At 35.9% G+C, this 65,292-nt stretch overlaps 5 protein-coding genes across 7 annotated transcripts in view; all 5 read left to right on the top strand.

The window, feature by feature from the left end:
- Positions 1–23,710: 23,710 nt before the first annotated feature.
- Positions 23,711–31,419, top strand: LOC131662699 (alpha-N-acetylglucosaminidase-like). Of its 2 annotated transcripts, XM_058932555.1 has the most exons (20): positions 23,711–23,969; positions 24,979–25,052; positions 25,255–25,466; positions 25,672–25,793; positions 25,933–26,018; positions 26,346–26,440; positions 26,607–26,688; positions 26,872–26,978; positions 27,795–27,825; positions 28,099–28,216; positions 28,524–28,574; positions 29,032–29,141; positions 29,237–29,339; positions 29,568–29,666; positions 29,819–29,929; positions 30,106–30,169; positions 30,245–30,350; positions 30,507–30,744; positions 30,874–30,952; positions 31,038–31,419. In XM_058932555.1, the coding sequence occupies exons 1-20, from the start codon at positions 23,748–23,750 to the stop codon at positions 31,271–31,273; spliced, it is 2,346 nt and encodes a 781-aa protein (XP_058788538.1). In that variant the 5' UTR covers positions 23,711–23,747; the 3' UTR covers positions 31,274–31,419. The 2 variants fall into 2 exon arrangements, with proteins under 2 accessions (XP_058788538.1, XP_058788537.1); XM_058932554.1 differs by having other exon boundaries at positions 30,106–30,350.
- Positions 31,420–31,804: 385 nt separating this feature from the next.
- LOC131662700 (uncharacterized) lies at positions 31,805–34,083 on the top strand. Its single transcript, XM_058932556.1, has 5 exons — positions 31,805–32,178; positions 32,949–33,026; positions 33,365–33,464; positions 33,569–33,711; positions 33,809–34,083. The coding sequence occupies exons 1-5, from the start codon at positions 31,891–31,893 to the stop codon at positions 34,016–34,018; spliced, it is 819 nt and encodes a 272-aa protein (XP_058788539.1). The 5' UTR covers positions 31,805–31,890; the 3' UTR covers positions 34,019–34,083.
- Positions 34,084–34,667: 584 nt separating this feature from the next.
- On the top strand, positions 34,668–39,615 carry LOC131662698 (putative disease resistance RPP13-like protein 1). Of its 2 annotated transcripts, none has more exons than XM_058932553.1 (2): positions 34,668–38,684; positions 39,205–39,615. In XM_058932553.1, the coding sequence occupies exon 1, from the start codon at positions 34,854–34,856 to the stop codon at positions 38,655–38,657; it is 3,804 nt and encodes a 1,267-aa protein (XP_058788536.1). In that variant the 5' UTR covers positions 34,668–34,853; the 3' UTR covers positions 38,658–38,684; positions 39,205–39,615. The 2 variants fall into 2 exon arrangements, with proteins under 2 accessions (XP_058788536.1, XP_058788535.1); XM_058932552.1 differs by having other exon boundaries at positions 34,669–38,684; positions 39,201–39,615.
- A 7,876-nt stretch (positions 39,616–47,491) lies between these two features.
- Positions 47,492–52,314, top strand: LOC131662697 (putative disease resistance RPP13-like protein 1). The gene is made up of 2 exons (XM_058932551.1): positions 47,492–51,564; positions 52,114–52,314. Exon 1 carries the CDS (start codon positions 47,692–47,694, stop codon positions 51,535–51,537), a length of 3,846 nt encoding a protein of 1,281 aa, XP_058788534.1. The 5' UTR covers positions 47,492–47,691; the 3' UTR covers positions 51,538–51,564; positions 52,114–52,314.
- A 5,558-nt stretch (positions 52,315–57,872) lies between these two features.
- The window catches only part of LOC131659588 (putative disease resistance RPP13-like protein 1), an 8,296-nt gene continuing 876 nt past the window's right edge, over positions 57,873–65,292 (top strand). The window contains exons 1-2 of the mRNA XM_058928761.1: positions 57,873–58,205; positions 61,725–65,292. The exon at positions 61,725–65,292 is cut by the window's right edge and continues 245 nt beyond it. Coding sequence (XP_058784744.1) covers positions 57,873–58,205; positions 61,725–65,292 — 3,901 coding nt within the window. The remainder of the gene's footprint in view (positions 58,206–61,724) is intronic.

Raw genomic sequence — 65,292 nt, 5'->3', positions numbered from 1 at the left:
GAGAGAGAGGATGGGGTCATTACATTTCAATGTACCTTTTCCACAAAATTACCACTTTCCAAACTTTGTAATAATCCATGGGGTCTTGCCTTTTGCAGGCTACCATTCTATTAAGAAAGTTTGAGCCTTTACCTTTCATTTGGCAATCTTATTTCTTTCATATCTCTCAAAATGTCATTTATTGTTGATAGTAATTTTTTGAAACAAAGAGAAAATTGATTTCAACAAAATCCTTTTGAAAATTATAAAAGAATTTTTACTTGGATTCATGAGTGCATTACAAGGAATAAATATGTTGATGTATTCATATGCAGAAGAATGTATTCCACTCAATGCACCTTTGGCCTGGTTCGAATATGGTTTAGAACTCAGTTACTGCGTTCCCTCAACTTCAGTATTCCCCAGCCATCAAAAGATTGATAGCAGTTTCTGCTATGATGTTAGTTTGGGACATGCTTGGCTATGTCATCTTTGAACAACATCTCTTTCATTGTCAGTGGTACGTCGATGAATTATCTCCTTCTATGTCATCAGTGGTACGGTGGCATATATCTCTTCATGCCTCCAGTGGAACGTTGGTATGTGTTATCGTCAGTGGTACGGCGGTACATCTCTTTCATCGTCAGTGGTACGTCGATGAATCATCTCTTTCTACCTTCAGTGGAACGTTGGTAGTTCACCTTCAGTGGAACGTTGGTGTATTTTGTTCTCTTTCATCGTCAGTGGTACGTCGATGTATATCTCTTTCTACCTTCAGTGGAACGTTGGTAGTTCACCTTCAGTGGAACGTTGGTGTATTTTGTTCTCTTTCATCGTCAGTGGTACGTCGATGTATATCTCTTTCTACCTTCAGTGGAACGTTGGTAGTTCACCTTCAGTGGAACGTTGGTGTATTTTGTTCTCTTTCATCGTCAGTGGTACGTCGATGTATATCTCTTTCTACCTCCAGTGGAACGTTGGTAGTTCACCTTCAGTGGAACGTTGGTGTATTTTGTTCTCTTTCATCGTCAGTGGTACGTCGATGTATATCTCTTTCTACCTTCAGTGGAACGTTGGTAGTTCACCTTCAGTGGAACGTTGGTGTATTTTGTTATCTCTATCGTCAGTGGTACGTCGATGTATATCTCTTTCTACCTTCAGTGGAACGTTGGTAGTTCACCTTCAGTGGAACGTTGGTGTATTTTGTTATCTCTATCATCAGTGGTACGGTGGTATATCTCCCTTCTATGTCATCAGTGGTACGGTGGTATATTTCTTCTTCATGCCTTCAGTGGAACGTTGGTATGTGTTATCGTCAGTGGAACGTCGATGTATTCTCTCTTCATATCATTAGTGGTACGATGTATAATTCTCTTCATATCATCAGTGGTACGGTGGTATACCTCTCTTCAATCATCAGTGGTACGATGGTGTGATTTCTGTTAACGGAAGATTGGCATTCTAATTCAGGATGCATACTTTCTCATCCCCAGTGAAAGAGGATGTTCCCTTTTTCTCATCCCCAGTGAAAGAGGATGCTATAACCTCTCTGACGCGAAGTGTTTTCCCCAGAGAAGTTTCTTTTCCCACCAAAGTTCCGTCTCTCCAACAAAGTCTCGCCTTCCCCAGTGGAGCTTCTAAGACGTTTGTTTCCCCAGCGGAGTTATAGCAAGACATTTGTTTTCCCCAGTGGATCACTTGTTATTCCCCAGTGTTGTCATGCTTTATTATCATCACATGCATTCATTAACATTGCATTGCATCTTAGGCTCAAAAATTGTGTTTTATATATATTTAAGTCTCTTCGATTTTTGTCAAAACGAAGATTTCCAATCGTCGTATCTCCAAATCGAAGAAACTTAAATAGGGGCATCTGTCATACCCCAATTTTTGACCCTAAGATCATACATCAATTGCATTCAATCATCAATCAAGAGCACCATTGTGAAGCTTTATCTTTGATACTGTGATTATCTCTGAGGGGAATTATCGAGCATTTATAGCCTTTTATTTGTTTATACTAACAAAAAAATCAAAAAATATATGTTTTGTCTCTTTTGTTTATATTTTACAGGTGAAAGATCGGGCAAAAATCAAAACAGTGCAAGAAAACAATTTTTGAAAATTGGAAGGTGGAAATCGATTTACCCCTGTGGGAAATCGATTTCCTGTGCGCAAAATTCAAAAAAATATAAGAGGGAAGCTTGACATCATTTTGGCACCTTTTTTATTTGATCATTTTACCAATTTTCCACCTCATCAAAATTAACTCATTCATTAAACCCTCTTTAACCTCATTTTACCATTTTTACCATTTAATTGCCACTTTAATCACCAATTAAACACAAGTTAATCACCAAACACAAAAAGACCAATTTGCCACTACTCTTGCTCCAATTCTATAAATAGAGCCTTCTACTCTCTCATTTCTCAAGCTTGGAGAGCCAAAAAATTGCTTGCAAATTCATTTCTCACCCTTTCCAAAACCCTCACCCAAAGTTCATTTTCATAAGATTAGTAAGGTTCACATTGAATCTTGCTAATTTTGAACTAAGCCTCCTACATTTCACTCTTTTCTTTGATTGTTCATCTCCATACTTGAAGGATCTACACTTTGTGCTTGTTCTTGAAGCTACTTCAACACTTTAATTCAAGAATTGGTAAATTTCTCAATTCTAAGATGTAGATCTTTATTGCTTGTGTTCAATGCATCTTTGATGCTATATTGGTGCTATTTGATGGTGATTTGATGGAAAATTCGTGCTCCTATGGATATGTGATCATAAGGTGTTTGTATGTTTGTCTAAATCAAGTTTCAAAGTTCATAATGCTGTTTTTTTGAAAACTGTGCGCAGGAAATCGATTTCCTACAGAGGGAAATCGATTTCCACTCTGTTTTTGCGCCCAGAACTGAATTCTGCACTCAGGAAATCGATTTCCTACAGAGGTAAATCGATTTCCAGTAAGGCAGAATGTGTTTTTTGCCTTTTTTATGCTTGTTTTGGCTTCCTACTTCCTCCACTTCATTAATATCATTGGATCTAGGATGTTGATAGGTTTGAAATGACCTAATCCATAATATTAGATGAATGATATTAATGATAGTGTGAGTTGATTATCTTTTGTGTTTTCATTCTTATTTTCATCTTATCTTTCTTTGATCGATGAAAGTCTTAATATCATAAGAATTCTATGGATTCTTGATGAAGACTAGATCAATTTGTTTTCATTCTTATCTTTTCATCTTATTTTCTTTTGATCGATGAAAGTCTTAATATCATAAGAATTCTATGGATTCTTGATGAAGACTAGATCAATTTGTTTTCATTCTTATCTTTTCATCTTATTTTCTTTTGATCGATGAAAGTCTTAATATCATAAGAATTCTATGGATTCTTGATGAAGACTAGATCAATTTGTTCTCATTCTTATGATTATCTTTTGTGAATTTTATTTCTTCTTCCTCCACTTCATTAATATCATTGGATCTAGGATGTTGATAGGTTTGAAAGAACCAAATCCATAATATTAGATGAATGATATTAATGATAGTGTGAGTTGATTATCTTTATGCATTTTATCTTCTCCTTCTCCTTTATTTTCTTTTGATCGATGAAAGTCTTAATATCATAAGAATTCTATGGATTCTTGATAAAGACTAGATCAATTTGTTTTCATTCTTATCTTTTCATCTTACTTTCTTTTGATCGATGAAAGTCTTAATATCTTGAGAATTCTATGGATTCTTGATAAAGGCTAGATCATTTCTTCTTCTCCTTCTTATTTCTTTTGATTGATAATCTTGATACATGGAGAGTTCTCCTACATTTGTCCCGACTCGATAAAAAGATCAAATATGGAAGAGAATTGTATGCGGTTGATTTAAGACTTGTGGAGGTTTTTATCGTGTAGTCGCTATGATTTTATCAAGCTTCTGATAAACCCCATTGAATTTAAATCCGAGTGCATCATTCACTCACCATAGATCTTCCTACTAACTTTGATAACATACTTGACAAGTTTCAAGATGGTTATCTTTAACACTTAACAACTAACTTTAATTTCCGCACCTTTACTATACCGCTCTTTATATTACCGCTCTTTATATTTCTCGCTTTATCGCTTTATTTTATCATTTCATCATATTTACTTTCCGCCATTTTCTCTTTGTCCATTTGGACGTTTATAATTCCGCTATTTTCTCTTTGTCCACTTGGACATATGTTTATGCTTCCGTTATTTTTCTTTTGTCCACTTGGACCATACTCTATTTTTCCGCTAAAACACTAATAAATAACCAAAATCTAAAAAATACATAAGGCTCTCTTTGGACTATCAGTTACTATCCCTAGCGCTTTGGAGTTTCGGACTTATGAACTTAGTACCTCTGGATCCATGCTATTACTATCTCTGTGATTGTTCTGTCTGTCTGGCATTGTTCTGTTGTATGTTTATGTGTGCAGGTATTTCCTTGAAAGCCCTTGATGGTTAATTCCAAGGCATTGATATAAGGATTTTACCCGAAAACAGCCGTTACTCTGCCCGATTTTCGTCAGAATTTTAATGTGCTTAATGCAAAGTGGTGCTAAGACAATAAGTTCATCTGGATCCCCAAGTGTTAATGTGTTGGTATTGATAAATCCAAAGGATGGGAAAACTACCTTGGCTCTTAATGTCGAGTGTTGGCTTCTTATTTGGTTAGATCGTTTCTTTCCTTAGCTTTTATTTTATGTATTAGGTTAGCCTCTTCATCTCCTCCCATTCTTAAATTTTCAAAATCTTCTCCCTTTTTCAAAAACCTTCTTATGTTTGCAACCTTTTCAAAACCTTTTTTAAAAAAATACCTTTCGCCCTTAGTGGCTTTTCTTCAAAAGTTTAGACACCGTTAATTGTCGAAACGAGTGGTTATACCCCACGATTTTGAAATTGATTGATAATAACGAGATCTTTTCCGCGTGAGAGAGCTAGTGGCATACTCGTTGATTTTATCCGAGTTGGCGCCCTTCTTTCATTTGTGATGCAAAGAACTTGTTTGTTCTCATGCTCAAGATCAATGGCTGAGTATTTCTCTCTAACGACAACAAAGTGTTTATTCGTTTTAAAAACGTTTTTCCCAAAAGCGGAACTACATTAGCTCTGACTTCTCCATTGCACCGAGGAGGTATGTAGGCCCAAAGCTTAACACTTTGCCGAGCTTATTTTAAAAATAAAACAAACTCTTTTTTTTTAGCACACACACAACACAGATTTTCAAAAAGGTTCCCGTGGAGTACCACGGATATGAGGGGTGCTTTAAACCTTCCCCTCATATAATCAACACCCGTACCTGAGATCTCTTTCTTGTTTTAAAAACAAAACTTTGGGTTTTTCGTTCTTTTCCCTTTTCCTTTGAAAAAATAAAGCGCGGTGGCGATTTCAAACGGAATATTGATTCGAGTCAATCCCATGGCTTCGATATCAGATTTTTCCCCGCTACACATTCCTCGCGAAGAAAATAATTTTGGCTGATGCATTAGCCACACTCTCTTCCATGATTAGGATAAATCATTGGAATGACGTTCCTCGGATCGATGTTATGCGCCTGGATAGGCCCGCTCATGTGTTCACAGTAGAAGCAATCATCGACGACAAACCGTGGTATCACGACATCAAGAACTTTCTTCAAAAGCAAGAGTACCCTCTTGGGGCATCAAAGAAAGATAGAAAGACTTTGAGAAAGTTAGCTTGTAGATTCTTCCTGAATGAAGATGTTCTGTACAAGAGAAACTTCGACATGGTTCTGCTCAGATGCGTTGACAGAAAAGAAGCAGAAATACTCATGAGAGAAATACATGAAGGTTCCTTTGGTACTCACACCAATGGACATACCATGACAAGGAAAATACTGAGAGCAGGATATTATTGGCTGACGATGGAGTCAGATTGCTACCAGTACGCAAAGAGGTGTCACAAATGCCAGATCTACGCCGATAGAATTCATGTGCCACCATCTCTTCTCAACATACTCTCTTCCCCTTGGCCTTTCTCCATGTGGGGAATCGACATGATTGGAATGATCGAACCAAAAGCGTCCAACGGACATCGCTTCATCTTGGTAGCCATAGACTATTTCACCAAATGGGTTGAAGCAGCTTCATATGCAAACGTTACAAGACAAGTTATCGTCAGGTTTATCAAGAATCACATCATCTGTCGCTACGGCATTCCTAGCAAGATAATCACTGACAATGGGTCAAATTTGAATAACAAAATGATGAAGGAGCTTTGTGAAGAATTCAAGATCGAACATCACAACTCATCTCCTTACAGACCAAGGATGAATGGAGCTGTAGAAGCAGCTAACAAAAACATCAAGAAAATCATTCAGAAGATGGTCATCACTTACAAAGATTGGCATGAAATGCTCCCGTATGCTCTTCATGGTTACCGTACATTAGTACGTACTTCGACTGGAGCAACTCCTTTCTCCCTTGTATATGGCATGGAGGCAGTCCTACCAATAGAGGTTGAGATTCCATCAATGAGAGTCTTGATGGAGGCAAAATTAACAGAAGCCGAGTGGTGTCAAAGCAGATTCGATGAATTGAACTTAATCGAAGAAAAACGCATGACAGCTTTATGCCACGGACAGCTATATCAACAAAGAATGAAGAAAGCTTTCGACAAAAAGGTTCGACCTCGCACAATCAAAGAAGGCGACCTTGTACTCAAAAAGATTCAATCTTTTCTCACAGATTCGAGAGGGAAATGGACTCCCAATTATGAAGGCCCCTACGTGGTCAAGAGAGCTTTCTTAGGAGGAGCCTTAATACTCACGACTATGGATGGAGAAGAATTCACCCGTCCTGTGAATGTCGACGCAGTCAAGAAATACTTCGCCTAAATAATTAAAAGAACAGCTCGCTAAGTTGAAAACTCGCAAAGAGCGGCTTAGGCAAAAAAGAGCGTCTCGGTGAATCGAAAACCCGAAAGGGCGATTCAGGCAAAAGTTAGAGACATAAAAAATAAACAATCAATCCCGGTAAACTTAAAACCCGAAAGGGGTAGTTTACGCAAAAGTTAGGGATATATGGCAAGTAACTGTGTTCAGGACAAACTTGATCATTCAAAATCCATAGCGGAGTGTTCATCAGCAGTAGGTCATCTTCTACGAAGCACGAGTACAACGCAACTTGGAGTGGAAGGGAAAGATAACGGTCGTCACGTTTCATCGTAGCCCTTTTCCCGAAAATTACCAATTTCCAACTTTGTAAATACTCCATGGAATCAAGCATTTGGCTGATTACCATTCCATATATAATAATTTGAGCCTTGTGCTTTTCCTTTGCAATCTAGTCTTATTCAGTTTCTTGGAATGCATTTTAAGTTTAAACAGTCAATTTCTTGAAACAAATGTTTTCATAAAATAAAATGAATTTACTTGCAAAAATAAAGGTGAATTTTCTTTCTAAGGATTACAAACAATAGGAAGAATGCAAACAGTTGCTCCGAGAACGGTTGAGACTCCGGGAACCAAGATTTCCCCATGAGGTCGCTTTGCGAACATCTCCCGATGACGGATCTTCACTTCAATTCATATTACTCACTTCGGACAGCGGACAACTGATAACCAGATATTCCCAACAGAGTTCGAACTGCAAGAAGAGGACATCTTCTGATCAACAAGAATTCAAGTCGTATCTTAGGATTTTCCATCCGCGACAATTCTATTCACATTCACTTTACATTTTATCGTTGTCATAATATTCATGCATATATTACATCATAATTGCATAGCCGAGTCAGGCTTTGATCCTGTGAATGCCCAAGTCATTAAGGCATGAACTCAAGTTTCCCCTGCAAGTTCCGGAGAAACTTTTTCCTTCGAAACGACAGTTCATACACAAGGATCTCCTCAAGCGAGTCAACAGATGGTAGTCTCCCTCAAAGAGATAGTTTGTTCACTTTTGGAATTCCTCAACCGAGATTCTCCTGCAGAGCGACATTCGACAGTCTTCTTCAGATAAGATAGTCTGCTTCACATTTTGGAATTCCCTACAGGTTTGGTATTTCCCCAGCAGGGTCGAGAGATGTCACGTTTTCATCAGAGAAAATAATTCAGGATCTCCCAGCAGATCGACAAATGATTCCCTAGCAGAATCAGTGAATGATAGTCTTCATCCATAAGATAGTTCATGATCCCCAGCGGAGTCAGCAAATGATAGTCTTCATCCAGAAGATAGTTCAGATTCCCCAACAAAGTCAGCAAATTGCAGTCTCTTTCATCAGAAGACAGTTTGCTCACTTTCTATCATAACAAAGTCAACAAATGGCAGTCTCTTTCATCAGAAGACAGTTTGCTCACTTTCTATCACAACAAAGTCAGCAAATGGCAGTCTCTTTCAGCAGAAGACAGTTTGCTCACTTTCTATCATAACAAAGTCAGCAAATGGCAGTCTCTTTCAGCAGAAGACAGTTTGCTCACTTTCTTTCATGACAGGGTCGACAAATGGCAGTCTCTTTCAGCAGAAGACAGTTTGCTCCCCTAGCAATTGGCAAATGGCAGTCTTTTCCCAAGAAAAGACAGTTTGTCTGTTAAATACTCAAGAGATCGACAAATGGCAGTTTCTTCGAACAGTTTGTCTGTTTCTGGGATGTTTAACTCCCCACAGAGTCGATGAATGGCAGTTTTCCTCTTAGGAAAACAATTCGTTGATTCCCCAGGCATCAGTTGACGAATGGCAGTTTTCACCCCGAAAACAGTTCGTCCGCCTTCAAACAAAGTCATTAGCCCCTCAAAAGATCATGAGGCCATATGACATTCTTTCAAAGACGTCAAGTTAAAAGGGAAGATGGTGAAGTTTCTTTACAGCCGTCAAATGGCATCTTACCTCCAAGCGCTGGTAAGAAGTTTGACGAGGAAACAAACCTTTGAAGTTTCTTTACAGCCGTCAAATGGCATCTTACCTCCAAGCGCTGGTAAGAAGTTTGACGAGGAAACAAACCTTTGAAGTTTCTTTACAGCCGTCAAATGGCATCTTATCTCCAAGCGCTGATAAGAAGTTTGACGAGGAAACAAACCTTTGAAGTTTCTTTACAGCCGTCAAATGGCATCTTACCTCCAAGCGCTGGTAAGAAGTTTGACGAGGAAACAAACCTTTGAAGTTTCTTTACAGCCGTCAAATGGCATCTTATCTCCAAGCGCTGATAAGAAGTTTGACGAGGAAACAAACCTTTGGAAATTCTCTCTTTATCTGAGATATTGTCCAAACGCAACTAAAACCAGTTTCGAGATTTGGACATCCGGAACGAGAGGAGGTTGTTTACCTTTTTCTAAGTATCAAACACTTAGAAGATGGATTGCGCATCCTACATTGCCATCCATTCACCAGAATCCACATCAAGTATTTCTGCAGGAGTTTGTCTCCTCATCCCCCGCCAAGTGCGACAACGGGATCAAATCATTCAAAGATTTTATCATCTCAGGAGCGCCCAAAATTCGGGCATTCTTTGATATTTAAGTCTCTTTTACGCAGGAGAGATCGAGATCTCAATCTCTCTCCCTCCAGATAAAAGAAACTTAAATAGGGGCATCTGTCATACCCTAATTTTTGACCCCCCTGAGATGACATATCTTCAGGATTTTTCATCAAGTCAAAACAAGTACCCAGAGCAGCCTGACATTCGATCGAGGGTATTCAAAGACAAGAAAACTCAGGCAAAGGATCAATCAATAGAGGGATTAGTCTCCAATACAATCATAAGACTCAAAAGCCTCATTATTACACCTATGATTGATTAAGACACCCAGTCATCTAAGCACAGGATTACTCAGATCAACAGACTAGGGTTTGGAGCCTATTAAGGACTAAAATCAGGGATCACTTTTGGGAAACCCTAAAAAGCCCCAGGGAACCATTCAAAGACATCAATCATCTTCAAATAACTCATATGACAAGATCCACTGGACATTACACCTCAGTTCAGAGTCTACAGTCATCATTGTCCTCTGGTCGACAATTAGGGTTTTTGACCTAATTCACCAAGATAGTTGACTTTTAATCAGGGCATGAATCCAAAACTTAAGACATGATTCAAGAGTCTCTACTACCTCAATATAATCCATTTACATCATTCATTTGAGGATAAGATCTTGTTTCTACACAAAAGTCCAAAAATTCCCTTTATCAGGCAAAAGTCAACTGTATGGGATCACCTTTGACTTTTAAGGTTTTTGGTCAAAAAATGACTTTCAAAGATCAATATCATCAATATATGGATATTAAAGTCATTTGACCAAAGAAATTCCAAGAAATTCATCAAGGAGCAAAAAGTCGGGAATTAGGGTTTTTGAGGGCATAGTGAGAACTCAAAATTTCACCTACACAACTCAAAAAACTTCCAACATGAAAGTTGTAGATCTTGCAAAATAAAACAACATCTTACAAAGGAACTTTTTTCAAAAGATCAACCATTTATGAAGTTTTGGAAATTTTGAAGTTTAGGTCATAAACACTTAGAAATTTTTCTAAGTGTTTTTAACCTAGTTTTCATCCAACTTTGGGCTCATTTTTCACAAATTTCCCAAATGATTCTGAAGAAGACATAAACTAATGATTTAAAGTAGATGTTTAGGGCTTTCCAAATTGTGTTCAACCTTCTCCAAATTCAATTTGAGCTAGGAGTTATGCTTGTTCAAAGTTGGCCTCATGAAGTAAAATTATAGGTCATGTACAATTTGAAACTTTGCAATTTTGTGCATATTGCTTCACTAAGTGATGCTACACGACCTCTAATGCATCTGAAACCATACCATACATCAATTTCCATCATTGCATAAGGATTAGAGAAGATTCCCAAAAACAAAGGCATGTGATTATGTAATGATTGCATTTTTGAATTTATGGCAAATTGGTGATTCATCAAAGGAATCTTCTCCCAACCAATTGGAGCTCATTTCTGCAGCAAATTTGTCCCCTAAGATCAAGCAAAACCGATGGCTAGGGAGTGGTATCAAAGAGCTCATCATTGCACTTGGGATATTCTTTGAATTTCTTCATGGCTAAGAAACCAAAGTGACTTCATTAAGCAAGCTTACTATCTCCAATTGCTCAGCATCATTTGCCTATAAATAAGAGAGCATACCTCAGTAATCAAACACACCAAAGCAACAGAATTCTTGCTTTCTCTCTTCTTTCTCCATACTTAAGGTTTTCAAAGGTTCTTTGGCAAGAAGACTCGGATTCTTCAAACCAAAGCTCTTCCCTTGGAATTAAGTATTCAAACACATTAGGGGAGTCATTTAGAGGTGATCCAAACCTCTGAAACACTTCTGGGAGTGAGGAATCATCATCTGCACCTCTCACTTGGAGCTGTTGCAGTTGGGGTCGAGCAAGAGGTTCTGGGTACTTCCAGTCCAAGCTAAGCATCTCAACACCTTCCAGGAGGATCACTGAAGCTATTTGGATCGTTGCAACAACTCTGCAACACACTTTGATCAGAGCCAGATCTTCATTTTTCAGGTAAGTTTCCAAAACTTCAAACTCTATGGTTCACGCATGATAAATTAAAAATGAAGTTACCAGTTGGTTTCTGCACCTTCATAGATCATTAGCCCTCAATCAATTGCATCAAAACATACATATATAGCATTTCATGTTTAAATTCAGTTTTAGGGTTCTTAGTGTTCATGCTTGCGAATTTTATGTTACACTTAGAATAAATGAAATTAAAGGACACCATCATAATCCTCGTCCAAAAACGAGCAAAATCCATCCTTACATCTTTGAATTTGGTTGAGAATTGAGGGAGATAGGATTTCCAGAAATTGAAATCGTGAGGTTGAAGATGAAGTTGCTTTGCGCGCATTTTTTTGAATTCTCAGAAGCAAGTTTAAAATATAATCAATTGGAAGCGTGTTTTGAACGACTAAAACGTTCAGCTCACTTGGTTACAAGCGCCTCTCACTTTCTCATGCCTTAGGTCTGGGGTTCGATCCCCCCCTCAGACCTTTTATTCATTTTATTTTTTTCAACTCATTTAATGTCTTGCTTTCACATATAATCATATGGGCTCTTTCCTTAAACAGGCCACGCGCGTGGCCCAGTTGGTATTTGTTTTGTTTGGTAACCAAGAGGGCGTGAGTTCAACCCTTGGTGAGACCAAACCATATTTTTACTACTATTTTTCTTCCTTTTTTTTTATCAACTTCACACAATCATTTAATTTATCAAATAAATCCATTTTTACTTCATTTTTCACACACTTGTCATTTAATGTATATATTTTGTGAATAATCAAAAAAATCATAAAAATATTATTTATTTCATGTATTTTTATTAGGTTTAAAATAGTATGTTTTAGGTGTTTTCTTAAATACTTTAATACATATTTTCACTTTGTTTTAACCTAAATCATTTTGTAAATAAAGTTTATGATAAAACCCTAATTGTTTAGGTCTTAATTAAGTAAAAAATCTTTATTTTTACTTTAATTAAGTTGACTTTTGTCAATTCTCAAAACTGTTTTCAATCTCCAAATAAATCAAATGATTAGGGTTTTCAAACAACAAAACCTTGTATCATTCCAGATCATTTTCAAATTGCTTTTACACCAGTACTGTAAAGTACTGGGCCTCTAATAGAGTGTAAGTCCCAAACACCTTCTCTTCTTAGCTTGTTTTCAAAACTGTATTTTCAAAATCTTCTTTCTGTTTCCAAAACATTCTTCTGGTATTTGAAGGGCATTATTCCCGGTGAAACTCTTCAGATACCTATGTGACCTTTGTCCATCTTCACTTCTTCTGTTTTCAAAAACCATTAACTGTTTATCATATATATTCAACTGTTATCAACAAAACAACAAAAATTACTGTTGAGGCTCTATACATACTTCTTCAATGGCCTCCACTCCATCCAGGTTAGGCTTTACAAGCTTTCAATTTACAGTCTTTGTTTAAATTACTGTCAAATATAAACTGTGCATATATTAGTTTAGAACTACGTTTGAGTATAAACCTTAGGACAGTTAAACTATATATCTATTATAGGAATATGGCCTAGGATTGAGAATGTCTTCCCGGTGAAGGCTCTTTCCTAATTAGAGATCTGTAGTTCAAACCCCCAAGATGAATTATTCCCGGTGAAACATCTTGGCAAAAACCTTAGAATCCAAATAATAGGACACATCCACCCAAAGAGGAATTATTCCCGGTGAAACCTCTTACCCATTTGCTTAGAGCCAAAATAAGTTCAAAACTGCATAGCTTTCTCTTGTGCTATAACAAGGACCCTCAATTAGCCTCCTCTTGGGCTTTGTACAAGGACCCACAGGCTTCTTAAAAGCATTTCCAGCTTCCTCTTGAGCTTGTATACAAGGACCCATCAGGTTTCTTATAAACATAGGAACAGGTCTTTAGTCACCTTTTAGCCTACCCTGGTGAGTTTCTTCCAATTTAAACCAGACTTTAAACAAGCTAAGTTTGTCTCAATTCTACATTGAGTATATTTTTGGAATGAGAGACATGGACAGTCTCTGTCACCCTTACCTTCATCAATCTTCCTTAGCAGAGTCTAGGATCTATGTTCATTTCTCCTCAGTATGTGTCAGCCTTCATCTTGAGCTTTAAACAAGAAGTCTCCATTAGATAATCCTTCTGCCAACCTTTTCAACAAAATCCCTGGAAAGGGTTAGCCTCCAAAGTCAATTAAAATCAATCCATCATTTCAATAAAAATCCCTGGAAAGGGTTAGCCTCCAAAGTCAATTAAAATCAATCCATCATTTCAATAAAAACCCCTGGAAAGGGTTAGCCTCCAAAGTCAATTAATAAAAATGTCAAAAACCAAAGATTCATTTCTCTTAGGAGATAATTTCCCCAAAAGAGTCAAAACCCCTGGAAAGGGTCAGCCTCCAAAAACATGATAAAAGTCAGTCTTTTAACAGACAAATTCACCAGCTGAGTCAAAATCCCTGGAAAGGGTTAGCTTCCAAAGAAAAACAGTCTTTCAATAAATAAAACCTCCTCAGTAGAGTCAAAACCAACAAAAACAGTTAGCCTCAACCTTGGGCTTCATACAAGGCACCAAACAATAAAACTCCCCTGTCAAGAGTCAGCCTCAACCCTGGGCATTGTACAAGGCAGATAATAGAGTCTCCCCAGTGAGTTCTTTATCACTCAGTAGCCACAACCTTGGGCTTTGTACAAGGCAGATAAACCATATTTTCATGTGTCAAAGATTCCTAACACTTAGGATCTTTCCCTATATAGTCATCCATACTTAATTCATTTAAGAGTCCGCCACAACCTTGGGCTTTGTACAAGGCAGAAAATAATGTTTTCCCTAGCAACAGTCAGCCACAACCTTGGGCTTTGTACAAGGCACATAAAATAGAGTCATTCATTCAATTATCCTCAACAGTCAGCCACAACCTTGGGCTTTGTACAAGGCACCTAAATAGAGTCAGCCTCAATTCTGGGCTTTGTACAGAACACAAAAATACCCTGTAATTAATCCCCAGTGGAGTCATCTCCCAGAGTCAATAATATTAATTAGTCAATCAAAAAGCCTCAAGCTTGGGCCTCATTCAAGCCAGCTAAAGTCAAATCTTTCATACAGTAGATAGACATAGCTTATCTCTATAGAGAGATATTTTTACTACTCTACCACATTCAAACAAACATTTCCATTTCAATTTCAATTTTAATCAAGTCTCCCATTTAGGATTTTGAAAGGCATGAGCTGGCAGTAAAACCCAGACATGTGGTAACTTTCCCTAATTTGGATGAGCATCTTTCTTTCATTTAAGAGGCATTTGACTGGTATACTTGCACATACACAAGTAAGGTCCCCCTCTTGAATGAAATGAATTCAGTTATTCTGTCACTCTTTTAAATGTTTGTGGTAGAATAGTACAAATACCTCTCTGTAAAGATGATTTCATGTCTCTTTACTGTAAACAGAGATTTAATTCCAAGCTTCAACCTTGAGCTTCAAGCAAGGCACCAAAAACAAGTAATTTCCCTAGTTAGTTCCCCGAACTACATTAAGCTCTGACTTCCACTAGGGATATGTAGGCATGAGGTTCACAAGGAATCTCAGCGAGCTAATAAAATACCAAAAATAGTCAGTCTGTCTATCTGTCTGTCTTTCTTTAATCAATTCAATTCTCTCTCCTAACACAAAGGAGAAACTTTCCCAATCATTAGCAGCAAACACAATCACAATGACACAGAGAAGGTTCCTGTAGAGTACTACAGATATGTAGGGTGTTTAAACACTTCCCTATGTATAACCGACCCCCCGGACTCCAGAATTTCTAGTCTAGGTGAAATCCCCACACTTAGCAAACTCCTAGGGTTTAGTTGAGATCTTTTTTCCCCTTTCCTACTCGTAGGACAAATAAGAAAGTTCGTGTGATATCGTAGGAAGAACTGAAATAAAATTCATCCCACCACGGGCGCATTCTCCTTCCAAATTTCGCGTGAAGGGTTTAGCGTGCCGTCCTCCCAAGTGAAACGGGGAGGTAAAGAAAACGAACACCACACTCTTCTCCTAAAAAGCAATCAAACAATAACATATAAACATTAGGAAATTCAACATGATACATTGTTTTGTTGTATGTATGCATAAATTTAAGTTAAATAATTTTTACCTGGTATTAGGTCCAATACATAATGATTGATTTTATCCACAACTTCAATGGTTGAGGCAAGAATCGCTTTTCCTTATAGATGTGCAACATCTTGGAATACATGAACCAAATTGGGATATATGATTTCAACAATAGCTTTTATAGGATCTGAAAAATTGGTAATTAATAGTTCTTGAGGAATATCTATGTCAACCAATCCATCATTTGGTTCAGATATCTTACCATCCCCAACATTTAAGATCCAATTTGAGAACTCCGCTATTTCCTTAGAACTTGTACTATCTCTTCCCTGCTGAAGTCTCATGTTTTTTATTAGTGTTAGAACCTGACAATAGTCCCATATATAAGAGGAGCGTATTGATGCATGAACAATATCAGAACACCCTTCTCTTGGAACAACTGGAAGAATATGTCTGAAATCTCCTCCAAAAACAACTACTTTGCCACCAAAGATTTTATTCGCAAGACCCTTCTTACTCATGATATCTTTAAGATTTTCATCCAATTCTTCAAAGAAGTTTTTATGAGCCATAGGTGCTTCATCCCATATCATGACATCGGTTGCCTCGAATAACTGTGAATGTTCGGTATTTTTGTCAATATTGCAAGTAGAGTTGTCAAGTGTTGGCACGGGTATTTTGAACTTTGAATGGGTAGTTCTTCCTCCTGGCAATCATTTGGGTAATATAATTAGTTTTTAGAAAGTTTCTATCTATTTTTCCATACATGTAGCTTTTGCAATCGAGACCATGTCATTTAGAATGCATTGAGATGACAAAGACTGCAAAATTGTGTTTAGGGTTGGCATGGTGAAGATTGCCTAGATTGCAAAGAATATGTAATGTACAGTTTCCTGATATATGCATATTTATACCAAAACTGCATGATTAAAGAACCTTCCACTTTATGTAATTATAAAATTGCAACATTTGCATTTATACTTTTACATATTTTTCCAAAACACGTAAACAATGAAACTTTATATCATATAAGGTTGAGTTACACATATAAATGTAGGACATGATGACATGCATTGATCATGTTAAGAGAGAGATGTTTTAAAGCCATCGAAAAAACTATAGGGATATGTTGATTGGTTAGGTTATAGTTTGCAACTTTGGCAGAAACGTGTATTGAATCATTCAATTGATACAATTTATATTCAAATGTATTATATTACCTTTAGGCAACAGCAGAAGCATAAGTTGGTTATCCAAATTCATTTTATTTATAAACTGTAGTAGAGTATTGTTGCATTATCAGAGACAGTAGTAGAGTTCAAAGAGATAACAACATTTTATAGTAATGTGTTAATGAAATTAAGAACTGAAATATCACGAAACCCTTAGTTCCAGGTCCAGAGTAACAAAAAACAAGTAAAAAACATTAATAATCAGATTTTTTTGTTCAAAAGTTAAGGCTAATTAATCATTTAAAAAAACTAAAGCTAACTATTTCTCCTTTTTAACACCTTTGGTCATCTTGGTTGAGGATGTTTTGACACTATCAACATCTTCCACTGCATCAATTAGAGACCTCTTAGATGGAGTCAACCCAGAATTTCTAATTAACGGGTCATATTCTACAGATGCAGATAAGGGTTCCTGCCATGAAGATGGAAAAGCAACAATAAGGTTTATAAGAAGGGTACATTTATTAAATTTATAATCCAAAACATTAGTAATTCAGTCCATACTCACAGAACAACTTATTATTTCATCTTGTGACAAACGATCGGGTGTTTGAAGCTTTGAAGCATACTGCAAAGACAAACCAACATTAGGCCAATTTAAGAAAACTCTAAATGCATCAAAATAAGTATACAAAGTTTACCTCCTCAACTTTGAAACTGTCCTTTATTTTCTTACGGTAATTGTCATCATCTTTGAAGCCAGTGACAGAAAGTGGGGCATTCTTAGGCTGAAAAACAAACTCCTTTTTCAGTATTGAATCAAGTCCGTAAGGGAATTCGAGTGGATCGTAATCACCGGCCTATATCAATACAAACAATTATGCACGAATTATTCAAACTTACATACATTTATCAAATTATATCACATTACTAACCTCTATCAAATCCACTTTCATTTAAAGAGAAGACTTTCTAATTAACTTCACACAATCGGTGTCTCAAAAGATGAACTTGGCCTTGGATTTACCGTCAATAGCCAATACTTCAAGCTTATACCTAAAACATTTATGCCAATCAGGTAAACATATTCAAGTCATTTATGTAATACCACTATACCCAATATCAATTGCTAATATAGAAACAATATAAACAATACCTTGGCACAAACTCTGAGCTGATATGTTTTGCATAACACTGCAGCTTTCCATCCTTCAGACTCACACTCCTGGTGCATTCAACACTTCCATCATAATACCATCCAGTCTGGCCAGCTTCAAATTTATTCAGAGTAGCAACAGTCACACAGGTTGTTTCCTACAAAGTTGTCCATTAATGGAAATGTCAACTATTGTCACATATGAATAATGTAAACACAATAGTCATTATTTCAGAGAGACTCATTACATGTTGCATATTTGTTATCTTAGAGAGACTCATTATTTCAGCTTTCCAAACAAACTTGTCAAATTCAAAATAATATGAGTTTTATGTTGCTTCAACTTGCGGACTTGACGCAAATAACAACGACAAATCACCACCAAGGCTGTAATATGTAAAACATAAATGTTTGCATCAAGTTAGGAAGAAATTCGAATGCACAACAAATACATTAACATGAATATTTTTGGAAGAGTAATTTCCTTTCTTTTAGATTCTTAACTTTATCAATACGAAGGTCATTAATCAACAAATTTGTTCCGTTCCATGTGTTGAAAACATTCATAGGAAACCCTCCTGCAGAAATTGATTTACTAGGACAAATTCATACATAAGATAGGGAAGAAAGGAAATCAAGTGATGGTAACAAAAATACCTTAAGTATTTAAGTAATGGTGTATTTCAGACAATCAACCCACAATTTTTAATTCAAATTTAAAATAGAAATACCTTGAACCTCTTTAACCCTTACATTGATTAGTAGAACAACAATATTGGAATCTTCCTTATTATTCTTACTATATTCATAAAGTTGAACTGCAAGTTGACCCCACAAAGTACATTGTACAATAGATTTTCTAGTGCAAAAAACATATTGAAATGGTTACTTGGATGTTCAAATGAATGATTCGTGTATACAATAAAATGGTATAAAAAAATATGGTCGGTCAAGGACACACAACATACATGATATCAACAATTGTAAAAACAACCATGTTCTTGTTGTTGTCACCATTTACTTGGGATTGAGAAATCTCAGTAATTCCTCCAAGAATATCTAACAAACACAAAATTAAAATATTAAGGGTCTTGCTAACCAGTGCCCTCAGGGCAATGGTTAAGCATTCCAAAAGAGGAAAATATTTTATAGAAAATTTAATATTTCAATTTTCGAGGCATTAAATACGCAGATTACCGAGATAAATTTACTATATTTTAAAGTCTTAACCATTTCCCTGAGGGCACTGATTAGCATTTCCCAAAAATTAATTAGATTAAATCAAATAGAAAAATATATCACAAAAACTACAATGAACTTACCAACCAAAACATTAGACCGAAACCTTCCTTCAACTATGGCATCTAATCCAAGAATGTTAAGGTAGTAGACAAGGATGTCAGGAAGGTCTGCTTTCTTAAAAAAAGTTGACAAACAGAAAACCAATTTGTAGGAATGATTGGTCGACTTAAAAGAGAAATCATTGTTTGAAACTTTGAAATTCTGCATGATATAAGAGCTTCCAGCTGCAAGTTCTGATTCGAACTTGGAAACCAAATAGGTAGGGACAATTGCTTGAATCATTTCACGCTTCAAAAAATAAATAGAACTAATTATACCCTAATCATATAAGACAGAATATAGTGTTTAGGAGTCAGACAATGGAACTTGGAGACAAAATACTATCTTCGAATCAACCAAAATCATCTCTATGTGTTCTTTGTTTGAAGAACTTGTCACAGACCATATATGCTTACACCTAACTGTTATCTTCCATAAATCCTTTGACTCATTGATGTCCTTCACAAAATCGATTGAGCGAGCCATGCCAATACGTAAATAGTTGCAAGAACAAAACATATTTCACACGGACGGCAAGTTAAGATCGAAACTTGCAACAAAAAAAGATGGAATGACAAAAAAACTCACATCTTGAAGAATTGATATGAAAAAACTCAGTCGATGATGTGTTTAAAAGGGAGGTTGAAATCTACCTTCGTGGGTCCGGCTAGACTAGCCTCAATCTAGCTTACTTAGAAATATTCGTTAAAGATGTGATTATGATATTTGAAGGCGACTTCTTCAATATGCTTTTCCCCTTTTCCTTTTTCATTTGGACAACCGCATGATCGAAAGAACCATACACATTAGTTTGATTACGCTGGAGGGACTAATCGACTTTCTTCCTTAACTCAGCCATTGGGTCATCATGAACCTTCAGATCTTCAACACGAGATACCGTATCCTCTTGAAGGGAATTTGTAGTCTCCTCAGTAAAGGATTTCAACTCTACGAAGATGGCAAAGACTGTTTCCTTATGGTGCTTCTTCTTGTCCTTTATAGAAGACCTAGGCTTAGCAATTCATGCAGCTAAAGTAGAAAGGGAGTCATGAATCGTTGCCTCCTCTTGGAAATCCTCCACACAGTAAAAATTTTCTCGAAGAGCGAATATCTCATCGTGACACTTGGAGCATTTTTGCTCCATAAATTTACATTCACCTTCTAGGTATCCCTCTTTTGGGAAGGATTGCTCATGGCTAAGACATCAACTCAACCAACAACAACCAGAAAAAATAAGGAGGCCGCTTGATAGGTGTAAAAGGTAGTCTAAAAAAGTTCCATTTTATATGCCTCAAGAAGCTTTTGAAGGTAGATCAGATCCTCCTCAGACATTGTAGCAGTGGCTTCCTAGAGAGTACGAGGAATTTAGGCAGGAAGGATGACCGACAACTTGAGGAGAGGGGTAGTCGATCCTACATTACAACTCCTAGGCATACGAGCCTGTTTAGGAGAGTATTCCTCTAAGAGGGGACTTTTATCTTGATCCCGGTCCATCTTAGTCGGGGGTAGTGGGAGTCTGATACTGATCCTCCATAATCAGGCCAACACTGGAAGTTAGAGGCTGGTCAGCTCCATGGGAGGTAGAGGACATCTTAATAGTAACAAAAGCTCCAGACGCTGTAGGAGGAAGAGTAACAAACCGAGTCGAGGAACTAGTTTTGACATCTTGAGAAGCGGAAATAACATATACCTTTTTGCAAAGAGTTCATTTTATCTGCAAGTACAAACACTCACGTTAAAAAAAGGATGACTCAACTTTCATCGAATATTTTTCTTTCTCCTGACGACCAACCACTCACACTATAGCGCATGTCTCATTGAACCTCTTCCTCTATTGGGAAAATGATACTTTTATAGTGCCAAATCCCTCCTCATAGCTAAGTCCCAGATAGAGAGACTCCAAATCCCTCCTCATCATAATCTCTTTAGTAGTAGGAGAGACTAGTTTAACTCCATAAGAATGAGGCTTAAGATGGAAATTAAGTTAAGCCCAGTATTTTAAAAACCTATCCTTACAAGGGTGATGAGATTCAGTAGGACCAAAGCAGAATGCAGAGTGAACTTCCTGAGTGTGGGGCCTCACCAGCATGAAGTGCCCCCAGAAAGTTACCCCAATCTTCAAAGAAAAGGCAAAATAAGGGAACTCGCTAGCATATGTCGATGAGTTCCCGATCTCGGATATTATACCAGGAAGTATGTGTTACGGTGAATAGACTGAAGAATAAGTGGTAGGAAGGTTTCCACGACCTATGCTTGACCCAAAATTGGAACACCTTTATGAAAGCCTAAGAGCTCAGATGGATATGAGAAGTGATGACTTTTAGGTGCTTCACTACTTCCACTTCAAATTCAAACAAAGGAAGCCACATGTTTACCCTGGTGAGTAAACACTTGTAAAAAGGAACAAAACAACCTTAGAAGGTGTTACATATCCTTTTCCCTTAATCCACCAGACCATGATTTTAGCCACACTCGCAACTGCTTGGTCACTTAAAACGGATGGGTTCCCACTATATATGAATCCTCCCAGATATATTTGTTTATGTTGGCCGGCTCTACCAATGTAGCCCTTTTCAAGTACATCTCATCAACCTTAAAGATCTCGATGGGGGTTAAGCCAGGTAATGTCATCTGTTCGGACTGTACATTCTAGATGTCCCTTAATATCAATATCACTAGGGTCTTGACCATATGCCTTTCGATAAGCCTTAACGTGATCTTTGGCATCCTCCCTATTCAGAATGGCAACCTCCATTTTCAGAGTCAACAAAGCTGGCAAAGTCAAAGTTCTTACAACCATGGAGGAAGATAGCGTAGAAATGACTACACAATCATCTTATGCATCTTTATCAGAGAAGATAACACAAGAGCAGGATCCTTTGAAGAAGCTCCCTTATTTGAATAGCCTTTAGAGAACTTCTTAGAGTCGGAATCATCAGATAAAGATAAGACCTCGTGAGTCGATTGATCAAAAATCAAGTGGAAAGGATTTGGACTAGAAGATACTTATGCCCAAACTAAGGGAGATGAGTCATCACTCACATAATCACTAGACAAACTTATGAGACTATCGTTCATATTAGCCATAATAAAGAAGGCGATGAAGATATGAAAAAGGTTAAGAAAATTAGGGTACTTAGGGAAAGTATAATTTGATAGAAAACAAAGGTTAAGTGGGAAAGTAGATGCTTTGTTCATGGAATAACAATCATCATGATAAATACTCCTGAAGAAGAAAAAGGAAAAACACTTTCAAAAGTAAACCAATTCTCAAGGATAGTGAAAAGTACTTTTAAAGATCGAAAACCCTTAAGCAAAGATGAAGGCAACCAACAAACTAGATCTACGAAAAATGAGAATTTACAAATCAACGTCAAGGTTTTGCCTAGAAAATGTAAACAAACTCAACCACACTCAAAATGCACTAGAAGGAAGCGCCATATCCTAAGTTGGTAACCTAAAGCCATATCCTAAGTTAATATATATGAATATTAACGAAACATTTCATTGATGGGAAAACATTTAATGTGTCTGTTCCCCATTGATTTCGTAACTGAACCGAAACATCTCCGCTTCGGTCAGATATCATTGTTTTAGACCGACCACAACTTTGAAGACTTCCCTAACTAATATTTTCCTGACAAACCTTGGGGCCAATTGTTCTGGACAGGTCAAAGTCCCAAAGCAAATGCCCAACCATGAGTAGGCTCAATTGAAATGACGAAATATATAAAGTCAACACACATGAGAATCAACTCCATTAATTCATGATTCTTTTTTATCCATCAACACCAATTCTAATAACATAACAAAACATTATCAAAATATGTATTACAAACCTATATAACAATTACTCAACTAAAATACTTTAAGAGCATCTCCAATGATAGTATTTTTGAATGAGTTCTCCAACTAGACATTAATATAATAATTAAATATTAAATCAATTTGCCATGTCATAGTAGAGTTGCATTGCAATGCAACTAGTAAAAAATTGTGGTACCAAATCAAATTAAGTTATGAGATAAACTTGTGGGACCCATTTAAATTACACCAATAAAATAAATATTAAATAAATTATTTTGAGATAATATAGCTGGTGAGACCCATAAAGAACTAAAAGTTGGGTTGCACCATCGGAGATGGTCTAAATATACTATACAAACAAAATGAATAACTAGTACTATATTAAAAACAATCCATATTAATATATTAATATCTACCAATTCAAATTTTATTTCTATAATCAATACTATATTAACAAAAATTAAATTCCATTTATTATTCATCAGTGTCAATAATTATCTATCAATTCAAATTCTAACTCCACAATTATTATCATATTAAAAAGTTTAAAACTCAATTTCTCAATTGTCTTAAAATCTTATTTTTTATTATATAATTATTATAGAATTTATTTATTTCTTAAAAATATAAAACCATCACAAAAATAGTTAGAACTAGATATACATCGTTGAGATCATCACTCCTTTTTTTTCTACAAACAATGTTGAACTTCAACTATCCACTTGTTCTTCAACTTCTCATTTTCATTCTAACTTTTTCACTTCCAGTGACACTCTCTAACCATGAAGCCATAGAATCACTTCTTCACCGCTTGGATTCCAAAAGGGCACTTCCACCCGTGCAAGAAGCAGCAGCTAGAGGTGTTCTTAAAAGACTTCTTCCCACCCATTTGTCCAGCTTTGAGTTCAAGATAGTTTCAAAGGTTGTTTGTTGCCCCTTTTGGTCTCTGAATTGATTGTCTTGGATAATGGATTTGGTTTTGTGTTTGAGTTTGGTTTTTAATTGATTATTGGTTTTCAATTTTCATTGTTTTTGATTTTACTGAATTGTACTTTTATAATGATCTGATGTGTATCTGGATTATCAACTTGATTAAGTGCTTGTGAAATAAGTGTTTATCATATTAGTGCTTATGTATAAGCTAAAAAAAGATTTTTTTTTCATAAGCTATTATGGAGAGCTTATGGAAATGAGTTGAAATTTGAAAATAGCTTATGAACATGTTAGAAGCTGTTTTTAAGATCTCTGAAATAGTCTCACTAGTGCTTAAGACAATAGATAAGTTCAAATAAACCAATATGAAGTAAGAAGGGAAAACTCTCAGTTCGTTACATGATACTTTGTATTAGTCGTTGAATTGGTTGCATAATATAAAACTATGAAACACGGACACTGACACGTCGACACCGATAATAATTTGATAAAATGAATAAATTAAACGTAATCACAAGTGTCGGTTTCGGACACCAGACATTGACACACCTTTTGTCAGAAGTAGTGATAGTCACTATGCATGCTACTTTTGGTAGAAGCAGTAATGACTATGCTGTCATGTTATTACTATTTTTAGAGTTAAATACATTTTTGGTACAGTCAAATTGGAAAATTTTGACTTTTCCGCTTCAAGAATTTTATTTGTTTTTAGCCCTTAAAATTTACAAAAATTATGCGCTGTTAGTCCTGATAAGAGTCTGATGAGGAAAAAAAAAAGTTTACTAAGTATAGGGCTAGAAATGACTAAAGTTTTACATGACCGAAATCAAAATTCGACAATTTTGTAGGGTTAAAAAGTGCATATTTTATCTATTCAGGGATCGCTGATTTTCTTTCATTTAACTGTACTGTTATGTTATAATGCTAAAGAAATTAGTCTTTGCATCTATTCTTATTTTTTATGATTAAATGTAAAAGTACGATTTCGATATTTTCAGGAAGTCTGTGGCGGAGACAGTTGTTTTATGATAAACAATCACAAAAAGACTAGGCATAATGGACCTGAGATTATGTACGTCAAGTGAAATTTATACTGCAGATTGGTTCATATATATTATTCCTTCTTGGTTCTTGTTTTTTTTTTTAAATTTAAGTTTCTTGATGGAACGGTTTGTTTTCAGTCCTAAGTTAGTTGTTCATAGATATGATCATTTGATCAGTTTTTCTGCCTTCTTTAATATGAACTGACATTGTATTGTTTATATATTTCTCAGCATTAGAGGAACCACTGGTGTTGAGATTGTGTCTGGCCTCCATTGGTATCTTAAGTATTGGTGCGGCGCTCATGTTTCATGGGATAAAACAGGTGGCATTCAGACAACTTCGATCCCCAAGCCAGGGTCACTACCCCTTTTGAAAGATGATGGCGTGAAGATTAAACGTCCTGTTCCATGGAACTATTACCAAAACGTCGTGACTTCAAGTTGTACGTACCAAAATCAGCTTTCCAAGGAAAAAAACATCTCACATTTTTCTGTAGTGCACAACTGTTTTCATACAAACTATAACCTGTTTTCATAAGCTATCCAGGAGAGCTTATGGAAATGAGCTGAAAACAACTTAGGACACAACGTATTATTCCGTCTGTGAGAGTTGTTATGTAATATCACATTCTTCTTTGTTATTTGCAGATTCGTTTGTTTGGTGGGATTGGGAAAGGTGGGAAAAAGAGGTAGACTGGATGGCACTTCAAGGGGTGAACCTACCCTTGGCATTCACTGGGCAGGAAGCTATCTGGCAAAAGGTTTTTAAGGTAAGTGCTAGTTGGATGAATAGTTTCACATTTTCATTGAAGTTTCTTTCCTGATTCAGTAATAGAGATATGTTTGTACAGAATATAGTAGAAATTTTTCTCTTGCAATAGTTATTTGACTAGTATCTTTTAACTATAGGATTTTAACATAAGTTCAGAAGATTTGAACACTTTCTTTGGTGGACCTGCTTTTCTTGCTTGGGCACGCATGGGAAATTTACACGGGTAGGTAAAAGTAGTAATTTTAACCCTGTTGTTGATTTCCATTCTGAATAGAAAGCAAAAGAAATGGGATTGCAAATGAAGTAATCCCGTGTTTCGTGTTCATTATTCGTTCATATTTCATATTGAACATTTTATACAATGACAGAAGATTATGAGAATTATAATGCTTAGAGATAAAAGAAGAAGAACAAAGAGTTAAGATTGTTTGAGGTGTCATGGATAATATTAATATGCATTTTTATTTTGCATTCTATGGTTGTTTTGAATAAAACGTAGCTGTTATCTTTTAAGATGATTTGGTTTCTAATGAGATCTATCTTTTCACAGATGGGGCGGGCCTTTATCTCAAAACTGGTTAGATCAACAATTGGTCCTACAGAAAAAGATAATCTCTCGAATGCTGGAGCTAGGGATGACTCCAGGTATCTTACCATAAGACATGCAATATTAATTATTTTTTTTTTTTATGAATTTCCTTGTTTGGCATCCATATTTACTGAGGGGAGAATGGTTTTACAGTCTCAAATTCTATGATACATTTTTCTGAGTTTAATGCTCTGATATATCAGTGAATTTTTTATGTTCTAGTGTTACCATCCTTCTCTGGAAATGTTCCGGCTGCATTGAAGAAGATATTTCCTTCTGCAAAAATAACTAGACTTGGTGACTGGTATTTTACTTCTCTTTTTGTAAGATTATTCATTTCTCAGGTAGCTCATGTTCCCGTAATGGCATGTTTTGGAATTGTTCACGTTCCAGCTTATACTTTTTTTTTTTGTTTTCTTTTCCAGTTATAAAGGTCTATCGTTCCATGTACTTATCAATAAAGTTTTTTCGTTAATGTTGCTGCCAGGAACACCGTTGATGCTGATCCTCGCTGGTGCTGCACGTACCTTCTTGATCCCTCCGATCCTCTATTTGTTGAAATTGGGGAGGCTTTTATCCGAAAACAAATTAAAGGTGTGCCTAGTTTCACTCTTTTTCCTTTTTTTCTTGTAGACATCTTTTTCTTTGATTGTTGGGTCTCCAATTTGTGTTACCATTGAATGAAAAAGATGCGGGGAAGAAAGGGTTATTAATGGACAATGTCAAACTTCAAGGGGATAATAGGATCAGAATAATAAATGGAAACATGACCAGCTTTTGTTAGACAGTATAAAATTGACTTTTATGATGAGGGATGCCTCCCATTTATAAACTCATTTTTCAGGCGATATCTCACCTAGGTTGAGACTTTTTACACACCCTCCTACCGCCCGGGACCGTATATCTCAAGTGTGGCCTGATAGCAGGTGACCAAATGGATTTTGGATTGTCTCTGATACCATCTTAGAAATTTTGACTGGACATAATTCAATCCTACAAAATTGACTTATCTTGTAATGTGAGAAACACCTCCCACTTATAGACTCGTTTTTAGGCCATATTTCATCCAATGTGGAAAGTTTAAAATCTACGTATAGAAATCTACGAATAGTATGAATATTTTGGTATATGGGTTTGAATAGAGGTAGCAAGGTAAAAGGGACAAATGTCTGTGAAGGGGAAATCAAACATGTGAAAAGGCAAAATCTTGCTTAAGATCTTTTATTGTAATGCAGTATGCACTTTCATTCGTTTTTTGCAAATCACTGAAAACTCAATCATTATGTATTCCTAATATGACGCAACTTCTAGTCTTTCGATCATGATGGCCCAAATATTTGGTTTTTCTTCCCTATATTTCCTTCTCATATTATCCATCTTAATTTTGACATATTTTCTTAAATTTTACAGAGTATGGGGATGTAACAGACATATACAACTGGTAGATTTACTTTGCCTCAACTCAATATTTTTATATTTTTGGACGATTTGTTGCAAGTTGATTTTCTACCATATCTATTTGTCATTTTTCTTTTCATTGGCATTTCATCTTATATGAAGTACAAGTTCTTAAATTAAACTTGACATGTTCGCTTGTTTATGAACTTTATTGGCCTCAACCACACGCGGACAATATTTTTCACTGAACTGGAGTGAGTTTCTATTCTTGATTACTCTTGATTGCTAACAATACATATGATATTGTTTACTGCAGTGACACCTTTAACGAAAACTCCCCACCTACTAGTGATCCGGACTATATATCAACTCTTGGAGCTGCAGTATATCAAGGCATTTCCAAGGGTGACAAAGATGCCGTGTGGTTAATGCAAGTATGCTTCAATTGATTTTGGATCTTTCCGTTTCCTATTTTAATTGCTTACCTATCATTTATCCTACATAACTCTTTTTTATAAACATTTCAATTTTGGAAGCAGCTCTATTTTGAATTATATGTACGTTATTTCAATAAAGTCAGATGTTTGTTTTACTCTTTATCTTTTTTACTTCTGCGGTGGGTGTTTTTCTTATTGGTTTGTGTTATCGAAGAGCTGCAAATATCCTCTTTCCCATTTCTATTCATGAATATTTTGGTTCTATTTGACAATGTTTAGCTGACAAATGTTTATGAATTTGCAGGGCTGGCTCTTCTACTCTGATTCATCATTCTGGAAGCCACCTCAAATGAAAGTATGAAATTCACTTTACAAGATATCTTCTGTCTTCTTCAATATTTGTGTGTGTGTATGTGTTTTTTTCCTCTCTGTTTCAGTTTGTCGACACCATGATATTATGTCATGTGAACTATGCTTATAGATAAGCCATTTAATAGTACATCTTTTTTTATGGTTAGATCCAAGGTATCTAAATTGCAAGTTAATTCACAATGTTGTTGTCGATCTTATGATTTTCAATTTTAGTTGTAATTTAATGTATGTTGTTTTTCTATTTTTATTATTGTTGTATTTGTATTTTTTTTGTAAGATCTTACTTTTTATAGTACAGTGTCACGATCCTATGTTGAGTTACATGTTTTTCCCCCACCAAGGACTCTAAAATTCTCAACTCTCCTCCTCCTCTATGGTTCATTAGCTAGCACCAAGAATTACAGAATAATTATTTTTACTATGTATGATATTCTTTGCAGGCACTTTTACAATCTGTTCCAGTTGGGAAAATGATCGTTCTTGATCTATTTGCTGAAGTAAAACCAATATGGAAAACTTCGTTTCAGTTTTATGGTACTCCTTATATATGGTAATTTGCTTTTGGATAGCTCATGTTTCTTGAAGAATGAAGATATATGATGTTCTAAACAACAATCATGTTTTCTTGATCTTACTTTGCTCCAGGTGCATGCTACATAATTTTGGTGGCAATCTTGAAATGTACGGTGTTTTGGACGCAGTTGGTTCAGGACCTATTGATGCTCGTGTCAGTGCAAACTCAACAATGGTACAACTATTGTTTACGTCAATAATAATTTATAAGCTCCTGTATGTTAGAAACTAGAAAGACTTAATCAATGCTTTAAAGCCTATGTTTCAATGCGCGCAGATTATATGATTAATGCATATCGATTCTTCATTTTGTTGCCATAATACTTTTTTAGCTGTTGCGTTTCCTGATTTATTGCCGCTAAATTCTGATTTTTTTAACTTGTCTTACTAATGTTTTATGCAGGTAGGTGTTGGTATGTGCATGGAAGGGATAGAGCACAATCCTATTGTTTTCGAGCTAATGTCTGAAATGGCATTTCGTTATGAGAAAGTTAAAATTAATGTAATGTGGTTATATGCTATAACCTCTCAATGTTTCGTGCGAGTATCTTTAATTTCGAGTACGATGTGTGAAAACTGTGTCCGACAATGAATCACATCAAGCTTATAAGGTCTTTTGTTAAGTGAAGAATCATAAATCTATTTTTCTTACAGGAATGGGTCAAGAGTTACTCCCATAGACGATATGGTAAAGCAATTCATCAAGTTGATGCTGCATGGGAGATCCTTTATCATACAATATACAACTGCACTGACGGAATTGCTGTACGTATTTTATGCGCTGATTTCTTTTTCCGATTGCGTCACAATATCTTTTAACTGTATCTTTCAATATTTAAAAGCATTTTACGAAGTATCTTTGCGGTAGTTTAGTATATTTTATGTCGACGTCATCATCTGACTTGGAAACTGATTTCGGCGAACACATAAATTTGCGGCAGGATCATAACCATGATTATATTGCGGTGCTTCCGGACTGGGATCCATCCGCAAACGATAAATCTGGTATGTTAAACCATCAAAAGAAAATTTACTTCTTGCCCCCTGGAAATAGAAGATACTTATCCCAGCAAACACCAGCTGGTATGCCACAGGCTCATTTGTGGTATACTCCCGAAGACGTAATCAAAGCATTACAACTCTTCCTAGCCGGTGGAAAGAATCTCACAGGAAGTCTCACATATAGGTAATCTATAATTCAGCTTAATATATGCTAATCGCTCTGTCTCACAATAACTGACCTATTTGAAAAAATGAGTATCACTTTTGCATGAAGCTGCAGAAATGGTTTACACACAACGGGAACGTGTGATAATAATAGCCCTGTAATTTTTCTTGACAGGTATGACCTTGTTGATTTGACTCGACAAGTATTATCGAAATTTGCAAACCAAGTATACATCGAGGCAATTACATCGTTTCAGAAGAAGAATATTGATGCTTTGCACCTGAACAGCCATAAGTTCCTCCAACTGATAAAAGATATTGATTTATTACTTGCTTCTGATGATAACTTCCTTCTCGGAACTTGGCTCGAGAGTGCCAAGAAACTCGCAGTAAATCCAAGTGAGTTGAAGCAGGTGAGGACAAATCGTTTTCGCAAATACTTGAAACTGATGCATTTCTCATCCAATTAAGTAGTTCTAATCTTGTTATTGTTTAGACAACGTTCGAGTAAATAAATTGTGCGGTTTACCTTTTCTCTTCAGTATGAGTGGAATGCTAGGACACAAGTAACCATGTGGTTCGACACAAATGAAACTACTCAGAGCAAGCTCCACGATTACGGTAAAACACATCAGTAAACTCTGTGATGCTAATTTCACTCTTAATTTTATTTTGACGATTTTGTTTCCATGTGGTTTCTGATTAGCTAACAAGTTTTGGAGCGGGATTCTGGAAAACTACTATCTCCCGCGAGCTTCAACCTATTTTAGTCATTTATCAGAAAGCTTAAGACACAACGAGAAGTTCAACTTGATCGAGTGGCGAAAACAATGGATTCCAATGTCGAACAAATGGCAAGAAGGTAACGAGCTATATCCAGTCAAGGCCAAAGGAGACGCTCTAACGATCTCGCAATCTCTCTATGAAAAGTATTTTTCATAAAAAATCACAAGGAAGATGCACAAGTAATAATAACAAGTCCATCATTTCAAATAGTAATGTTAAGCACTAGTTGTTGAGTTCATGTAATATTTACAAATATGCTGACATTATCTCAGTTATTGGAATTTCAGTTATGTTTGTTTCAATTTCAACTAAATTATGCACTTTCAATTCTTGAAATCGAAAAGTATTCGATGGTTGTGACAACGAGACGTTATAAAAATACATTACTTATAACTATTGATGTGACCAAAAATAGAAAATAAAAATACAATATTACACACAAAACTGTATAGAAATTCGATGTCGAACTAAATTTGAAATGCATTAAAGTACAAATATAATTTCCATAAAAAAATACAAATATAAACTAATCAAAAGATACATTGAATATGAAGAAAAAGTCATGTATTTGCAAATGTTTGAAAAATGAAAATATCTAAGAAACCAAAAGCAAGTAAATAACAGAGACATTTTCATGCCACTACTTCTCACAAGACAAAAATGATTTGTCTCCATTAGTCACAATTTGTGTGGATAGTATCATCTTAGATATTGTATTACCATATCTAAATGATCTTATAGTAAAAAAAAAAAAGCTTAGTAACACAAATTCAATGGCTCTTTCTTGTTACACCTTCATCACTCCTTCTATACCTTCTCTTTCTCTACATACTCATCGTTCATCAAAGCTTCCCCTTAGAGTTTCTCATATAAATGCTTCTTTAAGCTCTTCTGATTCAAAAGCACCATCATCGTCGTCATCGTCGCCACAAAGTGTGCCATCTTCAACTCCTTTTGTTGAATCTAGGCCACATGAGCCTGCCTTTAACTATGCCTTTGCCAATACTAATGGCAACCCACTTCTTAGGATGGTTCAAAATACAGAATCTTCCATAGAAAGGGTATTTGTGTTATTTCATTTGTTATGGTTCTTGTTGTTTTGATCTAGTTCTATTAATATATGTTAGTTTTGAAATTAATCATGATATCATGGACTATTACTTTCATATGTTCTACATATTATAGTAACTGGAATCAACATGTTATAGCCTATAAGGACTAGTTAAAAACAATGAGGAGCAATAGTTAATATTCCTATGTTTTAGGGACTAATTATACTTTAGTTTATTCATGGTGAAGAATACCTCTACACATTGCGGTTGCGGGTGTTACGATTGCGGTCATTACGTGTGAATTTTGATTGGGAGGTGTTTGAAAAACACTTGATATTAAGATTCTTTTATCGTATCAGGAGTAAACTAAGTTTTGTGATTATGAAATTGAGTTTTGATGAAAATACTTCAAGAAATATGGGAAATATTGTCTGATAGAGTTCCTAATACGGTCGAACGTGTGATTTTAAATCACATTGTAATTGCGGTTTGACAACCGCATCAGCAATATTGCGGCCGCAATTGCAGTTGTGTACCTCAATTTAAAAGTATGCCTTAGTGATTGTCATGATATTCAAATTTAAATTAGACTTATGCTGATGCTAATTGAGATGAGAATGATCAAAGTATTTTGCAATATGAGAAACTGTCATGCTTTTATATTATGATATGATTATGAAATCAAAATTTTCATTTTCAGTATTTTGAACTTAGTGATATATTACTAGTATGGAGTGTTACCTTTTCTATTGTAATCTTTTTGGTTTTGTGTTGATCAGGTGATTTTCGACTTCCGTTTCTTGGCACTCTTCGCCGTTGCAGGTTCCTTGGCTGGCTCACTCCTCTGCTTTCTAAATGTACATTTTCTCAACACCTATAGTAAATGAGAAACAAGATGCTATAAATTTGTCCGTAAAAAAATCAAGGGTTTGTTTGGATCAAGTCATTGTATACCTGCATAAGTACTTGTGAGATTGTTCGAAACAGTTTATGGAAGGAAACAGCTTATGACACGTCTATATGCTGTTTTCATCTTATTCCGATAACCTCTTCAAGATAGCTTATGACAACAGCTTAAAGCTTATATGAAAATTGTTTGGTTTTATTTTAGTTTTCATGTGATAATGTAAGGTAAAATTTAACGCGAATTAAGTTTCACATATTTGACTGTGTATATAATCTTTGATGATTTCAGGGTTGTGTTTATATTGTTGGTGCATACAAAGTCTATTGGTCAAGCTGTGTCAAAGGAGTTCACACCGGAAAGATGGTTCTTCTCCTGGTTGAAGCAATTGGTAATTTATGATATTTCATACATACACCGGAAAGACTTACTTAACTACTTTCATTTAGTCTCTTTTTCTTCTGCTAATAAAGTGGATGAATCTTTGTGCTGCAGATGTTTATCTTGCTGGTACTGTCATGTTGATTTTCGGTATGGGCTTATATGGATTGTTCATCAGCAACACACCTCCCGATGTGTCACCTTCTGTCGACCGAGCCCTTAAAGGATCTTCTCTCTTTGGAATGTTTGCTTTGAAGGTAATCATAAATCCTACAATCTTGTAGCCGAGGATGTTTGCGATTATCTTAACTGTTGATCATCTTAACGAACATGTATATATTGTCGTCTTTTCAGGAGAGGCCAAAGTGGATGAAAATAAGCTCACTTGACGAATTGAAGACAAAAGTGGGACATGTTATTGTAATGATTCTTCTTGTAAAAATGTTTGAGAGGAGCAAAATGGTTGTAATTGCCACGGGTTTAGACTTACTTAGTTACTCAGTTTGTATTTTCTTATCATCAGCATCTTTGTATATTCTTCATAATCTACATAAGCAAGATTAGAATGTAGTAGACATTGTAATATTCTAAATTCATATATATGTAAATGGAGAATATGGTCCAAAATATTACTGTTGAAAGCTTCTGTTCTATTTCCGGTTGGCATGCTCAGATTTACACCTCACTCTCATATTTGGTAGTGAACACTCGTATCGTCCAAAATATCACTGATTAAATCTTCTATTCAGTATGCAACATTTAGAAGAAATGAACGTTGTTAACCAACTGCGGTTTCCGCATATGGTTGAACCTTCCTTTCACACCAGTTACAACATGAATCTAAGTCCGGAATTTTTCTGGTTGCAGGTTATGTTCTCATTTGTTTTGGTCTACTCATTTTAGCATAAAACAATCAATTCTTTCAAATAAGAACTTTTAACTTAACCAGACCACTAAGATAGAAAAAAAACAGTATCAATATTTAGTAGAAATAGTATAAGAAATAACAGAACTAATAAAGAATACCTTGCGTTAGAAAAGTGGTCTTTACACAACAGTAGTCTAGTACACCATATTTGACTGTGTGGTTGTGTCATGTCTTTTTTATGGGCCCATGCACTAAATGAGGTTGAGCAATTTCATTGGATATGGGTCCACAACAATAGTCTAGTACTATTCATTCACATGTGAGACTTCTTGTGTCTCTCTACCTTTTACAGCCAACCATTCATCCAAAAACACTAGTCTTATCCATTCATTCACATGCCATTGAGTCTTTACTCCTTACTTTCAATTACTACTATCTCTCAATCTTCATAGCTCTTACTCTCTTTCAAAATTCAGCTATTAAGATACAACTTCCTTACTAGTTGATTTGCTTTAACAAAATCCAAACAAGATGGCGGCAACTATGATAGGAGGTGCTTTTCTCTCTGCAACTCTTCAAACCTTAGTTGAGAAACTTGCTTCAACAGAGTTTCTTGATTATATCAGAAACACCAAGTTGGATGTCTCCCTCTTGAGAAAGTTACAAACAACCTTGCTCACTCTTCAGGCTGTGCTGGATGATGCAGAAGAGAGGCAGATCAACAATCTTGCTGTCAAAAAATGGCTAGATGACTTGAAAGATGTTGTCTTAGATGCTGAGGATTTGGTCAATGAAATAAGTTACGACTCCCTTCGCTGCAAGATGGAGAATACTAAAGCTGGAAACAGAACTAATAAGGTGTGGAACTTTCTTTCATCTCCTTTCAAAAACTTCTATAGAGATATCAATTCCCAATTGAAGATCATGTGTGAAACCCTTGAACCTTTTGCACAACATAAAGACACCCTTGGATTGCAAACAAAAAGTGCTAGAGTTTCTCGAAGACCACCTTCAAGTTCAGGAGTTAATGAATCTGTCATGGTCGGTAGGAATGAAGATAAAGATACAATCATCAAGATGCTTGTATCAGACTCAGACTGTGGCACCAGCAAAAACAATAATTTAGGTGTTGTTGCAATTTTGGGTATGGGCGGTGTCGGAAAAACAACCCTTGCACAACTGGTCTACAATAATGAAAAAGTTGAACAACATTTTGATTTCAAAGTCTGGGTTTGTGTATCAGAGGACTTCGATGTTGTGAGAGTAACCAAGTCTCTCCTTGAATCTGTTGTTAGAAATACAACATTTGCTGCGTCAAAGGTATGGGAAAGCGATAACCTTGATATTCTTCGAGTTGAATTAAATAAAATCACGAGGAAGAAGAGATTTTTGTTTGTGCTGGACGATTTGTGGAATGATAGTTACAATGACTGGGATGAGCTAGTAAGTCCCCTTGTTGATGGAAATCCTGGAAGTTCAGTGATTATAACTACGCGTCAACAAAAAGTTGCAGAGATGGCAAAGACATTTCCTATTTATAAATTAGACCCTCTGTCACATGAAGATTGTTGGTCTATACTCTCAAAACATGCATTGGGAAGTGATGAATATCATGCTAGGAAAAACACAGCCCTTGAAGAGATTGGTAGGAAGATTGCAAGAAAGTGTGGTGGATTGCCAATAGCTGCTAAAACACTAGGAGGACTTCTACGTTCAAGAGTAGACACAACGGAGTGGACTGAGATTTTGAACAGTGATGTATGGAATTTACCGAATGATAATATTATACCTGCGTTGCATTTGAGTTACCGTTATCTTCCGTCTCATTTGAAAAGATGTTTTGCATATTGTTCAATTTTTCCAAAAGATTATCCACTTGATAGGAAGCAATTGGTTTTGTTGTGGATGGGAGAGGGCTTCCTTGATTATTCTCACGAGGGTAAATTGCTAGAGGAAGTAGGTGATGGTTGCTTTGCTGAATTATTGTCTAGGTCCTTAATTCAACAATCAAATGATGGTGCTCGTGGAACATTGTTTGTCATGCATGACCTTATCAACGACTTAGCTACATCCGTATCTGGAAAAATTTGTAGTAGGCCTGAATGTGGTGACATTCCTGAAAAGGTTCGACATTTATCATATAATCAAGAAGCGTATGATATTTTCATGAATTTCAAGCATTTCTACAATTTAAAATGCTTGCGAAGCTTCCTACCCATTTCCAGTAATTGGTTTAGAGCTACCTTGTCCATTAAGGTGGTTGATGATTTGTTGCCAACATTCAAAAGGTTGCGGGTGTTATCGCTTTCAAAGTATGTAAACATCACCAAGCTACCAGATTCAATTTGTAATTTGGTGCAATTGCGATATCTAGATTTGTCCTTCACTAAAATCAAAAGCTTGCCTGATACAGTATGTAACCTTTACAATTTGCAAACTTTGAATTTATTGGGTTGCTACAGTCTCACTGAATTGCCAGTGCATATGGGAAATTTAATCAGTTTACGTCACCTTGATATAAGTGGGACTGCCATAAAAGAGTTGCCTATGGAAATTGGTGAACTGGAAAACCTCCAAACTTTGACTGTTTTTTTAGTGGGTAAGCGACGTGAAGGGTTAAGTATCAAAGAGCTAAGGAAATTCCCAAACCTACAAGGAAAATTTACCATAAAAAACCTTAACAATATCATTGATGCAAAAGAGGCGGAAGATGCCAACCTGAAAAACAAAGAGAAAATTGAGAAGTTAGAGCTGATATGGGGAAAACAAAGTGAAGATTCACTAAAAGTGAAAATTGTGCTCGAAATGTTGCAACCACCAATAAACTTGAAGAGCCTAGTCATTGATTTGTATGGAGGGACAAGGTTTCCGAATTGGTTGGGAAATTCTTCATTTTCTAACATGGTGTCCATTGACATTCGTAATTGTGAATACTGCATGACACTTCCACCGCTAGGCCAACTACCTTCCCTCAAGAAGCTTAGTATATCGAATTTGTTGTTATTGGAGACAATTGGCCCAGAGTTCTATTGTGTTGAGGAAGGAGAATGTTCCAGTTCTACCTTCCAACCATTTCCTTCCCTTGAGCATATGAAATTTCACAGCATGCCAAATTGGAAGGATTGGATTTCCTTTGAAGGTATAAATTTTGCATTTCCCCGACTTAGAACTATGGAGTTACATAATTGTCCTGAACTAAGAGGAGATTTGCCTGACCACCTTTCATGCATGGAAGAAATTAAAATAGGAGGTTGTTATAAGCTATTGGAAACTACCCATACTTTGAATTGGCTATCGACAATCAAAATAGTGACAATTAAAGAAGATTTTAATCATAAAGTTTTATCCACCGACTCTCCCTTTCAACATGCAGCTGCTGCTGAAAGTTACCCAATGTTTATTTCAAAAATGATGGTGAGTAGTATTTGTCTTACTCACTTGGAACTCTGGTTTATTCAATCTCTCACTGCATTTCCCACAAATGGTCTACCCACTTCATTGCAGTCACTTAGTATTCACAGTTGTAGCAAGTTATCCTTCATGCCTTTCGAAACATTTCAAAATTACACATCACTTGTGAGGCTTGATATGTGGGAATGCTGTGATTCACTTACATCATTTCCACTTGATGGTTTCCCTGCGCTCCAAACACTTTGCATCCATCGTTGTAGGAGTATGAATTCCATTTTTATTTCAGAAAGTCCTTCACGTCGGCAGTCAACCCTCCGATCACTTCAAATCATATCAGTTGAATCACTTAAAGTCAATCTTCGGTTGGACACGCTCACCAATCTTGAACGTTTGGATCTGTGCTGTCCTGGAGAGTTGTCATTTTGTGAAGGAGTTTGTCTACCCCCCAAATTACAAACAATTGATATTTCTTTCGGAAGAACAAAGCCGCATGTAAAGGAATGGGGTCTCCAACACCTAACCGCTCTTTCAAGATTGGTAATTCGAGAAAAGGGTAAAATGGATAACATATTGAGAATTGATTCCATGCTCCCCGTCTCCCTTGTGACTCTTTATGTCGGTGGTAATATTTTCTTTGAAGGAAATGGACTTCGACACCTGTTCTCTCTCGAAAATCTCCACTTTCATCATTGTCAGCATCTTAAGTCATTGCAAGAAAACTGCCTTCCTTCCTCGCTGAAATCACTTCAATTTTCTTTCTGTAAACAACTAGAGTCATTACCAGAAGACAACCTTCCTTCCTCTCTGAAGAAACTGACCATCAGAGAATGCCCTCTGTTAGAAGAAAGGTATAAAAGGAAGGAAAACTGGTCCAAAATTGCTCACATCCCAGACATACAAATAAATCTCCAAGTCACAATATGAGGACAAGTTGCCTTCCTGTTGTTTCAGGTATCATTTTCTCTTTCATACTTGTTTATTAATGCTCACAATCCAAACACATTTATAAAGATTTTCATATATATCATCTCATGGATTAATAACTTTATTCCACAATTCTCAACACAAAACCAAATATCAATATCTGCTCCATTCCTCTATATGAGATTTAATGTATTCTTTTTTAAATACAAATCTTTTTTTATGTTTCCTCTGTTAAAATTGCACAGAATCAAATCTTTTGCACATTTGTGGAATAAAGTTAAACCAAATATTTTAACTTTTATGAGATATGGTTATTCAGCTTCAATAAATAACACATTATGTTTTGCTATGAAATCTGTTTGTTTGTGAACTGGAAAATTTTATACTATAACCAGAATTGACAATCTGTCTCTAAAACAAACTCTTACCAATTTTACTTCTGCGATAATTCTGTGAAAACTATTGGCCAATTTCAATTTTATCAACTGAATTATTAGTAACAATATTGAAAAGGAAAGTAATTGTTTTGGTCTTATTTTCAAGAGAGGCCTAAGTGGATGAAAAACAGCGCACATGATGAATTGAAGACAAAAGGGGTGCATGCTATATTGAATGTTGTGTTTCTTATTGTAAACTTGTTTCAGAGGAATCAAATGGTTTCCGTTGATTTTCGCAAGATTTGATTTACGTAGCTAGTATTAAGTATGTACTTGATCATCATTTGATTGCATCTTTGTGTATTCTTCATAAGCTGCATTAGGCAGTCAGACAGAGTACAATGCCGTAAATCTTTGTGTATTCTTTATAGTTTGAGACTTTTCTGTTGTACTTTTCGAGTCATATTAGATTACTTTTTTCCCTATTTATCTTGTGATTATAAACTGGTGCATTTTGTAAGCAGTGCCACACTGTTCTCTTGTGTCTCCGACTATCAGTTATATACATAAAACATTTTCTATTTCATCTCTATGACATTTGACTATCTCTAGAAAATCAATTTTTTCGTATCTTATTAACTAGTTTTCAAGAGTTAAATTTTTATGTTGAAATGTCCATTAGATTCCATATATTTTCTATTTAATGACAAGGTCTGGATAGTGCATAATCAGATTTCATTTATCTTCAAGTGTCGAGTTTGACAACCTTGACTAGCATGTTTACCACCTCTGCGACATGCACATGATCGGTTTATGTTATGGTACAATTAGACAAACGAGGCAATCCAAATTAGCTGTAGCCGATTGATAATGAAAGGAATGGGACGGAGCACAAGAGTATGTAACAGAATGTGGATAGACTGGTGGGGAGTGAAAAATGTGTAATTTCAATTGATATTTTCCTCTTGATTCTCTTCTCTCTTTATGGCTTGGACTCATTTCCATATTCTTCAAATAAACACTCATCTTTACTATTTTCCATGTTTTGACTTTTATCTGTTTACTTCCAAGAAAAGAAGTAAATTACACAAACTAAGGGGACATTTTCCTAGCCATCTTAGTTGCATGGAAGAAATTGTTATAAGTTAAATTTTTATGTCGAAATTCCATTAGATTCCATATATTTTTCTCGTCAATAGGGCTGTTAAAGACAAGGTCTGCATAGTACATAATCTGATTTCTTTTTCATTGCATGGGAACTAGTGATATAAACCTTGCCATACTAGCACTATAGTATTTGTGGTGTGAGAATTAGTGCAAATCCCACATGTGGTTCAACAGATCTTCAGATTAGAAAGCACACTTCATGACATGTTCATTTGATAGGTCTAATCTCTCTTCACAATGTTATAGTTAGCATGTTGTTTTTCTGTTAAAATTGCAGTTACATGCAAGTTACTTGAGAAAAACCAATAGATTAAATTTGGAGTTTTGATGACACTCTATCATTACATGTTTTTCCCGAATATTTGGAGTGATTTTGATGAAATATCAAGTCAAAGTGAAGCAAAAGTGCCAAAGAATAACCAAGACTGACCAAGTGAAGATAGTTGGAAGAGATCGTTAAAATTGGGTACAAAAGGACCAAAAGCACATTGGAAGAATTGTGATTGCGATGATGTCACATTGCGGTCGCAATACTCAGTGGTGCTCTCGTGATAGGTCACTTTTATGGACTTTTTCTGATGCGTTGTTTTTGCAATATAAAAATAGGTTTTTCTAGTTCAAAATTAAGGGTTCTACGTATTTTAATTTAAAGTGATGGCTAGGAGTCCCATGAAGGTAGCTTTTAGATATGAAGCGCAGACACCTCTAAGAGAGGGCGTGTCACGGTGTTCGACACTCGTATGACACGTGCCGGAAAAGTCAGATAAATGTCAGAAAAGTCAGTCAAGTGTCTCCTAAAGAATAGATTTTTTTTATTGTTTCGACACTCTTTAAATCGGTGTCGGACATTCGTATAACAATCGTACAACACATGTCGAACAATTCAAATAAAGTTTTTCAAAAGTATTTGCTTTCAACATTCCTTACACATCTTTTGGACATATATTGAAACAATATTATCAATGAAGAATTAAAGACATTAATTCTCATTAGATCATTTTTATCACTTTTAATAATAGATAGATAATTGAAGCTTAAACACTATCGTATATATAGCAGTGTCGGTGTCCTTTTTGATATTATTGCTGTCGAAGTGTTCGTGTCGTGTCGTATCGCAGTGTCTCAAGCGGAGTCCATGCTTCGTTTTTAGAGCATTGGAAGCTAATGATGGCCAAACTCTTCAAGAATTTCACATGCAATCATCTTCTCAACTCTTGGTATTTTATTGTATTACTATGAGTATCTAAAGTACTTTAGATTAGGTTTTGGCTGATGAGCTGGTTTTGAACATGTTGGATTATATGCTTAATATGATGTTTAAGGAATAATTGAAGTTATATTTTCTATTTAATTATCCTTGTTCTTAATTCTTATTATGTGTGGATGCGGTGATAATATGAATCGAGTAAGGATTATTGACCCTAAGCCTATGAGTCTGAACAAGGATAATTAATCCATTTTTGCCAAATGAATAGGTATAGGAGACCACTAGTAGTGGTTTCGTCGACCGAATATGGATAGGAAGTCACTGGTAGAAATTAGTGAGCTATACACCAAAGGATTGAGTATAGTGGCTTTGTTAATTCTCCGTAAAAATATAACGACTTTAACATTCATCTAATGCATTAAACATCAGCAAGGGATAAACATGGTATTTACGGTAAAACCTAGTCGTTTTTCTTATATTGAATTCAGAACAAATTTACTTTTTGTAAAAATAACTCGAAAACCCCTCAACCTTTACTTTTTTTTATTCTCACAATCGTAGTTTTGTTAAATAACAAATCCTTGTAGATGATACAATCATACAATCTTTATTTATTATTTCCACACAATCAATACACCTGCCGAATAATCATCATCAATTAGATATGTAATTACTATTGTTATTGTTAGACATCTCATTAAACTCATCTACCTTGTTTGGCTTTCATGTTTTTAAAAATTGTTTATCAGTAATGTAAATTTATTATAGTAAAGTGCCTGTCCGAAATGTTTGAGTGTATGAATGAAGAGCAGGAGAGGATAGAGAGTGAAAACATAACTATTTGAGCTGTAAATGTGAATTTGTTAATATAACAAAATATTGTCAGGAAGCATGTTACTTTGCTTTATGGTCGTTGGTGAATAATTGTATGAAACATCATATTTTACATTGCCGGCCTAATCTTACATAAATTATGATATTCAGAAATCGACATGGATTATTTAAAAGTATTTTTCTTGATCCATTGATCAAATGACGGTGGTCGTGGAAAAATGTTTTTCATGGTTGTCGTAGGTTAGATTGTGGTGACATCTCTGAAAAGGTTCGTCATTTGTCATATATGCAAGATGCGTATGACATTTCCATGAAGTTTAAGCAATTCTATAGTTTTAAATACTTGCGAAACTTCTAGCTTCTTGCCCATTAAGTATTGGTTATTATGCACTTGAAAAACCACCAAAGTGGTTGTTGATTTCCTTCCAACACTCAAAAGGTTACGTGTGTTATCATTATCAAAGTACACATAACCTTCACCAAGCTACCAGACTCAATTGGCAATTTGGTGCAGTTGCGATATCTAGATCTCTCCACACTAATATCAAAACCTTACCGGATACAGTATGTAGCCTTTACAATTTGCAAACTTTGATTTTATTAGGTTGTTGGAGTCTCATTGAATTTCCAATTCATATGAGAAATTTAATCAATTTACGTCACCTTGATATAAGTGGGAGTAACATAAATGAATTGCCTCTCGAAATTGGTTGAGTGGAAAACCTCCAAACTTACCTCCCAAATTACAATCAATTGTGGTTGTGTCTAAAGGAACAACAGCTCCTCTAACAGAATGGGGTCTCCAAGGCCTAACCGCTCTTTCAGGTTTGCGTATGGGATTGGGTGATGACATATTTTACACGCTGATGAAGGAATCGTTGCTACCCATCTCCCTTGTGACTCTGGCTATCCATAATTTATATAATATGAAGTCCTTTGATGGAAATTGACTTCAAAAACTCTCCGTCCCTCGAAAATCATGGATTATTTAAAAGTATTTTTCTTGATCCATTGATCAAATGACGGTGGTCGTGGAAAAATGTTTTTCATGGTTGTCGTAGGTTAGATTGTGGTGACATCTTTGAAAAGTTTCGTCATTTGTCATATATGCAAGATGCATATGACATTTCCATGAAGTTTAAGCAATTCTATAGTTTCAAATACTTGGGAAGCTTCTTGCTTCTTGCCCATTAAGTATTGGTTATTATGTACTTGCATACCCACCAAAGTGGACTCAAGGTTACATGTGTTATCATTATCAAAGTACACATAACCTTCATCAAGCTACCAAACTCAATTGGCAATTTGGTGCAGTTGCGATATCTAGATCTCTTCAACACTAATATCAAAACCTTATCGGATACATTATGTAGCCTTTACAATTTGCAAACTTTGGTTTTATTAGGTTGTTGGAGTCTCACTGAATTGCCAGTTCATATGGGAAATTTAATTAATTTACGTCACCTTGATATAAGTGGGAGTAACATAAATGAGTTGCCCCTCGAAATTGGTGGACTGGAAGACCTCCAAACTTTGACCTTTTTTTAGTAGGTAAGCAAAATGTAGGGTTCAGTATCAAAGAGCTAAGGGAATTCCTAAACCTATAGGGAAAACATACCATAAAATACCTCTGGATAATGTCTTTGATGCCAAATAGGCAGAAGATGCCAAACTGAAAAGAAAAGTGAAAATTGAGAAATAAGTGAAGACTCACAAAAAGTTAAAGTTGTTCTTGAAATGTTGCAACCACCAATAAATTTGAAGAGCCTTAAAATTGACTTATATGGTGGGACAAGTTTTCCGAGTTGATTGGGAAATTCTTCGTTTTCTAACATGGTGTCTCTTCGCATAAATGATTGACACTTCCACCTCTAGGGAAATTACCTTCTCTCAAGAAGCTTGCTATATCGAATTTATTGTTATTGGAGACAATTGGTCCTGAGTTCTACTGTGTCCATGAAGGAGAAGGTTCTAATTTTTCCTTTCAGCCATTTCCATCCCTTGAGCATAGAAAATTTCAAAGCATGCCAAATTGGAAGGTGTTAAGAGTCCCACATCGGACAATATATAGCCTGAACATGTGCTTATAAGTGGGGGCAATCCTTACCCTACTAACCGGTTTTGTAGGGTTGAGTTAGGCCCAACCATATTTCTTAACGGAAGGAATGACTTCCCTTTGAAGGTATAAATTATGTTTTTTCTCAACCTAAAACTATGAAGTTATCTAAGTGTTCTAAACTTAGGGGACATTTCGTTTCTTTCTGAATTTCCCGCAAATGGTCTACCCACTTCATTGCAGTCACTTGATATTAAATGGTGTAGGAATTTATCCTTCATGCCTCATGGATTGTGGAAATGGACTTTTATAATATGAAGCACACACTCTAATACAGACACCGCGACATGCACACGGACACTCCAACACCGACATGTCAAAAACCTAGGACACTGACACCGACACCGCTATATATGTCATAGTTTTTGAGTTTCATTCATTCATCTAATATCAAAAGATTTAAAAATATTATAAAGAAAATTAATGTGTTTAATTCTTCATTGATAACATTTCTTTAATATATGTTTAACCCTTTTAATCGTGAGTGAGATTTGTCTAGAAAATGAATAAAGTATGTTGAAGAAATAAAACACAATTTTTATTAAAGAAAATTTGTATGAATTATCGGACACGTGTGTAAGAGTGACATAACGATTCAAAATGTGTCGAAGCCAAGAAATAAAATCAATTATTTGGAGACACTTGTTTGACTTTTCCCACACTTGTTTGACTCTTTTGTCTCGTGTCATACAAATGTTGGACACCGCGACACGCCTACTTCTAGAGGTGTGCTTTTTAATTCTTTATATTTTCTATGACTAGCTAAGTAGAAATTGCACATAACCAAATCTTTTGCACATTTGTTGGATAAAGTTAAATTACTAATTGGTCACTTCCAATATGGTCTAACTACTTTTCTGAATCACCGTTTCTCTTTTCGTGTATATTCTTTGCTAAGCAATTTTACTTCTTGGATCATTCTGTGCAAAAAGTTAGCCAATTTCAATTTTATTAATTGAATGGTCACTTGATGAATTGAACACAAATGAGGTGCATGCTATTGTTGCATGTAAACTTGTTTTAGAGGAACCAAATGATTTTCATCAGAATTTGATTTACTTGGCTAATATTCGGTGTGTATTTTATCATCATTTGATTGCATCTTTGTATTATTATTTTCGACAACCCTACAGTAGCCAATGTTTGTAATATATTCTTATCATATTTGAATGCTCATATGATTCAGAAAAATGAAGTTTCAAATCGTCTGTTCCATTTCTTTGTCAGAATGTGCAACTTGAAGAATCCGTATTGTTCTTGCTTCTAAGTACAAGCAACTTTTTTGAGTAACATAAAGATTGATGCTCTAAAAGATACTGTGCTTTTTAACTTGTTTTTAATGCAACTATTAATTCCAAGAATCACTTTCTGAAATTTGTCAGTTTGAGACTTTTCCATGATACTCTTCAAGTCATATCGGATTACTTATTTTTATTTTTCTCTTGGGGTTAGTAAATCTGAGGAAATTTTCCATATGCTTGCTCCAACGATTATAGTGTTTATTCAAATCAAGGAATATTGTTCATTACCGTGTGATTTCTAATGGGTTTGATCATTGCTTAAGTTTCTGATTTGTCGATAAAGTTTCAGACCGAAATATATTCTTGATGGACACTACCGTCGAATATCATTCTTGACAAGCATTATTACAATGGCCCTGTTGCAGATTGTAAGCTATCGAAAAACGTCATTTCCAACAAATTTTCTTCATTTTCTGCTGTTTTTTATTGTCTCTGGTTTTTCTTGTGGTGAGTACCGGAGGCTGGCCTGGTTCTGGGTTGGGTCCAGCGGAAGGAGTTTGACTCCCACAACATGCTGAACCAAAAGAGGTATACACATTTAACATCGAACGCACGTCAAAATCTATGAAAAGTACGGAGCTATCATATGGTTGTATGCATGGTTGTCAAAATCGGGGTCTCAATAAAGAGCGTTAGGATATGGAAAAAGCGTAAATAGTAGGATCGTAACTCGGATTGTAAGATCCCAACAAATAGACAAAATTATAAAAAATAGCTCGAAAAAATAACCTTAACATAAAATTCTCATTAACTTAATCATAATAGCTAATATTCAATTAAAGAAAGTTTCTTGAAGAGGTATACAACTTGTATGCCTCTCCTGTGGCCAAGACTACTCTTTCTCATGCAGTACAGCCATAAGTGCATGAAAGTTTCTTGAAGATATCTACATTTGTATGATAGATATCCAAGCTACCATACAATTAGTTATGTCTAACTTCACTCAACTTGTAAGAGATGGCTGCAGTTTTGGTTGGAGGAAATACATTTCTGTCTGTTTTGTTCAAACCTGAATGGACAAACTAACTTCAACTCAGTCTGTTTCATGATTATATCAAAAACATCAAATTTAATGAGTCATTGATGGATTTAAGATGCAATCTTTGATGCTAAGGATTTGTTCAATTATATGATAAATATAACAAAAAATGCTCAACAAAGACTAGTCTCTATCCTTCAATATTCATAGCAATATGGCTCCAACTATGGCGGAAGGCGCCTTTCTCTTGGCTACAATTCAAATCATAGCAGACAGACTTACCTTCTCGGAGTTTCGTGTTTTCATTTGAAACAACACTATCAGCTCTTCAAGCTGTGCTGGTTGATGCAGAACAGAAGCAGTTCAAGGATATTCATGATAAACAATGGCTCGAAGACTTGAATGATGCAATATTTGATGCTGAAGATTTGCTCATCATTTTACACCACCGGAATGATCATCATGGAACTTGAAATCTACACATGCATTAGGCAACATCCAATGGTAAATATGCTAAAGTCCGGAACTTAAAATCTGCAAAGGTAACAAATATGTCAAATGATTCTAACTCAATGGAAAGATAGTTTGAATTTAACTACATTTTCCTAGTCACCTTTATTCCATAGAAGAAATTAAAATAGAAGGTTGTGGTCGTCTATCGGAAACGCCGCCTACTATGCATTGGCTTTTGTCAATTTACACAACAGTAGTCTAGTACACCATATTTGACTGTGTGGTTGTGTTATGTCTTTGTTATGGGCCCATGCACTGAATGAGGTCGAGCAATTTCAGTGGATATGGATCCATAAACCATTAATGTGCATTTCTCAGAAACAAACAAGTAATATTCATTCACATGTGAGTCTTCTTTTACAGCCAACCATTCATCCAAAAACACTACTCTTATCCATTTATTCTCATGCCATTGAGTCTTTACTCCTTACTTTCAATTACTGCTATCTCTCAATATTCATAGCTCTTAATCTTTTTCAAAATTCAACTATTAGCTACAACTTCCTTACTAGTTGATTTGCTTTACAAAATCCATACAAGATGGCTGCAACTATGATAGGAGGTGCTTTTCTCTCTGCAACTCTTCAAACCTTACTTGAGAAACTTGCTTCAACTGAGTTTCTTGATTACATTCAAAACACCAAGCTGGATGTCTCCCTATTGAGAAAGTTACAAACAACCCTGCTCACTCTTCAGGCTGTGCTGGATGATGCAGAAGAGAGGCAGATCAACAATCTTGCTGTCAAAAAATGGCTAGATGACTTGAAAGATATTGTCTTAGATGCTGAGGATTTGGTCAATGAAATAAGTTACGACTCCCTTCGGTGCAAGATGGAGAATAGACAAGCTGGAAGAAGAACTAATCAGGTGTTGAATTTCCTTTCATCTCCTTTCAAAAACTTCTATCGAGATATCAATTCCCAATTGAAGATCATGTGTGAAACACTTGAACCTTTTGCACAACATAAAGATACCCTTGGATTGCAAACAAAAAGTGCTAGAGTTTCACGAAGACCACCTTCAAGTTCAGGGGTTAATGAATCTGTCATAGTCGGTAGGGAGGTTGATAAAGAATCAATCATCAATATGCTTGTATCAAATTGTGGCACCAGCAAAAACAATAATTTAGGTGTTGTTGCAATTTTGGGTATGGGAGGTGTCGGAAAAACGACTCTTGCACAACTGGTTTACAATAATGAAAAAGTTGAACAACATTTTGATTTCAAAGTCTGGGTTTGCGTATCAGAGGATTTCGATGTTGTGAGAATAACCAAGAGCCTCCTTGAATCTGTTATTAGAAATACAACATCTGCTTCTTCAAAGGTATGGGAAAGCGATAATCTTGATATTCTTCGAGTTGAATTAAATAAAAACACGAGGAAGAAAAGATTTTTGTTTGTGCTGGATGATTTGTGGAATGATAGTTACAATGATTGGGATGAGCTAGTAAGTCCCCTTGTTGATGGAAAACCTGGAAGTTCGGTGATTATAACAACGCGTCAACAAAAAGTTGCAGAGATGACAAAGACATTTCCTATTTATAAATTAGACCATCTGTCAAATGAAGATTGTTGGTCTATACTCTCAAAACATGCATTCGGAAGTGATGAATATCACGCCGGAAAAAACATAGCATTTGAAGAGATTGGTAGGAAGATTGCAAGAAAGTGTGACGGATTGCCAATAGCCGCGAAAACACTAGGAGGACTTCTACGTTCAAGAGTAGACACAACCGAATGGACTGCAATTTTGAATAGCGAAGTATGGAACTTACCGAATGATAACATTATGCCGGCTTTGCGTTTAAGTTACCAATCTCTCCCGTCTCATTTGAAACGATGTTTTGCGTATTGTTCAATTTTTCCAAAGGATCATCCACTTGATAGGAAGAAATTGGTTCGGTTGTGGATGGCCGAAGGCTTCCTTGATTATTCTCATGTGGGAAAATTGGCGGAGGAAGTAGGTGATGACTGCTTTGCAGAATTGTTGTCTAGATCCTTAATTCAACGATTAAATGATGGTGCTCGTGGAAAATTGTTTGTCATGCATGACCTTATCAACGACTTAGCTACATCCGTATCTGGAAAAATTTGTAGTAGGTCTGAATGTGGTGACATTCCTGAAAAGGTTCGTCATTTATCATATAATCAAGAAGAGTATGATGTTTTCATGAATTTCAAGCACTTCTACAATTTTAAACACTTGCGAAGCTTCCTACCCATTAATTTTGGGAGGTCATACAATTCGTTATCCATCACGGTGGTTGATGATCTGCTATCACTATTCAAAAGGTTGCGCGTCTTGTCGCTATCACAATATAGAAACTTCACCAAGCTATCAGATTCAATTGGTAATTTGGTGCAGTTGCGGTATCTAGATCTTTCCAAAACTGCAATCAAAAGCTTGCCTGATAGAATATGTAACCTCTACAATTTGCAAACTTTGAATTTATTAGGTTGCTACAGTCTCACTGAATTGCCAGTGCATATGGGAAATTTAATCAGTTTACGTCACCTTGATATAAGTGGGACTCACATAAAAGAGTTGCCCATGGAAATTGGTGGACTAGAAAACCTCCAAACTTTGACTGTTTTTTTAGTGGGTAAGCGACATGAAGGATTATCTATCAAAGAGCTAAGGAAATTTCCAAACCTACAAGGAAAATTTACCATCAAAAACCTATACAATGTCTTTGATGCAAAAGAGGCAGAAGATGCCAACCTGAAAAACAAAGAGAAAATTGAGGTGTTAGAGTTGAAATGGGGTAAACAGTGTGAAGATTCACTAAAAGTTAAAGTTGTGCTCGAAATGTTGCAACCACCAATAAATTTGAAGAGCCTAGTCATTGATTTGTATGGAGGGACAAGTTTTCCGAATTGGTTGGGAAATTCTTCGTTTTCTAACATGGTGTCCATTGGTATTTATAATTGTGAATATTGCATGGCACTTCCACCACTAGGCCAACTACCTTCTCTCAAGAAGCTGAGTATATCGAATTTGTTGTTATTGGAGACAATGGGTCCAGAGTTCTATTGTGTTGAGGAAGTAGAATGTTCCAATTCTACCTTCCAACCATTTCCTTCCCTTGAGCATATGGAATTTCACAGCATGCCAAATTGGAAGGATTGGATTTCCTTTGAAGGCATAAATTTTGCATTTCCACGACTTAAAACTATGAAGTTACTTGATTGTCCTGAACTAAGGGGAGATTTACCTGGCCACCTTTCTTGCATGGAAGAAATTGAAATAAGAGGTTGTTATAACCTAATGGAAAATTCCCATACTTTGAATTGGCTTTCGGCAATCAAAAAAGTAAAAATTGAAGAAGATTTAAAGTGGGAAGTGTATACTCAAAGCACTCCATGGTTAATGTTTTTTTCTAAAGTGATCACGAGTAGTATTTGTCTTACTCGTTTGACACTCTGGAATATTCAATCTCTCACTGCATTTCCCACAAATGGTCTACCCGCTTCATTGCAGTCACTTGATATTGATGGGTGTAGGAAGTTATCCTTCATGCCTTTCGAAACATTTCAAAATTACACATCACTTGTGAGTCTTTATATGTGGGATAGCTGCGATTCACTTACATCATTTCCACTTGATGGTTTCCCTGCGCTCCAATCACTTTCCATTCTAAAGTGTAGGAGTATGAATTCCACTTTTATTTCAGAAAGTCCTTCACGTCGGCAGTCAACCCTCCAATCACTTCGCATCATATCCGATCCCTCAATTGAATCATTTAAAGTCAATCTTCGGTTGGACACGCTCACCAATCTTGAACATTTGAATCTTTGCTGTCATGGAGAGTTGTCATTTTGTGAAGGAGTTTGTCTACCCTCCAAATTACAATCACTTGTGATTGAATGCAAAAGAACAAAGCCGCATGTAAAGGAATGGGGTCTCCAAGACCTAACAGCTCTTTCAAATTTGTCAATTCAAGAAAGGGGAGAAATGGATAACACCTTGACGATGGATTCGTTTCTCCCCATCTCCCTTGTGTCTCTCACTGTCAGTAATATGTCCTTTGAAGGAAATGGGCTTCCACACCTCTCCTCTCTCCAAAATCTCCACTTGCTGAGTTGTTTACATCTTAAGTCATTGCCAGAAAACCGCGTTCCTTCCTCGCTGAAATCAATTCAATTCATTAATTGTGAAAGACTAGAGTCATTACCAGAAAACAGCCTCCCTGCCTCTCTTAAGCTACTGACTATAAAAAAATGCCCTCTGCTAGAGTCATTACCAGAAGACAGCCTCCCTGCCTCTCTTAAGAAACTCACCATCAGAGATTGCCCTTTGTTAGAAGAAAGGTACAAAAGGAAGGAAAATTGGTCCAAAATTTCTCACATCCCTGTCATACGAATAAATGGCCAACTCACAATATGAAGACAAGCTGCCTTCGCGTTGTTTCAGGTATGATTTTCTCTTTCATACATTTTTATTTATGTTCACAATCCAAACACATCTCTAAACATTTTCATATCATCTAATGGATCAACATTTTATGTTTCCGCTGTCTGAGATACAATGTTTACTTTTTCTGCAAATTTTATTCCAAAAATCACTTGACATAATGTTGTTTGAGACTTTTAAACTCGTGTTAGAAATTTTATGCGAAGGACACTATCATTAGTCTTTAATATTGGTTCCAGCAACGCTTTTAAATGAAAATTGCAAAGAATCAAATCTTTTGCATTTGATGAATAAATAACACATTATGTTTTGGTATGAAATGCGCTTGTTTGTGAAGAAAACTATAATCATATGTTTTTGTTAACTGATACATTTTATACTATAATGAGAATTTGACAATCTGTTATTGAGAAAATGAAAGGGAAATGCTTATTTAATCTTCATTTTCTTAAACTCTTACCGATTTTACTTCTTCGCCTCTTCGACAATTCTGTGAAAACTGTTGGCCAATATTGAAAAGGAAAGTAATTTTTGTGGTCTTATTTTCAGGTGAGGCCTAAGTGGATGAAAAACAACCCAGTTGATGAATTGAAGATAAAAGGAGTGCATGCTATTGTTGTGGTTCTTCATGTAAACTTGTTTTAGAGGAATCAAATACTTTCAGTTGATTTTCGCAAGATTTGATTTACGTAGCTAATATTAAGTCTGTATTTGATCATCATTTGATTGCATCTTGAGTATTCTTCATAACCTGCATGAGTACAATGCAATAAGCTCTGTAATACTTTTAAAGCATACTACGCTTTTTAATTTGATAGTTTGCAACTTTTCTATAATACTTTTCAAGTCATATTAGATTACTTTTTATCCTAAAGAAGTCCGGAAGTTGTTGCATAGAGGCTACGGTAATAGCATGCTGCAATGTTAAGAAAGCATTAGTACCTTAAACTTATCAACTGTAAAAGTTATATACACTCTCAATGAATCATAGCCGTCTATAAATAATACATTAAAGAAAAGTTTAAATAAAAGTCAAATATTATTAAAAAAAAACTAACTATTGTTATTAATTAATCGTCTAAAATATATTATACTAATTAAATCATTTGCAAAATACATAATCTCCTCTCTTCGAAGTGTCTACTTTGATGATTGTCGACTTCTCAAGTCATTGCCAGAAAACTGCCTTCCTTCCTCGCTGAAATCACTTCGATTTGATGATTGTAAACAACTAGAGTCATTACCAGAAGACAGCCTCCCCACCTCTCTTAAAAAACTAACCATCAAAGAATGCCCTTTGATAGAAGAAAGGTATAAAAGGAAGGAAAATTAGTCCAAAATAGCTCACATCCCTGTCATAGAAATAAATGACCAAGTCACAATATGAGAATGAGTTGTGTTCCAGTTTCAGGTCCGTTTTTTAAAACTTTTTAATTGTCCTCTCAGAAATTTGAAGATCTCTCAAAATTCAATTTAATGTATACTTTTTTCTGACATTTGATGTTTGTTTGAGACTTTTCTATAATGTAAGAAACCTTTTTCTTAATATATTTTAGGCTTAGGAAACTATCTTTACTATTTCATATTGGTTCAAACTAGAATTTTAATTCTTTATGTTTGTTCAAACTAGTTATGTAAATATTGCACAGAATCAAATATTTTGCACATTTGTTGAATAAAGTTAAATCAATCTTTACTGTTATAATTGGTTTGTTTCATACAATGAGTTTTATTTTTATTTTTTTGAGATATGATTATTCACCTGGTATAATAACTCATTATATTTGCTAAGAAATGTTCTTTCATTTGAACTAAACCAGAAATGTGTTTGCTAATGAAAAGAAAATGCTTATTTGATCTTTATTTTCTTAAACTCCTACTAGTACCAATTTTACTTTTGGATGATTCATTGCAAACTGTTTGATGTATTGAAAAGGAAAGTAATATTTTTGTCTTGTTTTCAGGAGAGGCAGTGGATGAAAAACATCCAGTTTGATGAGTTGAAGATAAAAGGGGTGCTTGCTGTTGTTGTGGTTCTTCTTGCAAACCTGTTTTAGAGGAACCATATGGTTGCCATTGATTGCCGCGGAATTTGATTTATGTAGATAATATTAAGTCTATATTTAATCATCATTTGATTCATTGATTGTATCTTTGGAAGTTACTCATAAGCTGTGTCTTTGTGTTCCACTACTTTGTTAGAATCCATGTTGAAGAATAAATAAATAAATAAATGGAACAAGTTGAAGAATCCAAGTATATGTGTTGTTCTTGGTTCTAAATTTATGCAACTTTTATATATTGTGATTATAAACTCATGCCAGAAGCCATACAAGCTTCTATGGTGCATGTATATCTCACTTTTGAGAACAGACCGAAAGACGTGTAGAAAGGTATCAAATTCATTGCAATTTCGTATTATCAATACGCGTCTTGATAATTATATCACATAAGAAATATTAAAACAAAAAATGTTTAATGCAGACTTGGGTTTTTTTTATAGGACTCAAACAAAGAATTATTGTAGAAGTATTATCCATTCTTATGTGAGTCTTTGCTCCTGAATTGCAAATACTACTATCCTTCAATCTTTATAGCGATATGGCTGCAACTGTGGTGGGAGGCGCATTTCTCTCTGCTACAACTCAAGTCATAGCAGACAGACTTACCTCCTCGGAGTTTCGTGTTTTCATCAGAAACACCAAGTTCAATTACTCACTACTGGAAGAGTTGAAAACAACACTATCAGCTCTTCAAGCTGTGCTGGTTGATTTATAACAGAAGCAGTTCAAGGATCTTCATGTTAAACAATGGCTCGAAGACTTGAATGATGCAATATTTGATGCTGAAGACTTGCTCAACTTAATCAGAAGGATGCCTTATCATTTTACACCACGGGAATGATCATAGTGGTCGTCTATCGGAAACACCGCCTACTATGCATTGGCTTTTGTCAATTTAAGAAATAAAAATTAGGGCAGATTTAAATTTTGAGGGGCTTACTGAAAGAATCCATTGCCGTTGCTCGAGAGTGGTTCTCCGTGCTTGCTGCAGAATGTTGCGATTGATAGTAGTTTGACTCTATTGTCTCGGCCCAAAATGGTTATGAGCAGCAGCTGTCTTCAATACTTGCACCTCTATCAAATTCGGTCTCTCATTTCATTTCCGACGGATGGTCTACTCACGTCACTTCAGTCAATTAGTATTCATTATTATGCGAAGTTAGCATTCATGCCTCCTGAAACATGGAGCAATTACACGTCGCTAGTGAGTTTGACAATATTGAGTAGCTGTGATGCACTCACATCCTTCCAACTTGATGGTTTCCCTGCGCTCCAAATGCTTCACATTGGTTATTGTTCGAGTCTAAATTCAATTTCTGTTTCAGAAATTCCATGTCATCCAACAAGACTCCAATCACTTGAAATCAGTTGTTTGCGGGAAGATTAAAAAAAGTTTTGAACTCTATTATTTCTCCGTGTCAAACCGCGTTTGTGTCGGGACGTCAATTACTTGATGGGATTTTAGTGGCCAATGAAGTTGTTGATTTTGCTCATAAGGAGGGAAAGAATTGTCTTTTATTCAAAGTGGATTTTGAGAAGGCCTATGATAATGTGAATTGGAATTTTCTATAAGTTATGTTGCAAAAGATGGGCTTTGGGGTGGTTTGGAGGAGATGGATGGAATTATTGATCTTCCAAAGTAAGATGTCGGTCTTGGTCAATGGTAGTCCTACCAAGGAGTTTGTGGTGGAAAAAGGTTTGAGGAAAGGTGATCCTTTATCTCCTTTTCTTTTTGTCTTGGTAACGGAGGCTTTAGCGGGGTTGGTTAGGAAGTCTATGGAGATAGGTGAGTATTGTGGTTTTCCCGTTAAAGGGAGGTGTGTGGTTGATATTCTCTAATTTGCGGACGATACTTTGTTAATAGGTGAAGGGTCTTGGAAGCATGTTTGGGCTATCAAGTCGGTGCTTAAAGCGTTTGAATTAGTGTCGGGTCATGGCATCAATTATAACAAAAGCAAATTGATTGGCATTAATTTTAACTCTAATTTTTTGGAAGCCGCTTCGTTTGCTCTTTCTTGTAGGTTGGAGGCTAGTTCCTTTACTTTTCTTGGGATTCCCATAGGCGGAAATCCGAGGAAATGTTCCTTTTGGGTCCCTCTCATGAACAAAATGAAGAAGCGTTTATTCGGTTGGAAGAACCGATTTCTTAATCTTGGTGGTAGGATCACTCTCTTGAAGTCGGTGCTTTGTTCTCTATCTATCTTCACCATGTCCTTTTTCAAGATGCCGTTGAAGGTGGTTAAAGAATTCACATCCATTCAAGGGAACTTTTTGTGGGGTGGTATGGAGGAAAAGAAGAAGATCCATTGGGTGAGTTGGAAGGTGTGCCTCCCTTTCGACAAAGGGGGGTTAGGTATTAAAAACATCAAGGACTTTAATCTTGCACTTCTAAACAAATGGAGATGGATAATTTTACAAGGTAACGATAACTTATGGTTTGAGGTGTTGAGGGCGCGTTATAGTGACATTTCCATGAAGATCTTTTGTGGAGATTACAAAGGAAATTTTCGGAATTCTCAATCCATTTGGTGGAAAGATATTATCAAAATTGGAGCTTCAACCGTGAAAGATCCGATGGTGGCTTATTGTAAGTATAAAGTAGGTAGTGGTTTTTTTATTCCTTTTTGGGAAGCTAATTGGGTGGGAGATTTTATTTTAATGGAAGAGTTTCCGGATCATTATTCCTTATCTTCTTTAAAAAAAGTTTCGGTAGGTGGTATGGGCGGGTGTAATAAGGATGTTTGGATTTGGGGAGATTTTGGTATTAATGTTAATTTGTTGACTCCGGAGCTTGCTAATTCCATAGTTTTTCTTCGTTCTATTTTATCGGAAGCGGAGATTGGGGTTCTTGAGGATGACAAGGTTGTTTGGTGTGGGGAACCGGGTGGGATATTTTCGGTAGCTTCTTGTTACCATTTTTTCGCAAATTTCCGCATACCTTACGGCCCTCCTAATAGGGATGAAGCGGTGTTGGGAAAGATTTGGAAGATTGGAGTGCCTTATAAAATCAAGGCTTTTGGTTGGAGACTCATTTTGAATAGACTTCCTACTAAAGACCTTTTAAGATGTAGAGGTATTTCTCTTCCTTTAACATCATTAAATTGTGTCTTTTGTGATATTGAGGCGGAAAGTAGGAATCATTCTTTTTTCTCCTGCAAAGTAGTGAAGATTATTTGGGACGACATTGCTTTTTGGATAGGTAAACCGATAGTTTTAGAGGAGGAGTTGTTCGGGAATTTCATGGATTGGTTTTTATTTTGTAAGAGAAAGAAGGTTAAGGAGGAGAAATGTGGGATTTTTTGGTTGACAATTTCTTGGTCCATATGACTAACTCGGAACGGAGTTTGTTTTAGAAGTGATGACTGGAATGTTCATAATACGGTTTGGAATGTAAAGATTTTAGTGTGGAGATGGGCGTTATTGGGAGACATTACAAAACCCAATTTTAGTTTTTACGAATTTACTAAGGGCCCTTTGGGTTTTCTTTCGTAGCTTCAATTGGTAGGTAATTTCTCGTCTTTTTTGTGGCTTTTGTTGGGTTCTTTCGTGTAAAAAGGTTAGAGAACCCTTAGTTCTCCCGTTAATATTATCTTGATTACACAAAAAAAAAGTCCCGAACAATCGAAGGCTTGTTATTAAAAACAAGATTATTCCTAGTCCACTGGATGCACTAAGAAACCAACAACCAAAAGAAGATTGAAAAAGAAGGTTGAACAAGGCGAGAAAGAGAGCAACAAATCTGGTCTACCAAAAAATGCTCCAACCTGACACCATCAAAAACCACCTCGTCGTCACCCAACCATCTAAACACCTCCTCCCGCACCCGCTTCATCAACCTACATCTAAAGAAAATATGACTAAAGTCTTCTTCATGTTGATTGCACACGGCACAGAAAGTATCAGAAATATCACGAATCACCCCTCTCCGAAAAAGCTCCTTTCAGGTTGGTAAACTGTTGAGAATAAAACGCCTACCAAAAATCTTAACTTTACTAGGAACTTTCGTCTTCCAAATCTTGGTGGGAACCTGCAGCCTATCATTCTTTATAACAATTCCCATAGAATTTAGATCATACAACCTAAGATAACTATTTCTAACCGAAAAACCGTAAGAATTCCCATAGAATGCAAAGTGTTGCGATTGATAGCTGTTTGGCGGTTTTATTTCTGCCAAAGATGATTATGAGCAGCAGTTGTCTTCAGTACTAGCATCTCTATCAAATTCAGTCTCTCATTTCATTTCCGATGGATGGTCTACCCACGTCACTGCAGTCAATTAGTATTCATTATTGCGCGAAGCTAGCATTCATGCCTCCTGAAACATGGAGCAATTACACGTCGCTTGTGAGTTTGACAATATTGAGTAGCTGTGATGCACTCACATCCTTCCAACTTGATGGTTTCCCTGCGCTCCAAATGCTTCACATTGGTTATTGTTCGAGTCTAAATTCGATTTCTGTTTCAGAAATTCCATGTCATCCAACAAGACTCCAATCACTTGAAATCAGATCGCACGATTCAATTGGATTGTTTAAAGTCAAGCTTAAGATGGACATGCTCACTGCTCTTGAACATTTGGTTTTTTGAAGCAATTTCTCTACCTCCCATTTTGCAATCAGTTGTGGTTGTGTCTAAGGCTATGTTTGGGAGTTTGGAGAGGAAGGGAGGGGAGGGCTTTGAAAAATAAGAAGAATTGGGTGAAAATGATAAAAAGATTTTGGGTAAGAGGGTTTTGGAGGGTTTGAGTTTATTCATAACACCAAAAACCCCATAAAATGGGGGAACTCAAAAAATTGTATTGAAGGAGGGTTTTGGAGGGTTTTGAAGGGCTTACATAAATTTTCCATATATCTTTTAAGTTGTTATAATATTCTGAAAATTAAAAATAAAATGTCAAATATTTTCCTATATTTTTTTAAAATTTCATTTTTGGAAACCTTCTCCTCCCCTCCCCTCTAAACTCCCAAACATAGCCTAAAGGAACAACACCTCCTCTAACAAAATGGAGGAGCATGTCTGCAAACCATAAGAGAAACACATGTGTGTTGATACGGCTTCAAACCATATACCAAGAATCTAAAACTTCCAATAATGAGACAAGATAATATGCAAAGAAACAGGCCTGCAGCTGATGTAACATAAAAGAATCTGCCAAATGAAACAGAAGAAAATCGAAGAAGGTTCCAAGGTGAACAGCTTTAAAATAACAGTGCATATTCCAAAGTCCAAACAAATTCCATATCATAACAGCAAACATACTCATCAAGAAGCACAAAAACTGCAGTCTTAGCCAATCTACTACATCACAACAACCATCATATAATTCCAACAAATATTGTCTTCAATCTTCATTCTTGTGGAGAAACGAGTTGATGTGCAACCAACAACATTAGCTATAAACCAATCTAGCAGAAGAACCATATGATCATTCGAATTACATACACATCGAATCGTTAACCTTTGACTCACAACATCGATTAGGATCAAAACAAGATAAGCACCAATGCTGAAAGTTGGTTCAGCAAGACCAAAACCAACTATATCTGCCCCCACATGTATCAAAGCCATAGTCCAAAGTGCACATTAAATCACCAATGAAATTTCACTCCACATTAAACCACCAATTCAATCCCACTCCAACTTGACAAAATTCACAAATGGAGTTAAGAATTTCACAGATCAAAACAATATTTGAATTCTAAAGCCAACACGTCCATGCACCTTGTTCTCATTCCGTTGATTAATGAACTCCAACAAATATCAACAATTTCCATTATGAGTGTCTCCCAAATTAATTTCAAACCCTTCAATGAACACTTTTCAAAAAAAAATTGGGAGCATTATTGTGACTCAGTAAAATGTCCAAATTACAGAACCTAAAACATGTCAAAACTGAAAAATGCGACAATGATCCATCAATCCAAACTTGAACAGGACACAAATATCCTAGCTGTAATTTGCAGCTCAATAATTGCCAATAGTGTGAAGTACCAATTAGCTCTATCAAGGACAATAGCATTGTAAGCCATAAACAACACCAAGCTCCAAGCAATTTGCACATCCTTACAACAAACAGCTTGTAAGCAATGTAATGACTAGGGAACTTGTACAAAACTGAACCAAATATGTGGCCTTACAATGCATCAACTAGTAACTTTTAATGAACAAGGAGTATCGTAGCAGTTCATTACTCCAAAGATGCAGAAGAAAATTAGGTAAGTAAATCAAGAGCAACCAAACATGATAAGATTCCAAAGGCAAAGAGAAACACGATATGTACAATCTTTCAACTTCAAACAGCATCCAAACTCCAAGAATAACCAACCTTATTCATAAGCTAGAAGATAATGATCAGAATCCAAACCTTTAATGTTTTGCGCAAGGAGAAATTTGAACACCTTTAGTAGTTGCAAGAAGAATCAGATATGAATTGCAGAATGCGAAACGAAATTCATTGATGTTGCATACTCGATAGGCTCGCAAAATACAAATCTTAGAACAATCACGTCAAAGCCGTCGAACTTTAATCACAAGGAAACTTCAAATCGCAACACCGAAAAGTCGATGCCGTCATCATAAATCGCAATACCAAAAAGTCGACGTCGTTATCATCAAACCGCAACATCGAAAAGCAAGATTCAAATTGAAAACTTCCAACAGACCTACAATCTTGAATCTCAATCAGAGACGCCGATATCGCAAAACAGAATTGCAAGAATCACAAAATGGAATTGTGAAAAATTGGAACCCTAAGATTTGGTAGTAATAAGAAGGGGAAATCGAAAGAGGAAAAATGAAATTGTAAATCAGAAGAAAATGCCAAATCAAACTGAATCAGATTCAAGATTCAATGCAAAATAAAAAAAACTTGTGGAAAAAAAACAGAATCGAATATAGACGAAGATCTCAAACGATCAAATGAAGAAATCACAACAAAAAAAAACGGAATAAAAAAACAAGAAGTAAGGAAGATGAAATCGAACGATGAGAAAATTGGACTTTCTCAAGAAAAATGCAGCGGAAAAGATCTTCAAGGTGGATACCAATGTTGCTCTGATACCATGTTAAGAAGTGTGGTTGAGCCTAACTCAACCCTACAAAACCGGCTTGTAGGGTGAGGATTGCCCCCCACTTATAAGGACATGTTCAGGCCATATATTGTCCGATGTGGGACTCTTAACAATTGTTAGAAAACTTGTTTCTCTTTGTTTTATGGGCTTCGGAAACTATCTTTAGTCTTTATTCCATGTTCCAATTGTGCTCTATGAAGCACATACTCCAATAAGAACACCGCGACACGACACATACAGGACATTCCGATACCGATATGTCAAAAACCTAGGACACAGACACCACTATATATGTCATAATGAAAATTAATATATTTAATTCTTCATTGATAACATTGCTTCAACACATGTTTAACCCTTTTAATCGTGCGTGAGATTTTTCTAGAAAATGAATAAAGTGTGTTGAGGAAAAGAAAACTCAATTTTTTAAAAGAAAATTTGTATGAATTGTCGGACACGTGTGTATGAGTGGAATACGGATATCATACACCGATTCAAAATGTGTCGAAGCCAAGAAATAAAGCAAGGAATTGAACACAAATGAGGTGCATGCTACTGCTGCATGTAAATTTGTTTTAAAGGAACCAAATGATTTTCATAGATTTTTCATTAGAATTTGATTTACTTGGCTAATATTCAGTCTGTATTTTATCATCATTTGATTGCATCTTTGTATTATTATTTTCGACAACCCTACAGTAGCCAATGTTTGTAATATTTTCTTATCATATTTGAATGCTCATATGATTCAGAAAAATGAAGTTTCAAATCGTCCGTAACATTTCTTTGTTAGTATGTGCAACTTGAAGAACCCGTATTTTTCTTGGTTCTAAGTACAAGCAACTTGTTTGAGTAGCATAAAGATTGATGCTCTAAAAGATACTGTGCTTTTTAACTTGTTTTTAATGCAACTATTAATTCCAAGAATCACTTTCTGAAATTTGTCAGTTTGAGACTTTTCCATGATACTCTTCAAGTCATATCGGATTACTTAAATCTGAGGAGATTTTCCATTCAATGATCATAGTTACAAACAACCCTGCTCACTCTTCAGGCTGTGCTGGATGATGCAGAAGAGAGGCAGATCAACAATCTTGCTGTCAAAAAATGGCTAGATGACTTGAAAGATATTGTCTTAGATGCTGAGGATTTGGTCAATGAAATAAGTTACGACTCCCTTCGGTGCAAGATGGAGAATAGACAAGCTGGAAGAAGAACTAATCAGGTGTTGAATTTTCTTTCATCTCCTTTCAAAAACTTCTATCGAGATATCAATTCCCAATTGAAGATCATGTGTGAAACACTTGAACCTTTTGCACAACATAAAGATACCCTTGGATTGCAAACAAAAAGCGCTAGAGTTTCACGAAGACCACCTTCAAGTTCAAGGGTTAATGAATCTGTCATAGTCGGTAGGGAGGTTGATAAAGAATCAATCATCAATATGCTTGTATCAAATTGTGGCACCAGCAAAAACAATAATTTAGGTGTTGTTGCAATTTTGGGTATGGGAGGTGTCGGAAAAACGACTCTTGCACAACTGGTTTACAATAATGAAAAAGTTGAACAACATTTTGATTTCAAAGTCTGGGTTTGCGTATCAGAAGATTTCGATGTTGTGAGAATAACCAAGAGCCTCCTTGAATCTGTTATTAGAAATACAACATCTGCATCTTCAAAGGTATGGGAAAGCGATAATCTTGATATTCTTCGAGTTGAATTAAATAAAAACACGAGGAAGAAAAGATTTTTGTTTGTGCTGGATGATTTGTGGAATGATAGTTACAATGATTGGGATGAGCTAGTAAGTCCCCTTGTTGATGGAAAACCTGGAAGTTCGGTGATTATAACAACGCGTCAACAAAATGTTGCAGAGATGGTAAAGACATTTCCTATTTATAAATTAGACCATCTGTCAAATGAAGATTGTTGGTCTATACTCTCAAAACATGCATTCGGAAGTGATGAATATCACGCCGGAAAAAACATAGCATTTGAAGAGATTGGTAGGAAGATTGCAAGAAAGTGTGACGGATTGCCAATAGCCGCGAAAACACTAGGAGGACTTCTACGTTCAAGAGTACACACAACCGAATGGACTCCAATTTTGAATAGCGAAGTATGGAACTTACCGAATGATAACATTATGCCGGCTTTGCGTTTAAGTTACCAATCTCTCCCGTCTCCTTTGAAACGATGTTTTGCGTATTGTTCAATTTTTCCAAAGGATCATCCACTTGATAGGAAGAAATTGGTTTGGTTGTGGATGGCCGAAGGCTTCCTTGATTATTCTCATGTGGGAAAATTGGCGGAGGAAGTAGGTGATGACTGCTTTGCAGAATTGTTGTCTAGATCCTTAATTCAACGATTAAATGATGGTGCTCGTGGAAAATTGTTTGTCATGCATGACCTTATCAACGACTTAGCTACATCCGTATCTGGAAAAATTTGTAGTAGGTCTGAATGTGGTGACATTCCTGAAAAGGTTCGTCATTTATCATATAATCAAAAAGAGTATGATATTTTCATGAATTTCAAGCACTTCTACAATTTTAAACGCTTGCGAAGCTTCCTACCCATTAATTTTCGGAGGTCATACAATTCGTTATCCATCACGGTGGTTGATGATCTGCTACCACTATTCAAAAGGTTGCGCATCTTGTCGCTATCACAATATAGAAACTTCACCAAGCTATCAGATTCAATTGGTAATTTGGTGCAGTTGCGGTATCTAGATCTTTCCAAAACTGCAATCAAAAGCTTGCCTGATAGAATATGTAACCTCTACAATTTGCAAACTTTGAATTTATTAGGTTGCTACAGTCTCACTGAATTGCCAGTGCATATGGGAAATTTAATCAGTTTACGTCACCTTGATATAAGTGGGACTCACATAAAAGAGTTGCCCATGGAAATTGGTGGACTAGAAAACCTCCAAACTTTGACTGTTTTTTTAGTGGGTAAGCGACATGAAGGATTATCTATCAAAGAGCTAAGGAAATTTCCCAACCTACAAGGAAAATTTAGCATCAAAAACCTTTACAATGTCTTTGATGCAAAAGAGGCAGAAGATGCCAACCTGAAAAACAAAGTGAAAATTGAGGTGTTCGAGTTGAAATGGGGAAAACAAAGTGAAGATTCACTAAAAGTGAAAGTTGTGCTCGAAATGTTGCAACCACCAATAAATTTGAAGAGCCTAGTCATTGATTTGTATGGAGGGACAAGTTTTCCGAATTGGTTGGGAAATTCTTCGTTTTCTAACATGGTGTCCATTGGCATTTATAATTGTGAATATTGCATGGCACTTCCACCACTAGGCCAACTACCTTCTCTCAAGAAGCTGAGTATATCGAATTTGTTGTTATTGGAGACAATTGGTCCAGAGTTCTATTGTGTTGCGGAAGGAGAATCTTCCAATTCTACCTTCCAACCATTTCCTTCCCTTGAGCATATGGAATTTCACAGCAAGCCAAATTGGAAGGATTGGATTTTCTTTGAAGGCATAAATTTTGCATTTCCACGACTTAGAACTATGAAGTTACTTGATTGTCCTGAACTAAGGGGAGATTTACCTGGCCACCTTTCTTGCATGGAAGAAATTGAAATAAGAGGTTGTTATAACCTATTGGAAAATTCCCATACTTTGAACTGGCTTTCGGCAATCAAAAAAGTCAAAATTGAAGAAGATTTAAAGTGGGAAGTGTATACTCAAAGCACTCCATGGTTAATGTTTATTTCTAAAGTGATCATGAGTAGTATTTGTCTTACTCGTTTGACACTCTGGAATATTCAATCTCTCACTGCATTTCCCACAAATGGTCTACCCGCTTCATTGCAGTCACTTGATATTGATGGGTGTAGGAAGTTATCCTTCATGCCTTTCGAAACATTTCAAAATTGCACATCACTTGTGAGTCTTTATATGTGGGATAGCTGTGATTCACTTACATCATTTCCACTTGATGGATTCCCTGCGCTCCAATCACTTTCCATTCTAAAGTGTAGGAGTATGAATTCCATTTTTATTTCAGAAAGTCCTTCACGTCGGCAGTCAACCCTCCAATCACTTCGCATCATATCCGATCACTCAATTGAATCATTTAAAGTCAATCTTCGGTTGGACACGCTCACCAATCTTGAACATTTGAATCTTTGCTGTCATGGAGAGTTGTCATTTTGTGAAGGAGTTTGTCTACCCTCCAAATTACAATCACTTGTGATTGAATGCAAACTAACAAAGCCGCATGTAAAGGAATGGGGTCTCCAAGACCTAACAGCTCTTTCAAATTTGTCAATTCAAGAAAGGGGAGAAATGGATAACACCTTGACGATGGATTCGTTTCTCCCCATCTCCCTTGTGTCTCTCACTGTCAGTAATATGTCCTTTGAAGGAAATGGGCTTCCACACCTCTCCTCTCTCCAAAATCTCCACTTTCTGAGTTGTTTACATCTTAAGTCATTGCCAGAAAACTGCGTTCCTTCCTCGCTGAAATCACTTCAATTTATTAATTGTGAAAGACTAGAGTCATTACCAGAAAACAGCCTCCCTGCCTCTCTTAAGCTACTGACTATAAAAAAATGCCCTCTGCTAGAGT

This window comes from Vicia villosa, linkage group LG3, assembly GCF_029867415.1.
Source record: "Vicia villosa cultivar HV-30 ecotype Madison, WI linkage group LG3, Vvil1.0, whole genome shotgun sequence".
Classification (NCBI taxonomy): domain Eukaryota; kingdom Viridiplantae; phylum Streptophyta; class Magnoliopsida; order Fabales; family Fabaceae; genus Vicia; species Vicia villosa.
Note: the sequence above shows the minus strand (reverse complement) of the source record. Positions and strands in the feature narration are given on the sequence as shown.

What these genes read in the sequence shown, in the direction of transcription:
- LOC131662699 (XM_058932554.1), top strand. Translation starts at nt 23,748, where the DNA reads ATGTTGAACTTCAACTATCCACTTGTTCTTCAACTTCTCATTTTCATT. An exon ending in TCTGGCAAAAGGTTTTTAAG is followed by an intron (nt 25,794 to 25,932) that starts GTAAGTGCTAGT and finishes TTTTAACTATAG; the next exon opens with GATTTTAACATAAGTTCAGA. An exon ending in ACTGCACTGACGGAATTGCT is followed by an intron (nt 29,930 to 30,105) that starts GTACGTATTTTA and finishes AATTTGCGGCAG; the next exon opens with GATCATAACCATGATTATAT.
- LOC131662700 (XM_058932556.1), top strand. Translation starts at nt 31,891, where the DNA reads ATGGCTCTTTCTTGTTACACCTTCATCACTCCTTCTATACCTTCTCTT. An exon ending in CAGAATCTTCCATAGAAAGG is followed by an intron (nt 32,179 to 32,948) that starts GTATTTGTGTTA and finishes TGTGTTGATCAG; the next exon opens with GTGATTTTCGACTTCCGTTT. An exon ending in CACTCCTCTGCTTTCTAAAT is followed by an intron (nt 33,027 to 33,364) that starts GTACATTTTCTC and finishes TGATGATTTCAG; the next exon opens with GGTTGTGTTTATATTGTTGG.
- LOC131662698 (XM_058932553.1), top strand. Translation starts at nt 34,854, where the DNA reads ATGGCGGCAACTATGATAGGAGGTGCTTTTCTCTCTGCAACTCTTCAA.
- LOC131662697 (XM_058932551.1), top strand. Translation starts at nt 47,692, where the DNA reads ATGGCTGCAACTATGATAGGAGGTGCTTTTCTCTCTGCAACTCTTCAA.